The 72089-nt window shown below is 37.3% G+C and overlaps 3 protein-coding genes across 9 annotated transcripts; all 3 read left to right on the top strand.

The window, feature by feature from the left end:
• Positions 1-16507: 16507 nt before the first annotated feature.
• Positions 16508-17350, top strand: LOC145823653 (F-box protein At5g07610-like). Its single transcript, XM_082923146.1, has one exon. It carries the CDS (start codon positions 16508-16510, stop codon positions 17348-17350), a length of 843 nt encoding a protein of 280 aa, XP_082779272.1.
• A 23663-nt stretch (positions 17351-41013) lies between these two features.
• LOC114288588 (F-box protein At5g07610) lies at positions 41014-61683 on the top strand. 7 transcript variants are annotated; one of them, XR_014366258.1, is made up of 5 exons: positions 41014-41110; positions 41166-42545; positions 55989-56113; positions 60198-60343; positions 60433-61683. XR_014366258.1 is itself a non-coding variant. In XM_082924519.1 (3 exons), exon 2 carries the CDS (start codon positions 41288-41290, stop codon positions 42503-42505), a length of 1218 nt encoding a protein of 405 aa, XP_082780645.1. In that variant the 5' UTR covers positions 41016-41110; positions 41166-41287; the 3' UTR covers positions 42506-42545; positions 60198-61683. The 7 variants fall into 7 exon arrangements, 2 of the variants coding, with proteins under 2 accessions (XP_082780645.1, XP_028087906.1); XR_014366259.1 differs by lacking the exon at positions 55989-56113 and adding an exon at positions 53216-53313; XR_014366255.1 differs by having other exon boundaries at positions 60198-61683.
• On the top strand, positions 60204-63249 carry LOC114288592 (F-box protein At5g07610). Its single transcript, XM_028232111.2, has 5 exons — positions 60204-60549; positions 60640-60916; positions 61088-61165; positions 62101-62154; positions 63213-63249. Exons 1-5 carry the CDS (start codon positions 60204-60206, stop codon positions 63247-63249), a joined length of 792 nt encoding a protein of 263 aa, XP_028087912.2.
• Positions 63250-72089: the final 8840 nt, after the last annotated feature.

Raw genomic sequence — 72089 nt, 5'->3', positions numbered from 1 at the left:
GAGCTAGCTGTGAGCCTCGAATTGGAAATGAAACTGGGTATTCTACTCCTTCTTCTAGGCAAGTTTGGTCGTGTCCAAACTAACGCCTAAACTGAAATGGAAAATAGAAGACACAGTGCGTCAGGCTAATCAGCTGAACGCCAGACTGGCAAGACATGTTGTAGCTCATCTCAAGCAGATCAAACCAGGGACAACACCAAGCAATGTCAACAGTAGATCTGTTGCACATCCAGTGGCACCACCATCCCTCGTTCAGAAAATCAATTAGCCATTGGCAAAAGAAATAGCCGCGCGCTGAATATGCAGGGCAAGAATCCACTATTTTCAACCTGTCCATGAGCCATATCTGGGGAGGGATGAAAAATAAGAAAGATTAAAGAATAGAGAGGTGTACGTATAGAGAAAAAGTGAGAAAGGGTTTTGAGAGAAAAACAGAGCCTGGGTGCCGAGTGATGTGAGAAACACATAAACATTACCTGTAAGAGTAGTGGACTTCCTGCAAACTTGCTTGTCTCCCGACGGTGGAAAGCATCCAAGCCCATCAAAGTCTCGGCTAGTGTTAAGCCAATGCAGCTTTTTCCCTCTTTCAAGCTTTTGGTAACTTCGATCAAGCGAATGCTAGATCCTCCAAAGCCAGGAGCAAGAACAAAATGGGCCAACATACACAAACAGAGGGCATGCTGCCAAAAGCCTTACCAAAGACGGTCGTCGCGGTCGCCAGCATCAGAAAACTGATGAATCAAGCTGGGAATATCCAATTCCCTGTTGTGAGCCAAAGATCGAGCATCGTGTAAAGTGAGCCCACACATCTGTCCTAGCTTGGATGTGGCCAAAATGTGACTGGGACAAGATTTCCTCGTCACGTTGGGAATCCATCAAAGCTTGGAACTCTTCGATTGTGGGGCATATCTCTTGTCCCCCGAAAATGAAAACATGTGTAATCGGATTCCAACATCTAGCCACGATATGGAGGAACGGAAAACACAGTGGAGTACGACTCAGTGGGAATAGTGCATTTATCTCAAAACCTCGAAAGTTCAGCTTTTATGAGCCACCTAAAGTCACGAGCCAATTGAAGAGTTTTTCAACGAAGAATGGCTCCATTTGGGGCAAAAATAGAGCTGAATTGAAGAAACCCTAAAGCTAGAGTTTTTGTAGAAGATAAGGTGTTGAGTGGAAGACAGGTGGCAACAATCTAGAGGTTTCTTACACTAGTGGTTGACCGGCCAGTGTTGGTGGCCGACCGGCCACTTTTGTAGCCGACCGGCCAGTACTAGTAGCCGACAACCATTTTTGATGGCCGGCAGCATCAATTTATGGCCGGTGGCCTTCTATTTTGTCCTCTGGCCCTTCCATGTGTTGAAAATGCCAAGGACCTATGTTTGGTTCCATTCTTGGTGTCTTTCTTCTGTCGATTTGTTTATCGAGTTGTTGCAATTTGCTTATCGAGTTGTATTTATGTTGTTTATTAAGTTCTTGTCTTGCTTATCGAGTTGTATTTACATTTGATTAGCTTGTTAAGTTCTTGGTTTGTTTATCGAGTTGTTTTGTTCTTTCACTTGTTGGTCAGTTCACCATCTAATTAAGACAATGCAATTTGAAAGCGCAATTTTCAACAAAGATCAAATCTCATTTTCATGATGAGATGCGATGAATGCTTAGAATACAAAATGCAACACTTTTAAACAAAAAGTTGTTTCATTCCAATCATGGTTTCCTTTTTTACAAAATAGTACAAGTTTTAAAGAAAATAAAACTGCCTAAGGCTATGCAATGCACTAACTACTAGTAAAAAGAAAACTAAAGCAAAAAGCATCTACATTAGTGCCATCCATCTCAAGATCGAGAGGCTTTCTTCGTCCTCTTTCTAGGCATGGCCTCAGAGCTATCGCCATCAGCCCTGCTATCTGAATCTGAGCCGAAGCTCCCCCTCAGTATCACCACTGCCCTCAGAACCTGAGCCGATGCTGTTACCTCCACCATGAGATGACTCTGACTGCGGGCTCGCTGGCTCCTCATCCTCGTTAGTCTCGTCATCATCCGGGATAGGCTCTGGTGAACTACTGTCAGTATGAGTACGCCTAGCCTTGTCTCAGCTGTGTGCCGAAGTCCCTCGTCTCTCTTTCCCTGCTGCTGGAGGAGGCACTGAAGGCCCTATCGCAGCTTCTGCTGGGGCACCCAATGGGGCTGGCATCTGAAAAGGGACCTGAAAAGGACAATTTGTTAAATACATCAGTTGTGGTATATATTGGATGCAAAGCTGAGTGCAGTGTTCAAAGCAGTGTGTGGAAGCAATAAGCAGTGTATCAATGTAGTGTTTTAGTGCAATATATCAAACTGGTGTAATGTGGAACAGTTGAAGTGATTAATGAATGAGCAGAAAATTTGATGGCATAAAGTGTAAGCTGAGCATACTTACTGGAATCCTATAGAGGCTGAGTAGGGTCATGTACGTCTGGACCATCTCCATCAGAGAAGCCGATAGCTCGAGAGCCCGCCTGGTGTACTCCATGGACGCCTGCAAATGTGTTAAGATGATCAATGGTCTAGAAAGCATAACTGAAATGAATTGAATGAGCAAAACGTAAAGTATGGTACATACCGGGGTAGGGCCTCGAACTCCGACAAGCTCGTGACCAGCTGGCGCAGGCTCTATGGGAATCTGATAAGTCTCTCCAGAACGTCCCCAGCAGGTCATGGTAGTAGGCAGCTCTGGCCACCCTGCTCTCCTCCTCATTTGGGAGCCTCTTCTGCCATGGACCTGAGTCGCCCTGGATCCTCCTGCTCTCTCTGTTGCAGTTGCAGCTCTGTCTCTCTCACCCTCGCGAGCGCCGGTCAGAGGTGGCATGAGATATGTCCGGATGAAAACAGTGTAGTCGCCATCAAGCTTGAAGAAGTCGGCATCCCAACCTCTGGTGAAGTCGATCATCTCCTGCATCGTGTACCTCTCGGTAACCCTCACGTACGTGGGAGGCGGCATCGAAACTATCGGCTCAGGTAAGCCACGGCTCTGTCGCAGAAATTACTCTCCTAAGAACCATGCCCGACAAACTGGGCCATCGAGCAAGATCCGGAATCAGGAAGCCTCCCAAGCGCCTGCGAACTGGTCTCTGACCCCGTCAGGCATCACTGCCCACGGCTGCCAGGTGATATGCAGTTAGTGAATATACAGATTGTTAGCTGCCATTGAAGATGTAATGTGAAGTAAAGCTGAAATAACTATAAGGTTTGAAATACCTCTGCTGCGGCCGCAGTATCGAAGAATCAGTGGAAGAATGAGAATGACTCTCTGGCATCTCCCGTCGTATCTGTGTAAATATGGTACTGTGGAAGGTATCTCTACCTCTGGCTCTGGGACAAGCCTCGGGAAGCAGGTGTATATCCATAGCTGCAGAAAGTGGAAGGGTAATAGTGAGTATATCTATCGGATGTAAAGCAGTGTACAGATGAAGCAGAAATCAGATGGTATGCAGTGCAGTAGACAGTGTGTGCAGTGTACAGATAAAGTAGAAATTAGATGGTGTGCAGTGCAGTAGGCAGTGTGTGCAGTGTACAGATAACGTGAAGTAGAGAACAGATGGTGTACAGTGCATCGTGCAGTGTGTGCAATGTACAGATAATGTAAAGCAGGAATGTAAAGCAAAAGGGTAAGATGTACCTCCCAGGCTCTCCAATAGCCTCCTAGAAGATGCCCACTCCGGCGAGAAAAGGAGCTCTAGTATCCATATAGTGTGGCCAAGCCTGCGCCGCCCCAGTCTTAGAGTCGGACGTGAGACAGGTCCACTAATGCGCTCAAGAGGTAGAGTCTGACGGTGTTCGTCCGGTCGGCGAATAGAGTAATACTGAACAAGAACATGAGAAATCCCCGGGCGTAGTACTCGGTCTCCTTGCGGGTCGTCGGCGTCGTCCCCCTGAAATGGTCAGCAAACTAGGTATATCGCACCATCCCTGATCGAGAGATGGGTGGGCGAATCCCCAGCAAGTAGATTTGAGCGGCCTCCCACTCGGCCATGTTGATGTCATAAGGAATCGGATGACCCCCTACTCTTATGCTGATGAGCATGGGGAAATCAAAGGGAGTCATCGTCATCTTCCCTACTGTAGAGAAATGAAGGGAATCAGTGGCATCCCACCACCTCTCTACTAAAGCGCCTAGTAGAGGCTGGCTCGCACTGAGACGTGGAGCCCCATGCAAAATGCGCCGAAGCCGGCCTCATCAATGATGTGGCGTACTGCGTTGGGCAGCTCCATGTACCACTTCCTCGCAGAAGTGGTCCCGTATCCTTGGAAAGCATATGAATCTCCCTGTAAGCAGGATAAATAGATGCAAGGCAGTGTAAGAAATACAATGTGTGAATGTGTTCAGAGTGAGCAGAGATACAGTGCGTGAATGTGTTCAGAATGAGCAAAGATGTAGTGTGTGAATGTGTTCAGAGTGAGCAGAGATACAGCGCGTGAATGTGTTCGGAATGAGCAGATGAAATACAGTTCAAAAGTGTAGATACACAAGAAATATGATCTACATTACGGAGAATAAAGAGGAGATGTATACCTCAGAGACGCCATGGGATAGGTGTGACTCCGACTCGCGTAGCAGGAGATCCTCTGGTGCACCTAGTGCGAACCACCTGAACTGGCGAATGTTATCAGGAGGTAATACGTGTACCTCGGGATGGTACATCGCTGGGTCGAACAGTCGAATGCTCAATGGCAAAGGCTCGAACTTGGGATCTATCTCCAACCCTGGAGGAGCTCCGTCGTGTGGAATGTCGTCCGCTATCTCAAGAAAGGACGAAAGAACGACCGCAAGTGTGGAAAATGGGCGAGAATGCCAAAAGTCAACAAAAAGTCAACTCCAAGGGGTGAAAAATGAAAGAAAAGGTCAAGGCTCGGAAGAGGGCACGGAAATCAAGGGTAACTTGGGGGAAACAAACCCCAAGTGATGGAAATCAAGAAAGAGGCACCGAAGACACTTTTCAATCGGTTCAAAATGTTGAAAACTACGAGGGTTTATGAATTGGATGTTTGTAGGATGACTGAAAACACGTTTGAAGCTCAGATCAGGGAGAAAAAGTGGTCTAAAGCACAAGGGGAATGTTTTTCGGCAAAGAGGAAGTGAGAAAATAGGATTTGGAACCCTATATTTAAAGACCCATGGTAAAATGTCAAAATTGCCCCGAATTTGTCATCGATGGCCGACCGGCCATCATTGTTGGCCGACCGGCCAAATTTTTGGCCGATGACCTTATTTTGGGGCCGATGGCTTCTAGAGTGGCTGGCAGGCCTCTGGTGCTCTACTTGGGTATTGTTTTGTTGTTTTGTGCCTTGGTCCTTCAAGAAAGTGCAACGGAGGTACATTTTGAAGCTCAAATGGCCTCTGCGGAAGCTCTGGACTGTGTTTTCAGTGTGTGGTACTCAACATGTACGAGGATGTATCCTTTTAAATTGATTGAACTCCTCTGAGAGGTAAATCGGAGGTTATAACTGAATCGGTCTTGTCAAGACACGCATTTCTTCATCGAACATGTTGTTGTTATTGCATCGAATATGCATTGATTACTATGCACAGAATATGTATGCTGCGTTGTGTCACATTCTCTATGCACTCCTTATACTTACATTGTATATGCACTTCTCATATGAGCATGGTGCATGCTGTCAATCTTGTATGGAACATGCATTCCTATCCTGCTGTATCTGTTAAGTCTTTTTTTTATGCAAGCACGATATTGTATGAACGGTTCATTCAAAGCTGGTGCAACTAGATGATCTTGTATATATGGTTCATTCAGAGGAATTCCGAGTAAGATCATTACTGTCCTTTGAACCCTGTTGGTTAGAAGCATTCTGTGATACCCCTGTTCCGTAATATGTTAATTGATCCTTAATATGAGCATGATTTTGTGTGCTATTATGCGAAAATATGTGGTTTTGATTTTCTATCTGTTCACCGTAAAAATATCTGTTTGATTATCTACTTTGGAAACTTAATTGAAGGCCCTATCGGCCACTGAAACCGAAATTGATTACGCCATTGTGATTGGCATAATTTTTAGAGCCTACGGTGAGATTTAATTGAAAATTTATTTGAGTCAAATTAAATTGATTTAATTAATGGTTTAGTGTCGTGCCCAATTATTTGATATTTATATTTTTGGCTAGTGGGACTTATTTTAAATGGGCATTCTACACTCAGTTCCCTTTTTATATTCATTTGGGCTGATTTCAACTCTAAGATAAAAGAGGGAAGGGTCGGCTATAGAAGGAAAAAGGGAAGAGTTGTGCAATTTTGGTTCAAGACTTGAATCTCTTGAAGATCTAGCTCTAGATTTGGCTAGAGCTTGAGTGTTGAAGCTCTTAGGTGAGTGGATTCATATACTCTTGTTTGTAATTTGTAAGTTCAAACTTGAAAAATGTTAAAGAACATGAATTGAGTTGGTTTTGTTAAATTTGAAGTCTTAGAACACATGCATGTAGGAAATTGTTATGAATTTCCATATTTGAACACAATGTGTGTGTAGTTGCTTTGAATATTGCATGTTTGAGCTCAGATGGGTATGATCCATGTAAGTTTGTAGTTGAAGCTCATGTATAATCACCATTGGTATCTTCTAAGTTAAGAATGGGAGCTAGACATCACATGCATGTACAATCTATGAAGATAAGAGCTTTGAATGCATGAATGTGTATGTTAGAATTGAGTTTGGTGTCAATTTGAGCCATGCATGTGTTAAATCTTTGAAATTGAGCTCCATGTTGATGTGTTTTGGTGTTTATACCATGTTAGAACAAGTATGTGTGGAATTGGAGCTATAAAATGCATGAAATGTTGGTTGAGAGTCGAGTTTGAACTCAAGAGAGTGTTCTGGAAAACCCAGAATTTTTTACGTCCGCTCGAGCGGGGGAAGTGCCGCTCTAGCGAGGAATACGTGCTCCCAGTACTTTTTGCAGACTTGGTGTCCGCTCGAGCGGGATATTTCACGCTCGAGCGGGGAGCTTTTGTAGACAGGCCTTCCGTTCGAGCGCACTAATTCACGCTCGAGCATATTTTTGAGGCAACTAGTACTTTTGCAGGCCTTAGGGGTCTGCTCGAGCGGGGAAGTCCACGCTCGAGCGGGGACCCTGTGTTCTGAAATTTTGAAAATGCATTCTGTGTTTCATTTTCCGTTCTCCTTCACTTCTAAGTACTCTTAGGCATGCATTGAGCATTGTAATTAAGTTATAGAGATAAGAATAAAGCCTAAAGGGGAAAATGTGAATTTAAGAATAGATTGAATTGTTGGTGACCCTTTTGTGTTTATGGAATGTATAGGGTCAAGCTCCAAGGCAAATCCACAAACCGATCACTATAAGTAATATCTTAACAAGATATTTGAAATATACTGTTGTCCGATTGTTTACCTATGTGTAAGTTTTGTAAGTTCATTAATCTGAATGGTGGACAACGATTGATACAAATGATTGGGCCGAAGGCCGATTGATACAAATGATTGGGCCGAAGGCCAATTGATACGAATGATTGGGCCGAAGGCCGATTGACATGAATGATTGGGCCGAAGGCCAATTGTTACAAATGATTGGGCCGAAGGCCGATTGACATGAATGATTGGGCCGAAGGCTGATTGATACAAATGATTGGGCCGAAGGCTGATTGACATGAATGATTGGGCCGAAGGCCGATAGATACGAATGATTGGGCCGAAGGCCGATTGACATAAATGATTGGGCCGAAGGCCGATTGATACGAATGATTGACATAAATGATTGGGCCAAAGGCCGATAGATATAAATGATTGGGCCAAAGGCCATTTACTGTAACTGTTTCAATAATTGCTTATGTATCTTTTTATTGATATTATTCACTGGGCATTCGCTCACGCTCATTCATGTACATGTAGGTGAGCCAAGGGACATCCAAAACCAGCCCCAGTGAATTATGAGAAACAGTCAGAGGTTTGAAGAGTCAACCCAAAAGTCTCACGCATGAGACTGTCTACGCCCTTTTGTCCTCTATTTATAGTTTTGTTTTGTTGGCGAAATCATCAGACCATTGTTGTATATAAGTCTTAGGTTTGACTAACTTAAATCTGGATGATCCTGTATCTACAGTGTTTTGTATTAGTACATATTCTGATGTGAGTTATTAACATGTAAATGTTTGAAATGTTATGGTGTGCATATAAGCACAGCTCTATGGACAAAGTTTTAAATTGCTTCCGTTTGGCCCCTTTTACTCTGATGAGTTTTGACTTATTTGGTTTGAGGCCGTAGGTAATCACACGATTACTGGCTGGTTATGGCCTTAACCCATAGGGGCGGGTTCGGGTCATGACAGAGTGGTATCAGAGCACGAGTTAATAACTCACACACTTGTCCAAAAGAGCAATAAACGTCTAGAAAAGATCTAGGATGCATTCATGTGATAAGTATGAACCTGAACGCATCAAGAATACTCTTAACTGTTTAATGTGAACAACTAAGTGTTATATGTTTGTGAACTGCTTGCATTTCAAATTATCTGGTTATGTATGCTCTTTAGTATATGCATACCTGTATATCTTCTGTATAAAATATAATGCAAGTTTAATCAGATGGTGAGAACAAGAGGTGATGAGATAGAGGAGTCTTCTACTGCCCGACTGGACAAAATAGAAAGACTGATACAGGAAATGGCAGAGACTTTGAGACAACAACAGGAATGGCAACAGCAGTGGCAGTAGCCACATCCTCCACCTCCACCTCCGGCACCTCCTGTGCCAGATAATCAGAATGTTGACCGAATCATAGCCCTCACCAAAGAGTTCAAGAAAATGAAACCACCACAGTTCCATGGTGGATTAGATCCTTTGAAAGCTGAAGCTTGGGTCCTCGGCATCGAAAAACTATTTGAAGTGTTCCCGTGTACGGATACACAGAAAGTGCTTCTATCCACCTTTATGCTAGAAGACGAAGCAAGAAGATGGTGGATGTTAATGCGTGAGAGTTACAAAGATGCTGATTGGGCAAAATTTTTGGAAATTTTTGGAAATTTTCTATGACAAGTACTTCCTGCAGTGTGTCCGAGATAGGAAAGTAACAGAGTTCATGGAACTTAAGCAAGATAGTATGACTGTAGCTGAGTATGAGGCCAAATTTACTGAGTTGGCCAGGTTTGCACCACACGTGATTGATATAAATTATAAGAAGGCGAGGCACTTTGAAGGCGGGCTTCGAAGCGACATTCTAGAGAGGGTGAATGTCTTGAAGCTGGAGACCTACATCGGGGTACTAGACAGGGCCATAATATCTGAGGCTAATATAGCCAGACAAACTAAACCAACAACTGATTAGAAGGGCAGTAAAAGGCAGGGCATCTTCACAAAGAAGAAGTTTTTAAAGAAGCAAAATACGGGCTCCTCGAATACTTCTAATTCTTCCCGAGATACAACCCCGTTGTGTAATATTTGTAGTAACAGGCATTGTGGGGTTTGTTATCGTGTGTGAGGAGCTTGTTTTAATTGTGATAAACAGGGGCATATGGCCCGAGATTGCAAACAGAACAGTGGAAAATTTGCTGCTAGTTCGGCAGCATCAGTCCCAAAACCAAGAAATGTTACGAGACCTACCCCCGCCGGAGACACCGTGAAATAGGGGAGAGTTTTTGCGCTTGTTCCGGGCGATATGTGGAATGCCAATGCAGTTGTCTCAGGTACTATTTCTATATGTAATCAGGATGCCTTTGTGTTAATTGACTCTGGATCGACACACTCATTTGTCACATGTGCATTTGCATCTACACTGAGTAGACCCCTAAAATTATTGTCATATCTACTATGTGTGTCTACTCCATCTGGGGAATCTGTATTGTGTGAAACTGTCTATCGTTTTTGTGACATGCGAATTGGAAATGCCATTCTATATGTGGACTTGTTACCCTTGAACTTTAGGCACTTTGACATAATTTTGGGCATGGACTGGTTAACTAAATATTGTGCTACCATTGACTGTGTGACCAAACAAGTTGTGTTTAGACCACCAGAACAAGAGGAAATTGTGTTTGTGGGTAACGGGGTAGTGCCTCCACCTTGTTTGATATCTGCAATGAAAGCATGTAAATTGATCAGGAAAGGGTGCCAGGGTTATTTGTGCTATGTATTGTCTGAACAATCTGTAAATGCTGAATTGAATGATATCCCTATTGTTAGAGAATTTCCAGATGTGTTTCCAAATGAACTACCAGGGGAATTGGTGGACAGGGAGATAGAATTCACTATTGAAACTGTATCAGGCACCTAGCCTATTTCTAAAACTCCCTATAGAATGGCTACAGCTGAAATGAAAGAATTGAAAGAACAGTTGCAAGACTTGCTTGACAAGGGGTTTATCCGACCTAGCACTTCGCCTTGGGGTGCACCAGTTTTGTTTGTGAAAAAGAAGGATGGGACTTTACGTCTGTGCATCGATTACCGGGAATTGAACAAGGTAACGATAAAGAACAAATACCCTTTACCCCGTATTGATGATTTATTTGACCAGTTACAGGGATCACATGTGTTTTCTAAGATTGATTTGAGATCCGGGTATCATCAGCTGAAAGTTAAGGCAGAAGATGTTGAGAAAACCGCATTCAGAACGAGGTATGGACATTTTGAGTTTCTTGTTATGCCATTTGGAGTGACTAATGCTCCGGTAGCATTTATGGACCTAATGAACCGAATTTTTAAAACCTACCTTAATGAATTTGTTATGGTTTTTATTGATGACATTCTGATATACTCTAAAGATAGACTTGAACATGAACAGCATTTGAGAACTGTCCTGCAAATACTTAGGGAAAGGAAATTGTTTGCTAAACTAAAGAAATGTGAGTTTTGGTTGGATGAAGTTGTTTTCTTAGGGCATGTGATCAACAAGGAAGGGATCTCATTGGACCCACAGAAAATAGAGGCAATTGTGAGTTGGCCTACATCAACCAATGTAGCAGAAGTCCGCAGTTTTATGGGTTTAGCTGGGTACTACAGGAGGTTTGTGAAAGATTTTTCGAAATTAGCTGTGCCTCTTACCCAACTGACGCGCAAAAGGCAACCTTTTGAGTGGAACGATGAAAGAGAATCAGCCTTTCATGAATTGAAAACAAGATTGACCACTGCACCGATTTTGACACTGCCATCAGGTACAGAAAATTTTGTAATTTTCAATGATGCGTCTTATAAAGGTTTGGGTTGTGTGTTAATGCAGAACGGAAAGGTTATTGGTTATGCCTCCCGATAGTTGAGACTGCACAAGAAGAACTACCCAACACATGACTTAGAATTGGCCGCAGTTGTTTTTGCTTTGAAAATCTGGCGGCATTATTTGTACAGGGCAAAGTGTGAAGTCTACATAGATCACAAAAGTCTGAAATACTTCTTCACACAGAAGGAGTTGAATATGCGACAAAGGAGATGGCTGGAACTGATAAAGGATTATGATTTAGAGATTCAGTACCACCCCGGGAAAGCTAATACAGTTGCTGATGCCTTGAGCAGAAAATCAATGGGGAGTATGGCTTGTTTGCTTACTGGATAGAGAGAGATCCTGCAAGATTTTGAGAAGTCTGAAATTGAAGTGGTAATGTGTAAGCAGGGCAGATTGATAGCCGCTATTATAACCGAGCCGGCAATCATTGAAGAAATCAAGCAGTAACAGAAAGAGGATGCATTCCTCAAGAAAGTGATTGATGAATTTGAGTCAAGTCCGAAAGCAGAGTTCAGTATTGAAAACGAAGTGTTGAAATTCCGAAACCGAATGTGTGTCACTGATATCCCGGAGCTAAAGAAGAGGGTTTTAGATGAAGCCCACAGATCCGTATTTGCTATGCATCCGAGTAACAATAAAATGTATCGGGATTTGAAACAAACCTATTGGTGGCCTAAAATGAAGAAAGAGATTGCAGAATATGTGTCCAAGTGTCTTCAGTGTCAGCAAGTTAAGGCTGAACATCAGAAACCAGGCGGTCTACTTCAACCTCTCCCTATTCCTGAATGGAAGTGGGAACACGTGACTATGGATTTCGTTGTTGGCCTACCTCGGACTTCTCGAGGTATGGATTCTATTTGGGTTATAGTTGATAGACTGACTAAATCTGCACATTTTTTTTCCAGTTAGAACTATGTTTAACGCTTATAGTTTGGCTACTATTTATGTTGATGAGATTGTCCGTTTACACGGAGTTCCGGTATCTATTGTATCGGATAGAGATCCAAAATTTATATCTAGGTGGTGGAAGAGTTTGCAAGAAGCCATGGGGACAGAACTAAGGTTCAGTACTGCATTCCATCCACAGACAGATGGGCAATCAGAACGAACAATACAGACTCTAGAAGATATGCTTCGGATGTGTGCTTTGGATTTTCAGGGGAGTTGGGAAGATTATTTGCCACTTGCAGAATTTGCTTATAATAACAGCTTCCACTCCAGCATCGATATGGCACCATACGAGGTTTTGTATGGTAGAAGGTGTAGATCACCCATTTGTTGGACAAAAGTCGGGGATAGAGCTTTACTTGGGCCTGAAATTGTGCAAGACACTTCTGAGAAAATCAAGATCGTCCGACAAAGGCTCAAAACAGCTCAGGACCGACAAAAGAATTATGCAGATGTTCGAAGAAGACCTCTTGAATATGAGGTTGGTGACCATGTGTTCATCCGTGTATCTTCGATGAAGGGCCAAGTCAGGTTTGGGAAAAAGGGCAAGTTGTCGCCCCATTACATTGGGCCGTTTCAGATTTTGGAAAGGCTTGGTCCAGTTGCCTATAGAGTTGCTTTGCCACCGGGATTCGAGCAAATCCATAACGTGTTCCATGTGTCGATGTTGAGGGGTTACCTCCGAGACCCGTTCCATATGATTGATTATCACCAGGTAGCTATTGATGAGAATTTGGAATACGCCGAATGGCCAGAACAAATCGTTGATCGGCAAGTGAAACAATTGAGAAGCAAGTCTATCCCAATGGTGAGAGTAGAATGGAAGGAACATCATGGGACAGATGCTACATGGGAAAAAGAGGAGGAAATGTGACTACACTATCCACATCTGTTTCCCGACGAAGGTAAATTAAGTTTGAAGGACCAAACTTCCTAAATAGGGGAAGACTATGATATCCCTGTTCCGTAATATGTTAATTGGTCCTTAATATGAGCATGATTTTGTGTGTTATTATGCAAAAATACGTGGTTTTGATTTTCTATCTGTTTACCGTAGGAATATCTGTTTGATTATCTGCTTTGGAAATTTAATTGAAGGCCCTATCGGCCACCGAAACTGAAATTGATTGCGCCATTGTGATTGGCATAATTTTTAGAGCCTACGGTGAGATTTAATTGAAAATTTATTTGAGTCAGATTAAATTGATTTAATTAATGGTTTATTGTCGTGCCCAATTATTTGATATTTATATTTTTGGCTAGTGGGACTTATTTTAAATGGGCATTCTACACTCAATTCCCTTTTTATATTCATTTGGGCTGATTTCAACTCTAAGATAAGAGAGGGAAGGGTCGGCTATAAAAGGAAAAAGGGGAGAGTTGTGCAATTTTGGTTCAAAACTTGAATCTCTTGAAGATCTAGCTCTAGATTTGGCTAGAGCTTGAGTGTTGAAGCTCTTAGGTGAGTGGATTCATTGACTCTTGTTTGTAATTTGCAAGTTCAAACTTGAAAAATGTTAAAGAACATGAATTGAGTTGGTTTTGTTAAATTTGAAGTCTTAGAACACATGCATGTAGGAAATTGTTATGAATTTTCATATTTGAACACAATGTGTGTGTAATTGCTTTGAATATTGCATGTTTGAGCTCAAATGGGTATGATCCATGTTTTAGTTGCTTGAACACATGCATGTAATTGCTTTTACCATTTTTTGTTGCTTGTTTGCTAAGAGTTATGCCATCTTTTAGAGCTTTTCAAACAACCTCTTTTTGGCCTTTTATCCACTGAATTCTAGGGGGATTTCAGTGGCAAAAAGTTGGTTTTGAGGTCCAAAATAGGAGGGGGTGGCCGTCCCTCCTTGTGTCTTCTTTGCAAGTGTTGATAGCCCAACATGTGAGCATGTTTTTCTACCATCTCATAGCATGATCTCAGCATGTTTTTGTGACTTTTTTGACCTTCTTTAGCTCTGTTTTTGTCTGGTTAAGCCACTTGTTGCTTGCTTCTTACACTTGCAGTGTAATCATGCTTACTAGCTTAGCACGCCTAATGAGTTAGCCTATCATTCTAGCTTATGTTAGCTTTATTTCAACATGTTTTTGCTCATGTTTTGTCATGCTTTAGCTCTGTTTTGAGTGGTCTTGGTCTTATGAACTTAGCCTTGCATGGTTGTAGTGTAAATGCCTTCACTAACTTTGTGTTTTGAGGCCTCTAACATATCTTGCATGAGATGTTTGCATGATATAACATCATTTTACATGTGATTTCAGTGCATATATCTCTGTCACACTCTCACATATTTCACACTTTCATTGCTTTTGAGAGTTGTGCATTAAGCCTTGTTTGTGAGCCAACATGTGAGCATGTTTTTCTTGCTTTCTATGCCTTAATTTCAGCATGTTATGGCTACTATTTTGGCATGTTTAAGCTCTATCCAGAGTTGGTTTGGTCATTTAAGCTTGACATCGCATGCCTCTTGTGTAATGCTCTTCACTAGCTTTAATGCTTTTGGCTTTAAACATGTTGTGTATGTGTTGCTTGCATGGTTTAGTGTCTTTAGCATGCCATTTCAGCACTGAAATTCTGCATCCTCCCTCATTTCTTCATTTTTCCATTTGCTTTGAGGGTTGGTTAACCTTATGGTTGTGTTTAAACTTGAGATAGAGCTTGTGCTCAATGGCTTTAACTCTCTCTTTTGCGAGTTCCTCCTAGTCAAAGGCATGGTCTCTCTCATGTCTTAAATCATCATTTGGCTAACCCCTCTCTCATTAGAGGACTTTCACATTGGACTTAATCGGTTAAAGGACTAATCGGTAATATAAAATGTGTAAACAAGAATTGAGCAAAGTAAAACATGAACAAGATAAGCATTTATGTTGCATTGCATGTGTTTGGATCAGACATTAATCCAAACACAAGAAATGTGGGACGTTTCATACTCATAGTGATGAAATGTGTCACGTTTCTTGGTCGCCGACACCCTTGATCATGCATGATAGGGTGGAGGCTCTTTGAGTCTTATGTGCGCATTCATTAAGCTTGTACAAGCTTGGTTCTTTGGCCATCATGCATTGAAAATGCTTGATTAGTGGCTTGAGAGTCAAATGCCACACTCCTTTAAGCTTGAGAAATGATAAGGAGGGTGGTAGTACACACATTTCCTTGCAAATACATTGCCATGCCTCTGTTTGCTCTCTGTTGCAGCAAAAGGAGGAAGTTCAGGAGATCAGTGGCCGACCGGCCACATGTACTAGCCGACTGGCCACCAAAGCCAGCCGATCGACCACCAGTAGTGGCCGATGGCCCCCAATCATAGCCGATCAGCCATCAGTGTGGTCTTGAGATTTAACAGAGGCAATCTGGAGGCTTCATTGCTTGAATTGGAACAATTCACCAAATGTGAGTTTTAAGCCCACTTTGCGAAGTGGAAAAATCATGTTTTAAGCCCACTTGAGGGTGGCAAATCCGCATTTTAGCCCACTTGAAAGTGGTACTTTCAAACTATTTTCGAAAACAAACATGAGTTGTTTTGTTCCAATTCTTGCGATTTAGTCTATACTTGTATGTTGTGTGCATCACATAGTAATGTTAGATTAATAACCGAAATAAGAACACATGTGTTTATAAAACGAACATATCATGCTTAGTAGAGGCCGATCTTTGATCGGGCGAGCGGGGGTGCTCATTTCAGGACCTTTCCCTCTCGTACCCAAGTTCCCGAGCTGAAGCAACTTTGGTGATGACGGACACGTGGCCTTTGGCATGAGTCAGGGTTTCCTACATTTTCCAAAAATAAAATATTTAGGTGGTGACTCTGTGATCTGGCAAAGCAGTCCAGTTTGGCATTATTTGTTTTAAAATCAATTTTCCAAAATAATTTGCTGGATTGGACTCTTTGGTGTTTATTAGTCTCATATTGCACTTCATGAGATTAGATCAGAACCGTGACAGGAGTCCGAACTGTAGGACCTAATTCGCGCCTCTCCGAAAAGGGGGCACACGAAGAAAGTAAAGCACTACACATACTCTATTCTTGCAGAGTAAAAACTGAAGCATCAAAGCATACAACAAAAGAAGAAGAAGCAGAAGAAAGCTTATCATCGGCTATACTTAGTCGGAACATTCATTCGCTGCTAAATTAATTGGCTCTCTCTCATCTCCGACTCCCAATTCACCTCCAACCACGCTCGCCGAAATCACCATTCCTCCATCTCAACCTTATATTTCTACTCAAACCGTTAATCTCTCAATGAACAACTCCAGTCTGTATTAATTGCTGGACACCAAACTCTTCTTCCCATACTCTCATTTCTCGATGGTATCGTTGTATCAAGTTCTGCAACTATGATTGAACGCTCTTGCAATGGTTTAATCTTGTGCTCTAATGGTTTTAGAAAACCCCCATATATTGTTTGTAATCTCACCACAAAGAAATTCTCACTTCTTCCTGATATTGGTCCCACTTCATCTGAATCGTATCGTAAAAATGCTGCTGCTTTCTTGGCTTTTGATCTTGCGAAATCGCCTCACTATAAAGTTTTATTGTTTAGTTACAGTTATGTTAATAATGGACACTGGGTTGAAATTGAAATTTATAGTTTGCAGACTTCGTCTTGGAAACACGTTTCTGTGCCTGATCCGCGAGGTGTGCCATTATTGTTCAGCGTGTTTTGGAACGGACCAATTCATGGTATAAGCTATGGAAATGTTCATGCTCGATTTGAGCTTGAGGAAGAGAAATTGATACATACCCCAATGCCTCGAAACCCTAAAATCCTTTCTTATGATAAAATTAGGTATTTTGGAGAATGTGGTGGCGATTTGCTTCTTATTCAGACTCCTCAGCGTTGTGCTACAGGATTCAGAATCCTTCAGATGCACAGGGATTACTGCAAGTGGATTGTGAAGTACCAGGTCTATCTTAGACCCATTTTATTTGTGTTACCAAAGACAGCTCGCAAAACCATAATCACACGTTGTGAATTTAATGTGCTATGGGTCGTGAAGGGAGCAAATAAAAAAGATTTTACACTGGTGGTATCTATCCGGGGTAAAGTTATTTCTTATAATGTCAAGTCCAAGACATTGAAGGAGCTTCATGATTTATCAACAAATGATCTTGTTTATTGGGGTGCAAGTTGGTGTAATACTACTTATCAATTCATTGAAAGCCTATCACATGTTTGATCATTGTCCTACATGTTTCTACTTCTTTCTTCAGCAGATGGTATGTCCCTCAATGAACTTTTCTATATTTCTATCTATTTAAGTATTTGTTATTGTTAGTTTCTTGGTCTGTGATGCTATGCTACTATCATCTTTTGATGTTTAGATTCTGTTTTAAGCTTGCATTACAAATAGATTTGGCATTCATAAATTAAGGTTGAAATACAACTGATGTACATAGCATAGCTCCTGTAGTAATAGAGCATTACTGTGATTATCAATTTTGTTGCTTTATATGTGAGCTCTATTTTGACCACAGTAATTCATTCACTCAAGTATCATTTAGATTGTTCCGATTACCAAAGAGGGTATGCTGAACTCATTCACTTCCTGGTTTTAATCTCCTAGTTATGATGTAGTTGGGTGGAATAGTTTTACATGCTCAGGGAAGGAGTAGAATATATTGAAACAAAATGTTTTGAAAAATTGTTGGAATTTCATAATTGTCTTCAACTTAAAGAAATCAATCCGCTGTTTGCAACTGCCATTAATTATTAGTAGTTCCTTTTCATGAGTTTCTTCTTTTGTAAAATTCTTCTAGTAAGACCATGCTGCTTCATTAGTTCCTCCAGAATAAAATGAATTTCCTTAATAAAATAAGAGATTTAAGGTGCAATAATTGTGTTTAGAATTGTGTAAATAGCAATTAATTTTTTTTTAAAAAAAAAGAATATAAAAAGAGAGAGAAGAAATAGAGAAACACAAATACTATGTTGGTAAAATTTAATTTAACATTCAATTGTGATTTATAAGCCGTGCTCATTGTAGACACCCCATTTTTGACCGTCCTCAAGACTTGGATGTCATCGTTTGAACACTCGATGCTTATCCATGCTCGTGTTCATTTTGAGTTCTCCGAGGTCTCGGCCGCGTGCCTTGCCTTAAGATCTCTCAACTTGTCTGCTTTGTGCTTGGTTGTGGACCAAGCACTTGTGTTTTTGCTTCTGAGGAAAGAGAGTGGTTTGTTTGCCATTCCCTCAACCCACTGGTCAAGGCTTGAAGCCATCGACCTTGTTTTCTTGCCATCGGCCAAAAGTGTTGGCCGATCAGCACTATTTTTAGTCGACCGACCATTGTGTTGGTCGATCGGCCATTTTTGTGGCCGAACCCTATTCCTCTGCTTTATGCAGATATTTTGTGCCAGCTAGCACCCATAATTGACCCCTTCCATACACGTGTATGAAGGGATTTGCTTCTTGGTTTAGCTTGCTTTGGAAGCTTTGAAATTGGATTTCTATAAGAAGGAAGCCTCCCCTCCCTTCCCAAGGGTTCAAGAATCTGATATAGAGTTCATATATCCCTCTCTCTCTCTCTCTCTCTCTCTCTTTCTCTCTCTCTCTCTCTGTATATTTGTGTGTGTATTAGTGCTTTAAAGGGTGTTTTGTTCATATTTTTGCACTAGAGCACCTAGTAGAACACCATCCTTGGTTGCTGAGGTGCTAAGGAGTTGGTTTCAGAGTTCTTGAGTTGGTTTTGATCCAAGAAGAGTATTGGAGCTTTGTTCTTGAAGGTGTTCTTCAAGGGTGAGCAAACTTGCTTTTAATACCCCATTTTAGCTTAAGCTTTTAGACCTATTTCCATATTGTTTTAAGCTTAACTATAAACTAAAAAAAGTTCTGTTTTTACATGCTTTAAATTATTGTTTAAGGTCATTTTTCGGTTGGGGGTTGTCTACCCCCTCTTAGGCCTTGTTTGGCCTTTTTTTAAGCTACCTGTTTTGACCCTTGTTCTTGGCTTTGCATGACCTTTCTATCACTGAAATCCAGAGGATTTTCAGTGGTGGAAAGGTGGTTTTGAGGTCTTAAATAGGAGAGGGTCATCCCCTCTCCTTGTTGTCTTGAATGCTTGCATAAATGGCTTATGTTGGTGGCTTGTATGCTTAGCTTGTTTTAGCTTCATTTCAGTATATATTAGGCTTTGTTTTGCCATGATATAGTGTTGTTTTGACTTGGTTTAGACGAACCATGCATGCTTCATGTACTTGTCTTGTGATCCCATGATTTGCCTTAACATGCATTATGTTGTAACATGTCATTTTAGCATGATTTTGGCTCAACTTCATGAAGCTTCTAGCCTTGTTTTAACATGCTTGAGCTCTGTTTTTCATTGTTTTGGTCATGCTTACATTGTTTTTTATAGCTACCATGCAATCTATCTTGTTAGCTTTGGGTGTTTGAGTCACTAGCATGCTCTATTTGGATCATTTCAGTGGCTTGGCATCACTTGTAATGTTATTTCAGTCCATGTTTCATGCTCAAACACTTGCACTTATTACTCCTTTAATGTCTTAAACGGTTTGTGTTTTATGCCTTATGAATGTGCCATTGTGTATGCCACCATGCTTAGGCATTTGGGATGCCATCTAAGTGGGATTTTGGGCTTACCTTGACATGCCAAAACTCTGATTTTGGTTGCTTAAGTCATGCCATGTTTGGTTGTGTTAGGTGTAGTGTAACACCTCTTTTGTGGCCTTGCATGCCTCATGTTTTGGCATTGTGTTCTAGCTTGTGTTGGCTAGTTTTAAGCTCACTTTTGGTCTTGTTTAAACCTGCCTTGGGACTGTTTTAAGTCCCCTTGGCCCTTTGGGGCTTGCTTCATGTAGCCTTGGTTTGTGTCCCTTGGCTAGTTTCAAGTTTTGAGCTTTATTGCATACCTTACTTGCATTATTTGGGTGATTTGGCATCATCCCTAACATGATTTCAGAGCTTACCATGTTTATCATATGTCCATATTTATTCCCTTTTAAGTGTGCTTAAAAGTCGCCCTTTTATGCCTAAGTGTTAGGTTAATTAGCATGCATGTTTGTATGTGTATTTCATGCCTTTGTCGCATCATTTTGGCCACTGATTTTGGCCCATTTGAGAGTTGCCCATTTTGGTTTAAGACCATCTCCGCATGTTGTTGCATGCTTGCCTTGCATGTTGTTGCATACTTGGCCCCTTGTATGTTGTTGCACGCTTGAGTTATATCGCATTTGGCATGCCCCTTTTGCTAAGTTGCTTTGCATGCTTGCATGTATTGTCCCTTGCATGTAGTTGCATGCTTGCCCCACATGTTGTTACATGCTTACCTATCCTTGAATATTGTCACATGCCTTGCATGTTCGCATGCGTGTCTAGGTTGCATTGCATTTGGTATGCTTATTACCATTAGCCTTGTAGGGCATTGTCATTAACATGCTCATGTTGCATTAGTTTTGATTGCATATTTGCACCCCTTGCCTCTGGATCAACCATGATAGAGTTTGGGGCCCCTTGTTTGTTTTGTGTGCATTTCATTTGATATCAAATGCATACTTGGCTCCTTTGGCCATCATGCATTGAAATGCGTGATTAATGGTCCGAGGGTCGAGAACCATACTCCCTTGAGTTCATAACATGATAGGGAGGGTGGTCGTGCAAACATTGTCTTGTAAATGCATTGCCATGCTCTGTTTGTTCTCTGCTGAAGCAAAACAGCATTCTACAGGAATAGACAGCCGGTCGGCCATCTAAAGTGCCGGTTGGCTACAAATTGTTGGCCGAGAGCCTCACATGTGGTCGATGAACAGTTATCCTTGGCCGATGGTCTTGTCACTTGGTCGATGGACTCTCAGCATGTCCCCAAGGTGGTTTAGAAGTATCCTTGAGACTTGTGCAGTTTTCAGAGGTGCAGAGTAGTGCAAATAGAGGCAACATGACATGGCGATGGATTTCCGAGCGAAGCCGACCGAGCATGCATGCATCCCTCTTCCTGAGGCTATTTTACTGCTTTAGTAGCTTAATTGATCAGCTTAATTAGTTAAGCGTTGTGTAATAATTAATTAGCTTGTTAGTTAGTTAATTAGATAATTTGTATTATTCTTTCGGACCCTCCATCGAGAGGGCTAATTGTGTAATAAGTGTGCGTGTGTGTGATGCATGTCTTCCAACCCCCATTTATTTCTCCCTTTTATTTAACCGCTTATGATGGTTAGTTTTAGGGCACGTTTGATTTAGCATCCTTATGCTATGCATGTTTGCATCATTCATTTGTATTGCATGCACCGGGTTCGACGCATCATGCTAACTGCATTGTATTTCAATTCCAAGTTGAATACATGTATCAAAGCTGCATCTCATATGCCATTCTTAGAATAGCCGAACCTATTCTAGTTGCATTTTGTATGTATTGCACTAGCCATTGCTAACATGAACTAGGATCATGCATTGATTACTAACTAGTTTCTTGTTTTGGCTCGAAGTACACTGTGAGTGTTTATACTTTAGCATCTTGCATGTGTGTGAGCGTGAACATGACAGCATGCTTTCCATGAGGCTAATTGCTTATGTGATATAACTGTCTGAATGCTTGTGGGTAAAGGTTGGATTACTTGAATTGGAACGATTCATTGAAATCCATGTTTTAGCCTACTTGCGAGTAGCAAACTTCAAACCATTTCCAAACAAACGGATATGCGATGCTTTGTTCCAAATTAGGTGATCTAGTCTATACTTGTTTTTCCATGCACATCACATAGTAATTCTAGCTAATTAATCGGAATAAGAACGCATGTGTTTTCAAAAATAAGATATCATGCTTAGTAGTGGCCGATCTTTGATCGGGCTAGTGGGGGTGCACATTGCATGACCTTCCCCAATCGTACCCAAGTTCCCGAGCAGAGGCAACTTTGGTGATGACGGACACGTGGCCTTAGGCACGAGTCAGGGTTTTCTAAATTCCCCCAAAATAAATATTTAGGTGGCGACTCTATATCTGGCAAAGCAGTCCATGTTTAGCACTTCTTTACAAAAATCAGCTTTCCAAAACGATTTGCCAGATTTGGACTCTTTGGTGATTTATCAATCTTACATTGCACATTGTGAGATCAGATTAAGAACCGTGACATTTGAGTCCGAACTATAGTAGCAAGGCCCAAGGGCGCGTCTACACTCATGTTTGGAAGGCTCAACTTGGTCTCTTCACTCAGTGAGGATTGAATTGAGTCTATTAATTTGGTCTACATTTGTGGTGTTTAAGTTTTCAGAAAGTTCCAGAAAAGTAGGTTGTAGTCATTGAAATAGCATCTTACACTAGGAGCTGAGTTCGATTGCCAACTTCTGCTAGCTGTAGGTCATAGAACGTTTAGGGTCATAATTTTATCAAAATCTCATTTTAATCTCTTAACATTCAATTATGACAGTCAGCATCTTACATTTTCACATTTGATCAGTCCTATTATTGTAGCCTTTTCATTTAATAGCTTTTGCTTCAACAAAAAGAAAAAGAAAAAAAGGATGATTAATTTTAAAAAACACATTTTTTGCACACTTTTGTTCAGACAAACATGATAAAATGAAAATATTACAATTATCAGATCTACTTAATTTTTTGATAAATGATATAAACAGAAGACCTTACAAAATGAATAGGTTAAATTATCAAAATAAAAAAGATGATGAGCCCCCTCAGACAACACCTGTCAATCCAGGTATGAATTGTACAGAAGCTCAATTCTTTTTTTTTCTTTTCTTTTTTTATTTATTTGCATTTTGGTCAGTCTTATCATCAATACACACCCTTCAAAAAAAGATGTACCATATGCAAGTTTTATAGCCAAATCACTTTTTAACATTAACTTTATAAATTATAATTAAATATTTTTCATATATATCTAAAATCCTTTTCAATTATAATTAAAATGGTAAATTATAATTTAACCCCTTGTGGTTTGCCTAAAAAACACAGAGCTCCCTATAATTTCATTTGTAACATTTAAACCCCTATACTTCACACCAAAGTGCAATTTTCGATGGAACTGTTTGTTTAAACAGAATGTGTGTTGCACGACCATAAATGGTGAGTGGAGCAATTTTTTCCGCCCAAAAACATATAACAAATGACCAAAACACCCTTATTGGCTTATATATACACAGAATGGTGTAGTGCAACAAAGCATGGGTAACACTCTTGGACCATTACACAGGTTCTCTCTCCTTCATTATATAAATATGCAACACCATCACCTTTTATTTCTCCTCTCATCTCACTACCATCACCTTCCATGCAAAATCACAACCAACCAACATCACCACCGTTATATTCCACGCAAAACCACAACCAACTTCTTATCCCATGCAAAACCACCACTCAAAATCACCACCACAACTTCTCTCTCTAAAAATTAACTTTTCTTTTTATAATTCAAATTAGTAACAAACCCAACCCATGAAATCAAACAATTAATATGTGTAAACATTTAGATTTTTGAAATAGCATTGATGGGATTCATACCAACCAAATCCACTTTTTCTTCCCGTTTCGAACATTTCTTCGGCCCATTTTTTGGACTCCCTAATTTTCTCATTTCTTAACGATTTTGTCCCGTTCTTTCACCAATCTCCTCACCTTGCTTTATACTTCATCATACGTTACCTCGTTTTCTCACTTCTTCCTGAAATGGGTGGTTTCGACATATCGAAAGTTGTCCGAAAACTAACTTCACACATTTCAAAGAAACATCTCCAAATCCATTTCTTTCTTTTTCATCATCCACCCTCTTCTGTTGCTTCATTTATAGCACTTTGTAAAGGGTGGTTCTTGGTTTTGACAGAGCTGGGCAATGGTGGTGATGATGGTGGTCACGGTAAGAGAGAAGATATATATGTATATATAGAGAGAGAGAGAGAGAAAGAAAGAGAGAGATATACGAAGTAATACAAGATCACTTTTCCTTATACAAGATAACTGTTGAAATATGTATCATATATCAGTTAATATGTATGTATATATATCATATATGTATAATTGAAACTACCCATCAATTCTTCCATATGTATCATTTATGTATTATATATATCATATATGTATATCAAATATGTATCGTATATGTATTATATATATCAGTTAATATGTATATCATATATGTATAATTTAAATTCTAGAGAGGGGGAGATGAGTATTTGTTTGGGTCTAAATTCTAGAGAGAGATATATGTATTTGATGATGGTATTAGAGGTGTGTGGTTTGCCATGGAATGAGAAAGAAGAAAAAGAAGAAGAGGAATACAAAAAATTTAAAGAAAATTTAAAGAATATTCTGGTTTGTAATGGCATTAAGAAGAAAATTAGGGAAATAAATAAGGGTAATTTAGACTTGTTACAATTTCTGTTATGTCCGTCCAAAATTGCACTTTGGTATGAAGTATAGGGGGTTTAAGTGTTACAAATGAAACTAAAGAGGGGTCCGTATTTTTTGGATAAACCACAGAGGATTTTATAATTTACCCTAATTAAAATTACAACCACAAGAGGGGAAGCAAAATTGTTAAATGTCTATTGATCTGAATTTCAGACTACATATTTTAGATGCAAACGGGAAGCAAAATGTTAAATATGATGAAATGTCGCAATTGCAGATACTATAGAAAGGTAAAGGCTGCTTATAAATAATTGATCACCTGAGTCAATTCTTAAAAAAACAAAAAAAATCATTGATTACCTTAACTAAATAAGTTACGTAATACTGTTATAAAAATTATATTTATGTATTATATTTTATTTATTATTTCTTGGAAATAATTTAAATGGGCCTTATCACTCATGTCTACCATCAATGCAGTATTATTCCAAATAATAATACTATGGAAATTATATTTAGGAAAAGACATCTCTCTAGTTAGAAAAAACCAATTAGAGGATGTTGTTGAGTCTCAGCAGGTTTATTACGGAGCCTACGTCAATGATTCGAATCATTAAATATGGAAGGCTCGTCAAGTACTTTATTTATGCAAAAATATATTGATCGGATATCAATACTCACTTAATCAGATCACATTTATGTCAATAATTTAATTTTAAAATTATACTTACCGTCAATACAAATGTGAAAACATAACATAATTAAGAGGTTAAAGTGGAATTTTTTTTTTCTTCTAATGATCAAATTGAAAAGTAATCCATACTTTGAAGGGGAAAAATTGTAAACTATCCTATTTATTAACGTGGCCAATTCCTTAAGATAGATGATGTGATATAATTTTAAAGGTTTTGGGTATTTGTAATTCGGTGGTGTTGCATGTACCAATTAGTGTACCAACTAGTGTACCAACACTAGTTATGACATTATTATTGATCTCACTCATTAATCACATTATAAATACCAAAAACTTCTTAAATTATGCCACATCATCAATTGGTACACTAGTTAGTATACTAATTGGTGCATATAATATTATTCTTTGTAATTTATATAATGAGTGGGATCAGTAATAATGTCATAACACTAGTTAATGCACTAATTGGTATATGTAACACCACCAATTCCTTAATAATTGTGCTTTGGGCGGCGGGTTCATTTGTAAGAGGCAAACACACTGCCATTTTGAATGGCAGTAGGAGCATCCCCCTTCCCGCAAAAGAGATATACATTAGTAACACTATTGTCGTTGATTTAAAAAAAAAAATTAAATCAATTGATAAGGGATTTTTATTGATAAATCTCATTTAAGAGTGTTCTAACCCAAGAAGTCTATGAAGGAAATTTATAACCCACTTAATCCTATGTATTTATATTTTTATTCCATAAGGTTCTCTTTCTTGATTTACACTAATTTCTTAAACTCTTATACCCTTATATTTAATGTTGATATATATTACACACAAAAAAATAAACATGGATATTGATTTTCATTATGTTTTGGTAGTTCCTATGCATCAGGATGTTGAATGTCATTATATTCACATTAATTTGAAATGAAAATTTGTCATTGTGTTGTTAGTTAGTATTCATATCATTCACACACCCATATAATATTGAATGGTGAATATGTTTTTGTCACGATCCCATTCTGCCCCTAGTAGAATGGTGCCATGATGGCCAGTAATCTGAGACTATCAAAGGCCAACTTACAAGGTTTCACACAATCAGAGTATACATATATGGCTTACATGTGCGGAAGCAATAAATTTAAATCTAAGTTATCCATAAGAGTTGTGCATAAATCAAATGAAATGACATGCATCTTAACATGGTTTTTACAACTTGAATACAAAATAAAATACATCTTACATCTTGATCAAAAGGCTTCTCAAGCCAAAATATACAAAAGACATGAATTAAAAACTAAGAAGCATAATCTTCAAGATGCTAGCAAAACATGAATCCGAAAACAACTTGTAAATAACATCTAGGCGTCACCGCCTTCTTACTCGTCACTTACATATATATAAAGGGGGGGTGAGCTTGGATACTCAGTGAATGATATAAGTAATAAAGGTTTCAATGAATGATATCCGAGATCTTTATCAAAACAGTACATATCATAGCTTGTACAAAATCAAGGGATGAACCAAGTTCATCTATCAAAGTCTTTCAAAGCTTCAAGGGATGCTTGCTAGCATCAACATAATACAAGGGATGACATTCCTGACAAAACAAGGGAATAATCGACCCGGAATCAATTAGACAAACCCACCCGTACAAGACAGTCGGTGGCAAGGGAGATATCTCAAACAAGGGTACTAGTTGCATTATAGTCCCCTAGCACTAAGGACTTTCCAAGAATGTCATCAAAACAAAGGTAATACTTGATACAAAAGCTAATGGATAATCATTCATCCTTGATCAAATATTTTTCCAAAACAAAACAAAGCAAAGCTTTTATCAAAACATTATAACATAGTTTTATTAGAAATACCAATCACAATAGCTCTTCGGATGTAGGGCTTAAGGCAAGAATCCAAGACCTACAATCATATAGCAAAGTCCACTGAATGCATTTCAAGAACACAAAAAGGAATGCTTAAACATGGTTGTGCAATGCACTCTCAAAACAAGCTTTACATGAATGAAAATGATCCTGACATTTCTTTCCAAAACCAAGTGAGACAAAGCAAAACATGTGCTGGAAGTCAAGACACTGTTTTTCTTCTTGGAAAAGCATGCTGGGTACCAACCAAGTCTCGGAATGGATGCCCAGAGGTGATCCAGGCTAAAATGGCCTAACTGGGTGAACTCAGGAAGTCTTGGCCAAGGTCCCACACCTCTTGGCCGAGGTGTGGTCTCCTAGGCCTAGGTGCGCGGCTGCTTGCCGAGATGTAACAAGGTGTCGGCAAGGATGTGCCATGGTCGGGCTAGGTGTGTGGTGGTCGGCCTAGGTGTGCATACAAGATAGGCTAAGGTGCAAGTGATCATGCAAAGTAGGCTAAGGTGAGATACGATGCTTGGCCTAGGTGTGAGGTCAAGGCAAGAGTGGGTCTCAGTGACCACACTTAGGCAAATGAAGTCTGGAAATCTGGGTTTCCTCTTGAAGAACATGAAGAACATGAATGCTAAAATCATAACTTCTTATTCAAAATTTGAGATTTCATGATATGAGTTCAAAAACATGGACCTGGGTACCCATAGTTGAAGATTTCATGAAAACAAACACAAAAACATAGGACTTGGTATAAACTTTCGGATCAAAACATGATTTTCTTTTAAAAACACAAGAACATCACTTTCTCTCTCTAAAACAAACTTTAAATCAATGCATGGCTCATGAATCATGCTAGATCATGCAATGTGATCATATCAACGTAAAGAACAACAAGAGTAGATCGAGAATCTAACTTGAAAACATGAATCAAACAGTTCAAACTCTAAGGATCAAGCTTGGAAATCTAGTTCTCTCTCAAGAACTCCTTTTTCTCCTTCCTAGAGCTTCTCTCTCTACAAGGCAAAGATATGGAAAAATGATATAGATTCCCTCACTGCTAGCTGGCTTAAACCACTCCTAGGACACGTGGCATCATCTGATCAGATCTCCTAAAAAAGGTGCCAGAGTGAAAAGACAAGGATATGACAAAGTGTGTACAACAAGTAAGATGACATGGGTACTCTGACAAGGCAATGATCCCGGATCAAGACATAGGCTTCGGACAAGAAGGTTTTAACGATCTCGGCTAGGAAGGATAACACTTGACCTAGGTGTGCCACATCTTGGCCTAGATGTGCCACACCTCGGCCTAGGTCATACCAGTCCCGGAATAAAAGGTTTCTAGGTTCAAGGATCAAGGATCTAGGATGCCTAGATGATAACATCTCGGCCTAGATGATACACATCTCGGCCTAGATGATGACATCTCGGCCAATATGCCAAGGTGAAGGTGGAGGTCAACCAAAGTGGTTCCAAGATGGTCTTAGGTGTTGGCGCTCAACGGCCTAGGTGTGAGAGGTTCAAAGGTGTTACCAAGGCTTGAGACAGCAAGGATAAATGGCCTAGACTTAACACACCAAGCAAGGAACAAAGCATGCATATAACACTTAGGCAAAACATGATAGCATCAAAACAAAACAAGAACCTTTACATAGGCAAAACGAATCAAAGTCTAAAGAGGCAAGCTTATCAAGGCAAAATCATGTAAACGCTCATGAATATGACTAAGATAAGATGAGGGTTGTTATAGTTTTCACTATGTTCATTACTATAATGCGAATATTCACACTCTTGTTAGAAAACAACCATGCTCCAAAAAATGAATAAAAGCTCAATGTGAATGTTCATACAGTTCAAATCCCAAAATATCAACACCAAATAGACCTCAAAACGTATATATATATATATATATATATATATATGTATGTGTGTGTGTGAGGGGGGGTGAATCAAAGTTAGCAATAAAAGAATTTATATAGTGTTGATTTACAAGCAAGCTAATTTGTTCCAACATGTCAAAATTATTTGTACTAAACTGTCTTAAATGTGAGTGCATCCAACAATTGCCAAAATGTGGTTTGTCTCAGGCAGCCAAGCTACAGTTCTGTAAACTTTGTGCTTTTCATTAATTTCACCAAGCCTATCATGTTGGATCTAGATTAACACGCTGCATGTCAACATTTATGCGGTTAGCTGCAGGTGGGCTTTCATCTTTGACATGATATTCGTCCCTTTTTTGCTTGTGTGCAACGTCTGTTACATGAGGCATTCACATTAACACAATATTTATGCAATACAAAAAATCAACCGAGTCTTCTATTTCTTACAGTGAAAACACTGATGCGAACATTTGAAATACTAATGTGAACATTCACATATCTGAGCACAAGTGTGAAAATTCACATCTTTCGGCACTGATGTGAATGTTCACATCTATGGACAATGATGTAAACATTCACATCTAACAAAGAATTGAATGGAATGGGAATGGATTATGCATTTATGTTGACATTAGCACAAATTTGTTTGGCATGTATGTTCACATTCAGACCACAAGAGCGGAGAATTGCATTTTTTTTGTGTGTGACAACAACAGTGTTGAGAACATCCACACCATTGATGTGAACATTCACAGAGTTGTTAACATCAAACATTGAAATACAACTTACAATATTAATGTTAACATCAATAGTAAAGATGTGAATATTTACGTGAATGTGGATTTGAAAACAAAACTAATAGTGGAATTAATCAAAGTGTGCACCAACATATGTTGATTTCTTATATTGTCAAGAACAAAATTTCACAACATAAAGGAAACATTTGCGTATTATCTCAGCATCAATATTTACATAACCACATTAACCAAACCCAGGTGACCATTCTTTTAGCAATAAGTATAATGTGAATGTTCACACTAATATTTACATGAGTCATATTGTGAATAATGTCATAACTTCAAAAAGGGTAAATTACACTTTTCACCCCGACACTTTACACAAAATCTCACTTTAGTCTCTATACATCAAATTGAGACACTTAACCCCCTACACTTTTGGTCAAGTGTCAGATTGGCCCTTCTGTTAATAGTGAGGCTAATAGAAGTTATCCTTTAGGGAGGTAAGTGTCACAATTTTGATGTGTAAGGACTAAAGTGGGATTTTGTGTAAAATGCAGGGGTGCAAAGTGTAATTTATCCTCACATGTTTTTCATGCGACTGACCTCTGTTGACAATGAGGCTAACAAAAGGGCCAAAGTGACACTTGACCAAAAGTGTAAGGGGTTAAGTGTCACAATTTGATGTGTAGGGGCCAAAATGGGATTTGATGTAAAGTGCAGGGGTGCAAAGTGTAATTTACCCCTTTTGAAAATTCTAATTGAGCCACAATTATATCAAGACAAGACCATTATATTAAAATCAAGTTGGCTTGCATAGTGTCAACATGCATAGAAACACATTGAGCAATGTGAATATTCACACAAACATTTGAGACTACAAAACTGAGAATAAAGCCGATAATCAACATACAACACAACAAACACTATAATGTAAATTTTTAAAATGGCTAGCCTTAGAATGTGAATGTTCACATTGGTTGTTACTCAATAATAAGGGAAACAATAAGATATTATTATTTACAACATGCCTACAAGAATTCACATTGAACTAAAACAGGGTTGGCAACCATCCAAAATTGGGGCTGTAAATATTTGATCACCATGAATAACCAACAATACCAACAAGTCCGACATTGACATAAGGGGGGAGATAGGGAGTGTATTACAAAACAATAACACTTGACAAGATAAAACCAACAACAGTAACAAAGGGTGGAAACGTTTACATTGGTTCTTAACCATGGTCAATATGGACATATGTTTTCACTCAATAACATTAGTTGCCAAAATGATGTAAATATTTACATCGTCTTAAATCATCCTGTAGAGACAATTTACGTTTAATAGTCAGAAGATAGTGGAAAATTTGGGGTTCTATTCTAATTATTAAATGACTATCAACCAATGATGGATCTACGGGTCGGAGGGGAGGGAGGGGGGCCGCACCCCCAAAAATTTGAAAAATGTCATATATTATATTAAAAATTTTAAAATAACTTAAAATTATAGGAGTTCGCACCCCCAAATTTTTTGTAGACAATTTCAAAATTATAAAGAGTAGCCCCCCAATTTTTTAAACTATTGAGTAGCGCCCCCCCCCCCAAAAAAAAAAGACATAATCTTGGATCTGTCCCTGCCATCAACAACACCTACATTGAGGGGGAAAATAGGGAGTTCATTACCAAATCCCAACCACAAACATTAATAACAAGTTAATGTAAATGTATACATTGGTTTATTTGATTCCTATTCAACAAAAAATCAACAACACCAACATTGACAAATAGTGAAAATAGAGAGTTCATTACAAAATCAAATCCAAAAACAACAATAATAAGTCAATGTAGATGTATACATCAGTGATTATATTAATGAAAAACAGACGGTGGAAGGATGATGCTTAAGTTTGCTCCTTATTGTTGGGGGGGGTCTGGAAATACCTAGAACTGAGGAAAAATAGTCGGACGGCGGCAACCGCAAAAGAACCAACCACCCTTCTTTCGATGTAAAGCTTCGTAGTGGTAAGACGAAGCAGAATAGCAATGGCTGGCAACAGTTGGCGGCGGAGGATGCTAGTAGGATGGTGGTGAAGCGATGTGAAACCTAGGATTACGATTTGGGAGTTTTGGGGGGGCAACGATGACAATTTTGGGAAATGAATGATTTGTGGAGTGAAATCTGGGAAGATATGGAATAGGAACAGTTTTGTTTTGGGAATGGAATAGGCGCGTTTGAAAGAGATGGTATTTTGGTCTTACTACAATGAATGGGACCTAATGGGATAATCAAAAATGGTTTGGGTTTTATGGTATAAAAGTCTTAGAAAAGGGATTTATCAAAAAAAGCTCTCATTTGATAATTGTATTTTATTTAATTTATTAGGTTAATTATTAAAAAAATAGTGATAATTGTATTTTTAAAAATAAATTATTTTCTTTTTATGAAAAACATGATAAATTAAATTTGCTACAATTATCAAATTGATCAATTTTTTTTTTTTTTTTTTTTTTTATGAATGAAACATATAAAATATCTGACAAAATGAACAACTTTAATCACTTAAACGAAACTCATGATAAATTCTATGGGCTCAAACAACACCTTCTAATCCAGATTATAAGCAAAGGGAATCTGGCGTCCTACAACTTATTATACCAATGTATGCTTATTTTGGTTTTGTTTGGGAAGTGGGTTGACTTTTTGATTATTTTAGTTTGGGCTAAAAATGTTGGGTATACCTCCTTATTGAAGTGTGGGGCCCAATTGATTTATTAAAAGAGTTTTAATTTGGTTTGGTTTAGGTATAATATATTTTTATATATTATATCTAATTTTGTGGAGACCCAATTCAATTTGGAAACAACTAAGGTTTGATAATAAATCCTAGATTCACAATATTTTAGGGTTTTTTTTGGCTCATCCCTAGGTGAAGAGAACGGCTGCTACATACTCCACTTTGGTGAAATCAATTATTTGGGTGTGTGAACAGTGGAATTAATTTGGGTGGTTCTTTGCTTCGTTTTCGGTGTTGATTTGGTTCGTTATTTTGGATCTTCTACAACTCTGATTCTGAAGATTTTTGTTCATCTATTTGGTGAGGTCTTTCCTCTTGTTTATTTGTGATTATTTGGAATTCACCTAATGGTGGTTTTGTGACACTATTAGTGTCTCGTTTGTAATCGTTTGGAACTTATTTGGTTGATAGTGGAATCGGATTTTGATCCCGTGGACGTACCTCACATTGAGGGAACCACGTAAAAATTCTTGTGTTGCCTTTGATTTAATTTTTCCTTATTAGTTTTTATTCCCATTGATTGATTTACTTGTGGGGAATTACATATTTTCCCTAACAACTGGTATCATAGCTTACGGTTTATTTGGGTTTATTTATTTGTGTAAATCAATGGAGGGGAATGTGGGTCGTATGTCTAGCTTCAATGGAAGCAATTGGGTAACTTGAAAAACTAAAATGGAGGACCTATTAGTTTGTAAAGATTTGTATGGACCCATTGAGGGTGATAGTGGTAAACCCGAAGGTATGAAAGATAATGAATGGAATAGGCTTAATCGAAAAGCCGTTGGAGTTATCTGCCAATGGATTGATGACAGTGTATTTCATCATGTTGCTACTGAAACTTCGGCACATGATTTATGGAAAAAATTAAAGGGCCTTTATGATAGGAAATTAGCCACAAATAAAGCCTTTCTGTTTCGTAAGTTGGTTAATTTAAAATATAAAGAGGGCAGCCCTATTCCGGAACATCTAAATGAAATAAAGAGTATTGTTAACCAATTTGCTTCTATGAAAATTGTTTTTGATGATGAGTTGCAGGCTTTGATGCTACTTAGTTCTTTGCCCGAAAGTTGGGAGACTTTGGTTGTGACTGTTAGTAATTCGGCGCCCAATAGAGTTGTCACAATGGGCCAAGTCACTAGTAGCCTGTTGAATGAAGAAACTAGAAGAAAATCAGCGGGTTCCTCTCATTCGGAAGCATTCGTTGTGAGAGGCCGAAGCATAACAAGGGGGAGGAGTAAGACTCCTCATGGTCATGATCAAAGCCGTGACAAATCAAAAGATGGTTCTTTTTCAAATAAAGACATTGAGTGCCATTATTGCCATGAGAAATGGCACATGAAGCGGGAATGCCGAAAGCTCAAGAATAAGGAGAAAAGGTGTAACAAAAGTGTGGACAAGAAGCAAGAAGACACAACAGCAGTTACTACTGATGATCTCATGGTCATTTGTGAAAATGATTGTATTAATTTTGTGGGCCCAGAGAACAATTGAGTGATTGATTCCGGTGCTTCTTTTCATGTGACTTCTCGAGTTGATTTCTTCACTACCTATACCGAAGGAGATTGTGGTTTTTTTCGAATGGGTAATGAAGGTTTGTCCAAGATTATTGGTATGGGTGATGTTTGCTTGGAAACAAATTTGGGCTGCAAGTTGTTGCTTAAAGATGTGAGGCATGTTCCCGACATTCGCCTCAATTTGATCTCTACTGGGAAGCTAGATAATGAAGGCTTCAACAACAAATTTGGTGATAGAATGTGGAAGCTCACAAAGGGTTCTTTGGTGGTGGCTAAGTGCAAGAAGACTTATACACTTTATTCGATGCAAGGGAAAATTTGTAAAGGTGTTGTCAATGCACTTGAAGATGATACTTCTACCGAATTGTGGCACAAGCGGCTTGGCCATATGAGTAAAAGGGGCTACAAGTTTTGTTCAAGAAAGAGGTTCTACCCGGTTTGAAAGGTACACATCTTAAAACTTGTGTTCATTGTTTGGCGGGTAAACAACATAGAGTTTCTTTTCAGAAAAATGTTGCTTCTAAAAAAGAAAATGTTTTGGAGTTGATTCATTCGGATGTTTGTGGTCCTTTAAAAGTTAGAACACATAGTGGTGCACTTTATTTTGTTACTTTCATTGATGATTATCCAAGGAAAGTTTGGGCTTTTCTACTAAAAACTAAAGATCAAGTTCTAGAAGTATTTCAACATTTTCTGGCCATGGTTGAAAGAGAAACAGGGCAGAAATTGAAGTGCATCCAATTAGACAATGGCGGTGAATACATTGGGCCATTTGATGAGTATTGTCGCAGCCAAAGTATTCGGCATCAAAAGACAGTTAAGAAGACTCCTCAACAAAATGGAGTTGCTGAGAGGATGAACTGCACCATTGTGGAAAGAACAAGATGTTTGCTTTCACAAGCTAAATTGCCAAGATCCTTTTGGGGTGAGGCATTGAAGACAGCGGTTGACGTGATCAATTTGTCTCATTCCTATCCTTTGAATGGTGATGTTCTATAAAGAGTTTGGACCAGCAAAGATGTGACTTATGAGCACTTGAGAGTGTTTAGTTGCCGAGCTTTTGTTCATATTCCAAAGGATGAGAGGTCCAAGCTTGATAGTAAGTCAAGACAATGTATTTTTCTTGGCTATGGGTGTGATGAATTTGGGTATAGATTATGGGATCCGGTCGACAAGAAAGTCATTCGAAGCCGTGATGTTGTGTTTCTTGAAGACCAAACAATTGAAGACTTTGGCAAAAGTGATCAACCGGAGCCAAAAACTAGTGATCTCATTGACATGGATCCATCTCCTTCATCTTCGGTGGATGATGAAAATGGGGGAGATGTGCAGCCACCTATTGAAGATGTGGAGGATGATACTAATCCTAATGAGGTTGAGCTAGAAATTGAGGAAGAGAATCCAACTCAAGAACCGCTACCACAACTTGAGTTGAGGAAATCTACAAGGAACCGACAACCTTCAAGAAAGTATCCTCCCAATGAATTTGTGTTGATTTCCGATCAAGGGAAGCCTGAGAGCTACCAAGAAGCAATTGAGCATGCAAAGAAAGGTGATTGGAAAAAGGCCATGGACGAGGAGATGAATTCCTTGCTTGAAAACCAGACTTATGATTTAGTGAAGTTGCCTAAAGGGAGGAAAATTCTGAAAAATAAATGGGTTTTCAAATTGAAGAATGATGGCAAGAATCTGAGGTACAAAGCACGTCTTATTGTGAAAGGCTTTGTACAAAAAAAAGGTATTGATTTTGATGAGATTTTCTCGTCGGTCGTTAAGATGTCTTCTATTCGGGTTGTACTTGTCATGGCTGTAAGTATGAACCTTGAAGTTGAACAACTTGATGTGAAGACCGCATTTCTTCACGGTGATCTTGAAGAAGAAATTTACATGGAGCAACCAGAAGGTTTTGTGGAGAAAGGGAAAGAGAAATTTGTTTGCAAATTGAAGAAAAGTTTGTATGGCCTCAAGCAAGCCCCGCGACAATGGTATAAAAAATTTGACTCTTTCATGATGAATAATGGTTTTTCTAAAACCACTTCGGACCATTGTGTGTTTGTGAAAAATTTCCCGGATGGCAAATTTATTATTCTTTTGCTTTATGTTGATGACATGTTAATTGTGGGTCAAGATTCTACCATGATAAACAGGTTGAAATTGGAGTTGAGCAAGTCTTTTGCTATGAAAGATTTGGGATCGGCAAAGCAAATACTTGGTATGAAAATTGTTCGTGATCGCAAAGAGGGATTGATTTGGTTGTCTCAAGAAAGCTACATTGAGAAAGTTCTTGAGAGGTTCAACATGAATAAAGCAAAGCCGGTTGGTTGTCCACTTGCGGGTCACTTCAAACTTAGTTCGAATCAATGTCCTACAAGTGAGAAAGACAAAAAAGAGATGTTGAAAGTTCCTTATGCTTCAGCAGTTGGTTCTTTGATGTACGCCATGGTTTGTACAAGGCCGGATATTGCTCATGCAGTTGGTGTGGTGAGTCGTTTTCTCTCTAATCCTGGTAAAGAACATTAGGCAGCGGTAAAATGGATTCTAAGGTATCTTCGAGGGACTTCGAAGGTGTGTTTGTGTTTTGGGGATGGTAAACCGATGCTTGATGTGTTTCACAGATTCTGACATGGCTGGTGATATTGATTCTAGAAAATCTACTTCGGGGTATTTGATGACTTTTGCAGGGGGAGCTGTGGCATGGCAATCTAAATTACAAAAATGTGTTGCTCTCTCAACTACCGAAGCTGAATTTATTGCCACTACAGAAGCTTGCAAAGAAGAGTTATGGTTGAAAAATTTTTTGCAAGAGTTGGGTTTAAAGCAAGAAAAGTATGTGCTTTATTGTGATAGTCAAAGTGCTATTCACTTGAGTAAACATTCTACTTTTCATTCGAGATCGAAACACATTGATGTGAGATACCATTGGATTCCTGAGGTGTTAGATTCAAAATTGTTGCAACTCGAAAAGGTTTACACGGATGATAATATTTCAGATATGTTGACTAAGACTTTGTCGAGAGACAAACATTTAAAGTGTCGAACTTTGGCGGGGATGGTTGATTTCTCCACCTAAGTCGGTAGGGGGAGAATTGTTGGGTATACCTCCTTATTGGAGTGTGGGACCCAATTGATTTATTAAAAGAGTTTTAATTTGGTTTGGTTTAAGTATAATATATTTTTATATATTATATCTAATTTTGTGGAGACCCAATTCAATTTGGAAACACCTAAGGTTTGATAATAAATCCTAGATTCACAATATTTTAGGGTTTTCTTTTGCTCATCCCTAGGTGAAGAGAACGGCTGCTACATACTCCACTTTGGTGAAATCAATTATTTGGGTGTGTGAACAGTGGAATTAATTTGGGTGGTTCTTTGCTTCGTTTTCGGTGTTGATTTGGTTCGTTATTTTGGATCTTCTACAACTCTGATTCTGAAAATTTTTGTTCATCTATTTGGTGAGGTCTTTCCTCTTGTTTATTTGTAATTATTTGGAATTCACCTAAGGGTGGTTTTGTGAGACCATTAGTGTCTTATTTGTAATCGTTTGGAACTTATTTGGTTGATAGTGAAATCGAATTTCGATCCCGTGGACGTACCTCACATTGAGGGAACCACGTAAAAATTCTTGTGTTGCCTTTGATTTAATTTTTCCGCGTTAGTTTTTATTCCCATTGATTGATTTACTTGTGGGGAATTACATATTTTCCCTACCAAAAAAGTTTCGTTTGAATTAGATTTTTTGACTTTTTTTTTTAATTTTTATAAGAAAAAAGTGAAATGATTATGATTTAGATATGACATTTTATCTTATTAATTTTTTAACTTATTTTATATTTTTACGACTATTTTAATCTTTTAACCTCCCAACCCAACCGAACCTACCAAAGGAATTTTCATGAATAATTTATATTTGGGCAAATTATACTAGCAGTCCCTATAGTTTTCGGGCTCATGTCATTTTAGTCATTGACTTTTCAATTGTGACACATTTGACTCTAAATTTTGAATCTTGTTTCAAATAAGGACAATTGAGGATACCATTACTTAATTTTAAGGGCAAAAATATCAATTTGATAAAATATAAACTAATTTGACAAAAATAAAAAATAAAAAAATATTTTTAAATTTTTAAAAATTATTCAATGTGTTTGGTTTGAATTTTCTAGATTAAGTTTTTTGAAAACTGAGTTTTTTGGTTTTCGTGTTTTTTTTTGTTTTTAATGAATATTTTTTAAATTTAAACATTTTTTTTTAATTTGTTTAGATGCACCTCACTTAGATGTATCTAAAAAGTAAAAAATTTGTGAAAAAATATTTTAAAAAATTAATAAATACCTAAAAATACCAAAAAATATACTGAATTCTTGTATCTTTTTTTTATTTTTGGTATTTAGTAAATTTTTAAAAGATTTTTTTACAATTTTTTTAATTTTTATGTGTATTTATGTTAGGTGTGTCTAAAAAGTAAAAAAATTGCTTGAAATATTAAAAAAAATTAGTAAAAATAAAAAAAATACGAAAAATAAGAAAGTAGAAGTTTTTGAAAAGTGTTTTTGGAAAAATAGAACCAAGCAAGCTGAATCATATAAAATTGATAAATCTTTTAGACATTTATTTATTTATTTATTTTACCACACTAATTTGTATTATATGTTTGGATGATGATCATGTAATGGATAGTTGTTAAGTTTTTAATATGTCATTGATATATTTAATATATGAAATGTTTTCAGTTTTTGATTTAATGGATTGATTTAATAATGATATCAAAGTTGTTGCCATATTTGACTTTTGGAAAAAAAATAGAAACTAATTTAATGAAAAGAAAAACAACCACCCATTACATAATTATCATCCAAACGCATAATAAAAATTAATTTCGAAAAAAAATAAATGCCTAAAAGATTAATCAATTTTACATAATTTTATCTTTAGTGTGCAGAAATAATTTTTAAAAATTTAAAAATATTTTTTTGACATTTATTTGTCGAATTAATTTATATTTTATCAAATTGACGATTTTGTCATTGAAAAATCCAATGTTATCTTCAATTGTCCTTATTTGAAACAAGATTAAAAATTTAAGGTCAAATATATCACAATTGAAAAGTTAGAGATCAAAATAATACAAATATCAAACTATAAAGTCCGTTAGTATAATTCACTGTATATATTTGTGAGTGATGATTTCCGACCACACAACCAAACAGAGAACTAAACTGGAGAGCACGCGACAGAATAGATTAAGCCAACCACTTGTCAACAAGAAGATGAGAATATCGCGGTGGTTCGTCCACTTGTGGACACTCAAACGATCAAGTCAGTCAACTTATCTCTCAGAGATATCAAACAAGTACTCAATACATAAGTCAAAACATACCTTAGACCCACAGGATGCCTCACTTTTGTAATGATCAGTGTTGAATTTCCCTTAGAAGTCTTATTTCATGAGACTCTATCTTTTATGAAGATAACATCTATTGCAACTCACACTATTAAGATTAAGATAAACTTCTTCAAGAATCACATCTCTATCAAAATAGATAGCTTGATACCATCTACGACTCTTGTCCTTTATTCACATTTCTACATTACTGCATCATATCTTGACAATAACACATAGGGATGACAATTTCAACCCGGCCCGACGGGGACCCGATCCCCCGACCCCGATTATAACGGTTTTTCCCCGAAAATTATCCCCATAGGGCCGGGGATGGTATTAAAAATAAAATCCCCGACTGTTTTCGGGCCGGGGACGGGGATAGGTATCCCAACCCCGGCCCGGCCCGGCCCCGTCCCCGAAATATCCCCGCTTAACTCCCCGGATATTCTCCGAATATTCCTCATAGATATATGCAATGTTTGACTCTGCCTCACTCTGAGTCACTCACATGCATTTCAAAAGATGCATTTCGTTTCTCTCATGAGTCATGGTCTCAGCCTCTGTCTCTCCCCCCTCTCTCTCTCTCTACGCAGCTGCTCTCACGGCGTCACCATCGTCCCTCCATCACCGATCTCCCTCCTCCCATCACCGCCGATCGTCGGCCTCTTCCCCATCGCTGCTGTCCGTTGGCTCTCCTCCACACAGCTGCTGTCCTCCTCCCCCGCTCCCCATCGCCGATCTCCCTCCTCCCATCACCGCCAATCGTCGGCCTCTTCCCCATCGCTGCTGTCCGTTGGCTCTCCTCCACACAACTGCTGTCCTCCTCCCCCCTCCCCATCGCCGATCTCCCTCCTCCCATCACCGCCGATCGTCGGCCTCTTCCCCATCGTTGCTGTCCGTTGGCTCTCCTCTACACAGCTGCTGTCCTCCTTCCCCCCTCCCCATCGCCGTCGTCCCTCCCCCCATCGCCGCTGTCCTCCTCCCCCCTCCCCATCGCCGTCCGTCACAGTCACCCATCTTCCTCAGATCTAGTTCAAAACCCCCAGATCTGGTACAATCTAGCACAAAAATGGACATCTGTTTGATTTTTTTTTTTAATTATTTTTTGTTGGTGATAATGATGATGTTGATGATGATGAAGTCACTGATGTTGCTGGACAACCCCAATTTGAGCTGGGATTGTCTAATTTTTAAAATATTTGAGCTTGAATTCAACTGGAAAACCCCAATTTCTGAAATAGGTTTTTGAATTGATCTTTTGTTTATTTATTTATTTGTTTTGACGAAAAGGAGCTTCAGAATTACTGTTGTTTTGTGTGGCTGAACATTTTTTTTTTTTTTAAGGTCGGGGAATGTTCGGGGTCGGGGAAACCCGATCCCCGTTAGGGGGCGGGGGTGGGGACGGTGAGAGGTTCCCCGTTGGGGATCGGGGCCGGGGAGATTTCTACCATCGGGGATCGGGGACGGGGAGTGCGATCCTCGGCCCCGCCCCGCCCCGTTGCCATTCCTAATAACACAATAATCTCGACATCATAGCTCACCCACGTGATACCTCAACCACGTGATATGACTATAAAAATATGTCCCCACAATATTTATATGATTCCAATAATGAACTTCCTCAAAAAAAAAAAAAAAAAAAAAAAAAGAAAAAAAAAAAAAGGGTGAACCTAAGCAGTGGTGGCTAGAAACAAGCAAGTAGTAGCCTTCAAACTAACGCCAGCCAAAAAATTAAAGCCAGCCAAGGTGTAAATTAGTAGCCTTCAAACTAACGCCAGCCAAAAAATTAAAGCCAGCCAAGGTGTAAATTGGTAGTCCCAACCCAAAGAGGTCCTTTAAATTAACGCCATCCCCAACAAAGATTGTTTATAAAAGTCGTTCCTTATAGGGCATTCTCTATTCTTGCAGAGTCAAAATTGAACCATGAAGGTATACAGCGAAACAAGAAGAAGCAGAAGAAAGCTTATCATCGGCTGTACTTCCTCGGAACATTCATTCGCTGCTGAATTAATTGCCAACAATTCAGATCTCCTAACACAGATCCTAATCCGAGTCCCAGCAAAATCCCTAATCAGATTCAAGTCGGTGTCAAAGCAATGGCTCTCTCTCATCTCCCACTCCCAATTCGCCTCCGACCACGCTCGCCGAAATCACCACTCCTCCGTCTCAGCCTTATATTTCTACTCAAACCGTTGGTCTCCCGATGAACAACTACAGTCTGTATCAATTGCTGGATACCAAGCTCTTCTTCCCACACTCTCCTTTCTCGATGGTGTCGTTGTATCAAGTTCTGCAACTACGATTGAACGCTCTTGCAATGGTTTAATCTTGTGCTCTAATGGTTTCAGAAAACATCCATATATTGTTTGTAATCTCACCACAAAGAAATTCTCACTTCTTCCTGCTATTGGTCCCACTTCATCTGAATCGTATCGTAAAAATGCTGCTGCTTTCTTGGCTTTTGATCCTGCGAAATCGCCTCACTATAAAGTTTTATTGTTTAGTTACAGTTATGTTAATAATGAACACTGGGTTGAAATTGAAATTTACAGTTCGCAGACTTCGTCTTGGAAACACGTTTCTGTGCCTGAACCGCGAGCTGTGCCATTCATGTTCAGCGTGTTTTGGAACGGAGCAATTCATGGTATAAGCTATGCGAATGTTCATGCTCGATTTGAGGTTGAGGAAGAGAAGTTTATACAAACCCCAATGCCTCGAAACCCTAAAATCCTTTCTCCTGATAAGATTAGGTATTTTGGAGAATGTGGTGGCGATTTGCTTCTTATTCAGTCTCCTCAGCCTTGTGCTATGGGATTAAGCATCCTTCGGATGCACAGGGATTACTGCGAGTGGATTGTGAAGTACCGGGTTAATCTTAGACCCATTTTATCTGTATTTCCTAAGACAGAACGCAAAACCATAGTCACATGCTCTGAATTTAATGTGCTCTGTGCCGTGAAGGGAGTGAATGAAAAAGATTTTACACTGGTGTTAGCTATCCGGGGCAAAGTTATTTCTTATAATGTCAAGTCCAAGACATTGAAGGAGCTTCGTGATTTATCAACAGAAGATACTGTTTATTGGGGAGCAAGTTGGTGTAATACTACTTATCAATTCATTGAAAGCCTATCACCTGTTTGATCATTGTCCTACATGTTTCTACTTCTTTCTTCAGCAGATGGTACGTCCATCAATAAACTTTTCTATATTTATATAAGTATTTGTTATTGTTAGTTTCTTGGTCTGTGATGCTATGCTACTATCATCTTTTGATATTTAGATTCTTCATTCATCAATTAAGGCTGAATTATCAATTTTGTTGCTTTATATGTGAGCCCTGTTTTGACCACGGTAATTCATTCACTCAAGTATCATTTAGATTGTTCTGATTACCAAAGAGGGTATGTTAAACTCATTCACTTCCTGGTTTTAATCTCCTAGTTATGATGTAGTTGGGTGGAATGGTTTTAAATGCTCTAGGAAGGAGTAGAATATATTGAAACAATCCGTTGTTTGCAACTGTCATTAATTGTTAGTAGTGCCTTCTTGTGAGGACAGGAGAGAGACTAGGTTTCTTTTTTTGTAAAATGTTTCTAGCAAATAAGTAAAAAATTATGAAAAAGATCTTGTACATCCATGCTGCCTCACTAGTTCTTCCAGAATAAAATGAATTTCCTTAACAAATCAAGAGATGTAAGGTGTTTGTTTACATAGGAGCCAATAATTGTGTTCAGAACTTGTAAATAACAATTATTAAAAAAAAAAGAAAAGATTATGCTGGAAATTTGTGTTAATAATATGATAGTGGTGTTGGTGATAGATAGTGGCATGTATAGAATATGTGATAGTGGTGTTGGTGGTAGATAGTGGCATGTATAGAATATGTGATAGTGGTGTTGGTGGTAGATAGTGGCATGTATATAATATGTTAGTGGTAGATAGTGGTAATATATAATATGTAAGTGGCATATAATGGGTTATAATGATGTTTGTAATATCTCCTATATAAGAAGTGTCATTTGGTCTTGTAAAATAAGAAGTTTTGAATATAAGTGAAATATATTCCTTCTTCCTCATATTTTTCGGAGTTCTTCTTCCTCATATTATCTAAGTTGGTATCAGAGCAACAAAAAACACAGCAGCCCTAAAACCGTCATAGCCATGTCGGAAGTCACGTCCAAAACCACTTCAACCCCTGCCGCTGCCATTCCGGTGAAAACGTCCAACTCTCACTCTGTCCAAATCACCACCATCCGCCTAAATGGTGATAATTTTCTCTGCTGGTCACAATCTGTCCGGATGTATATCCGTGGGCAAGGAAAGATCGGTTACATCACTGGTGACAAGAAGGCTCCTGCTGTTAATGATCCGCTATTCGACAGTTGGGACGCTGAAAACTCCATGGTTATGACATGGTTGGTCAATTCCATGGAGGAGGATATAAGCTCTAATTACATGTGCTATAGTACTGCACAAGAGTTGTGGGATAATGTTAGTCAAATGTATTCTGACCTAGGAAATCAATCTCAAGTTTTCGAATTAACTTTGAAGTTGGGAGAGATTCGTCAAGGAGATGATTCCGTCACCAAATATTTCAATTCGTTGAAAAGGTTGTGGCAGGATCTTGACATCTTCAACACATACGAATGGAAATCGGTTGACGACTGCAACCACCACAAGAAAACTGTGGAAGACAGCCGTATTTACAAGTTTCTTGCCGGCCTCAACATTGAGTTCGATGAAGTGCGAGGAAGAATTATTGGCAGACCTCCTCTCCCATCCATTGGCGAAGTATTTGCCGAAGTCAGAAGGGAAGAAAGCCGAAGGAGCGTCATGCTTAAGAAAAAAGGTACTGGTGAATCAATTGAAATTTCTGCTTTAATTAGCGATGCTGCGGCCAACAAGGCTGCAAATTACCAGCGCAGGTTTGATGATAAGCCACGAGTCTGGTGTGATTTTTGCAACAAGCCTCGCCATACACGCGAAACGTGTTCGAAGATCCATGGCAAACCTGTCAACTGGAAAAGCAGCAAACAAGGAGAGAAGAATCGTGGCTTTCCTACCGCTAATGAAGCCGATTCAGGTCCCTTCAACAAAGAGCAGATTGATCAACTCTTAAAGCTGATAAAATCCAACTCCTCATCCGGTACTCCTAGTGTTTTGTTGGCACAAACAGGTAGAAATCCTAAAGCCTTCTCTTGCCTAAACTTCTCTCCGTGGATCATAGATTCCGGTGCCTCCGATCACATGACTAGTTTTTCTCATTTATTTAGTACTTATTTCCCTTGTTCTGGTCATGACAAAATCAGAATAGCCGATGGTAGTTTTTCACCTATTGCAGGAAAAGGATTTATTAAACTAACTGAGAAAATTAATCTCAATGCTGTTCTTCACGTCCCCAACTTAGCCTGTAACCTTTTGTCTGTTAGTAAACTATCTAAGGATTCTAATTGTCGTGTTATATTTTTTGAATCCCATTGTGAATTTCAGGACCAGAACTCGGGGATGATGATTGGGCGTGCTAGGATGCTTGAAGGTCTTTACTACTTTGATAAAGTACCTGTTAGTAATAAAAAAGCTCAGAGCTTTAATAGTACTAGTTCAATCTCTGTTCGAGAAAAAATAATGCTATGGCACTATAGGCTAGGACATCCTAGTTTTCTTTATCTGAAACATTTATTTCCAGAATTATTTAAAGGGATTGATTGCTCTTATTTTCATTGTGAAAGTTGCATTTTTGCAAAATTTCATCGCTCTACTTATTTGCCAAAACCTTACCAGGCTTCCAAACCTTTTTATTTGATTCATAGTGATGTTTGGGGCCCTTCTAAAATCACTACTCTTTCTGGTAAAAGATGGTTTGTTACATTTATTGATGACCATACCCGCTTATGTTGGATTTATTTGATGAATAAAAAATCTGACGTGAAAAATTTATTCACAAATTTTTACAATATGATTGAAAACCAATTTCAAACCAAAATTGGTATTTTACATTCTGATAATGGAACAGAATATTTCAATGAGCAGTTGGGTGAGTTTTTGGAAAAAAAGGGGATTTTTCATCAATCTACATGTCGGGATACCCCTCAACAAAATGGCATTGCAGAACGAAAAAATAAACATCTACTTGAAGTAGCACGTGCTATAATGTTTTACATGCATGTTCCTAAATATTTATGGGGTGAAGCAATTTTAACAGCCTCTTATTTGATAAACAGGATGCCTACAAAGGTGTTAACATACAAAACACCTTTTGATTGTCTCAAAACTTTTTTTCCTGACACGAGGTTGTTTTCTGATTTACCCGCCAAAGTTTTTGGATGTACTGCCTATGTTCATGTTCCCAGTCAATTTCGTTCAAAACTTGACCCCCGTGCTATAAAATGTGTTTTTTTGGGTTATTCCTCAAACAAAAAGGGGTATAAGTGTTTCGATCCTCAAACCAAGAAATTTCATGTGAGTATGGATGTGTCATTTGTGGAAACAAAATCCTATTTCCCCAACACTTCTCTTCAGGGGGAGACAAGTGGAGTAGAAGACCGTTTTTGGGATATTTCTATCCCGCTCCCCAATGTCATTTATCCTACACAAAAACCACATCTGTCTGATAATGATCACTTAGGAGAACCAAGTTCTATAGTGCCTAGTCAAGAAGATTCTTGTTTAGGGGGAGAAGTACTACAAAATGATCTAAATCCTGAGCTTCAGGTTTATACTAGGAAGCGATTTCATCTGAGGAATAATGACCCGAATGTCCATCCTAATGACCCGAATGTCCACCCGAGTTCTGGCATCGAAATTTTAGGTAATCCTATTCCTTCTATTTCCGACCTTGATGTTCCTATAGCAATTAGGAAAGGTGTCCGAAATTGCATTAAACATCCTATTGCAAATTACCTCTCCTATCAAAGACTGTCTAAAAACCATAGAGCTTTCACATCTAGGATTTCACACTTGTTTGTTCCAAGGAATATACAGGAAGCATTGGATGATCCGAATTGGAAATTAGCAGTCATGGAGGAGATGAATGCTTTAAGGAGAAGTGGTACTTGGGAGATAGTTGATCTACCCAAAGACAAGAAAACAGTTGGGTGTAAATGGGTGTTTACGATAAAATGTAACGCAGATGGAAGCGTTGAGAGATACAAGGCGAGACTGGTGGCTAAAGGCTTCACTCAAACTTATTGGATCGACTATCAGGAGACGTTTGCTCCTGTTGCTAAAATAAATTCCATCAGAGTACTGTTATCTCTTGCAGTAAATTCAGATTGGCCTCTACATCAACTTGACATTAAAAATGCATTTCTCAATGGTGATCTTGAAGAGGAGGTGTTCATGAGCCTACCGCCGGGATTTGAGCAGAGACTTGGAAGCGACAGAGTATGCAGATTGAACAAGTCATTATACGGACTCAAACAATCACCAAGAGCGTGGTTTGAACGCTTTGGGAAGGCAGTTATCAGTTGTGGCTTCTCGCAGAGTCAAGCAGATCACACAATATTTTATAAACATTCAAAAGACAATAAAATTGCAATTTTGATTGTTTATGTTGATGACATCATTTTAACTGGTAATGATGAAGCAGAGTTAGCAGCCCTCAAAGAGAAACTCGCAAAAGAATTTCACATTAAGGATCTGGGAGCCCTCAAGTATTTCCTCGGAATGGAATTTGCAAGATCCAAGGAAGGTATATTCGTTAATCAGAGAAAATATGTTCTTGATCTCCTTGGAGAAACAGGTATGCTTGGTTGTAAGATGGTGGAGACTCCGATCGAGCCTAACTTGAAGTTACAAGCTGCTAAGGCTGAAGAAGTCAAAGAGAGGGAACAATATCAGCGACTTGTAGGGAAATTGATTTATTTGTCTCATACGTGGCCTGATATTGCCTTTGTAGTCAGCATGGTAAGTCAGTTCATGCACTCACCAGGGGCAGAGCACTTTGAGGCCGTTTATAAGATCTTAAGATATTTGAAAGGAACTCCAGGGAGAGGCTTACTGTTCAAGAAACATGGACATCTTCAAGTTGAAGTATACACAGATGCAGACTGGGCAGGAAGTGTTACAGACAGGAGATCAACATCCGGATACTGCTCCTTTGTAGGTGGGAACCTAGTTACATGGCGGAGTAAAAAACAGAATGTGGTAGCTAGAAGTAGTGCAGAAGCAGAGTTCAGAGCTGTTGCCCATGGAATCTGTGAAGTAATGTGGATTAAAAGAATTCTTGAAGAATTAAAGCTTTCTCACCCGACACCTATGAAGGTCTATTGTGACAACAAAGCAGCTATATCTATAGCTCATAATCCAGTTCTACATGATCGCACAAAACATATAGAAGTGGATAAACATTTCATCAAGGAGAAAATCAATGCTGGCATAATCTGTATGACCTACCTTTCAACAGGTGAACAATTAGCTGATGTGCTAACGAAGGGACTACACAAGAAGCAATTTGATAAGCTGACTAGCAAGCTGGCTATGGAAGATATCTTCAAACCAGCTTGAGGGGGAGTGCTGGAAATTTGTGTTAATAATATGATAGTGGTGTTGGTGATAGATAGTGGCATGTATAGAATATGTGATAGTGGTGTTGGTGGTAGATAGTGGCATGTATAGAATATGTGATAGTGGTGTTGGTGGTAGATAGTGGCATGTATATAATATGTTAGTGGTAGATAGTGGTAATATATAATATGTAAGTGGCATATAATGGGTTATAATGATGTTTGTAATATCTCCTATATAAGGAGTGTCATTTGGTCTTGTAAAATAAGAAGTTTTGAATATAAGTGAAATATATTCCTTCTTCCTCATATTTTTCGGAGTTCTTCTTCCTCATATTATCTAAGTGATTAAAAGAATATAAAAAGAGGGAAGCACAAAAACTACGTTGGTATAATTTGATTTAACATGCAATTGTGATTTAAAAACCATGTTCAAGTTTGGAAGGCTCAACTTGGTCTCTTTGCTTAGTGAGGTTTGGAATCTGGTAAACCTGATGCATTCACATGGGGTTTGGAATCTGGTAAACCTGATGCATTCACATGGGGACGTATATGATTGAGTCTATTAATTTGGTCTATGTTTGTGTTGTTTGAGTTTTCAGTTTGTTTTTTATTGGAAAATTTCAAAGATCAATTGGATGATATTTAGCTCCAGAAATTGAATATGGTCGATCCAGTTTGAGAAACCTGAATATTGGATCTTAATTTTTAGTGCTGCAAATTGATTATAAAAAAAATAGAAATAAAAAAAAAGGTCCAGAAAAGTAGGTTGTAGTCCTTGAAATAGCATCTTCCAGTAGGAGCTAAAGTTCAATTGCCAACTTTTGCTAGCGGTAAGTTTTGGTGTGTTTAGGGTCGTACTTTGATCGAAATCTCATTTTAGTCTCTTAACTTTCAATTATGATAGTCAGCATCTTACATTTTCACATTTTAGTTCATCCATTGTTTATTTCGACGGCCTGCAGTACTATTGCATCCCTGTGAGCCTTAGGAGTCCTATTTTGGCCATTGTAATATGTTAACTCAATTATCATCCTTTGATCTGATCACCGAAGAGGTCTTGATTTACTCGTTTCACTTCACGGTTTTGACGTTGGCCTCAGGAAACATCATAATTCATTATGTTTTGATTGGTCGATTAAGGCTGACATACAATTGATGTGCATAAATCCATCCGCGGTTTACTTCCCATATAGGAGAGATTTCTTTCTTATTTATCCAAAACAATAGATTTTGTAAGATGGTGTTGCTGTTTCTATAGTTCTCTTGAAATAAAATGAATCTCCTCAACAACTCTCAACAGAGAAGTATGGTTTCAGGTAACCTAGCAACCAACAATTTTGTTTAAGGCTGTTTAAATAACAATAATAAGAACAAATGATGATCGGAGATAAATTGAAACCAAGTGTTTTCTACTTTTTCACTTCCCAAAATGCGCTCAGTCACAGTGTTGCTGCACTGTACAACTGCAACCAAGAGTTACAGCGTTTGGTAGGTAAGGAATGGCCTTCTTCTGCCACCAAGGGTTGAGGGGGTTTTCTAACGTTATTGAATATTTACTTGTTACATTGCAACTCAATTCAAAAAGTTGCACCCAAGGTTATTAAAATCGGTATCCTACATTGGATCATTGGAGGAGTTTACTTGATCGGATCATAGAATCAAATCGAAGATCATAAGATCTTGCTGAAATTGACAAATTACGTAATAATTTAATTTAAATAAATATTTCTTAAAAAATATACACAAATAAGCCTAAATTATACTAAAACTAATAGAACTCCATGTAAAATGTAAATATAATATTATATGATGGAAAACTAGATATTAAAAGTTTTGCATTTCATCAAAAAAGGTGAAAAAGAAGAATTTTATAATAGAACACTTTACAATTTACAATAATGCATAAAAAGTGAAAGAAAAATATTTAACTTTAACCCCAAGAGGTTGGCCTAGTGGTAAGTCCTTGGGTCTTGGGAGTGTGCTCCTTCTAAGGTTTAAGGATCGAAACCTCTTAGATGCTAACAATTCCTTGGAGCCATCGGATTGGGAGAAAACTCTTGAATTAATGGTGGTGCACTTGCGGGAAGCTCCTTATCGAGGGCCTTTACATCCTTGGAGATTAGTCGGACTTTTAATCTAGACACTCCGGTGCCAATCAAAATATATATATATATATATATATATTTAGCAAAATTGGATATGAAATTAGATTGAGAACTCAAAAGAACGGCTTGGTCAAATGATAAAGTTTGTCCTTAACCTTGTGGAGCGGGTTTGAGTCACAAAAACAGTAGTTTCGAAAACTGGGTTAAAGTTGCGTACATCTTGCCCTCCTCAAACTATGCTAAGGCTAAGTTTGTTTTTCTTGCTAGTTAGTTTTCTTTTGTTTTCCTAGTTTGTTTCTCTTAATCCATTTGATTCAATATTACTTTTTTCTTTATTCAGTTGGACTATATAAATTGGTATTTAGACAACAAATATAAAATTTACAATAAAATAGGCCAAAAATACAAAATGAGACTTACAAATTGGATCGGATAGGATCAGATTCGGATCGGGATTTCACGATCCTATAAGATCCAATTACCAGGTTTGTAAAATCCTACCTGTAAGGGATTTTTTACAAGATTTGAATCCTATAAAAATGATATTCAGCTTTTAAGACTTTCATGTTCCTTATTAAATCCACAACTTTTCTTGTAAGGTCATTATATTTTTATCCTGCAAATCTTTGAAAAGCTTTTTTCTTTTAATAAACTTTAATGTATTACCTTGTCAATTTTTGATTTGATTTTATTTTTTTTGATGTCCTTTTTCTGCTAATTTTTGTTTGGTTTCTAAGATAATTAATGAAACTAGAAAGACTTAAAGGTGCAAGATTTTTCCTCTTTCTTTTTGTTTTTGTTTTTAAATTTGAATTATTTTATAAAAAAATTGTCAAGTAGTTTTATGCGCCACTTTTTCACTAGTTTCTTTATCTATGATCCTACACATATATGTTAATACATATCATTTAATAAACGCTTTAATGGCCGTGTATATATTTTCACATTAAACACACTTTAATGTTCATATTTATATTTTCACATTAGACACTCCCACTCTCGCACCATCTCAAATAATTAGCTACTTATCGACCCAGTAGGCCCGTAGAGAGTAGTGCTGGACTCTCTCTATATTTCCCTATGCCCATTCCAATGACTTTTTGGCAGTCTTGTGAAGAGGTGTGTGACGTTCTCACTCTAGAGATTCTTGCAACCTTCAACAACTTTTTGACGCTTTTTCAATAAGCTCCAATTACATTTCTATCGTGTAGATCTAGGTTTTTTATGCATACACAGAAGAGTTTAAGAGCTTCTCTCTAATTTTGACGTAGAGAGTGCTTTCTCCCTCTATCGTTAATAGAGTTTTGGTTATCAGCACCCACAATAGTACTCATTACTATTGTGGGTGTTCTTGAGCTTTGGTTACCCTTGGTTATTGGCGATTGAGACGGCAACGGTGGAGTTTGATCAACAGCAACCACGACGACAATGGGTTTGATTTTAAGTTTGATAAAAATCTTATTTCTTCACACTACATTTGTAAAAAGATTGGAAGTTTTCAAAGTCGTTGCTTTTTTAATTATTTTCTTTGGCGGCTTTTTGTAGTTCGAGTAGGTTCTTTATTTGGGTTTGTGGCCTTTGTGGTATTTTTCTTTTTCATTATCTTGTAAGTTGCTTGGTTTTTATATAAACTGCATTTCTTCATCCTCAAAAACTAATTATCTAGAATGTTCTCATTAAACTATTTGCCAATTAATAGTATTGTCCATTATTTTTTGGTAATTAATTTCATTATTACACTCATCCAATTTTTATGGCAAGTAATCAACCACATATTAAGTAATTTAACTATGACATTTGTGATATCAACACTATAAATTATCATAACTTACATATAATATACATTAAAAAAAAAAAAGTGTATATTGTAAAAAGATCCCTTTTCAAAATGTATATTTGTGTTGACATAAGAATGTGTTTAGCTTTTAAGACTTTCATGTTCTTGATTAAATCCACAACAGTTCTTGTAAGGTCATTATATTTTTATTTTGCAAATATTTGAAAAGCTTTTTTCCTTTAACAAACTTCAATATGTTACCATGTCAAATTTTTTTTAAATTTTTTTTTTCGATGTTTTTTGGCTAATTTTTGTTTAGTTTTTGAGACAATTGATGAGACTAGAAAGACTTGAAGGTGTAAGATTTTTCTTTCATTTTTTTATTAACTTTGAATTGTTTTATAAAAGAAATTGTCAAGTAGCCTTCACTAGTTTATTTATATATGATCCCACACATATATGTTAATATATATTATTTAATACGCACTTTAGTTGGTGTGTATATTTTCACATTACACACACTTGAATGGTCGTATATATGTATTTTTACATTTGATACTCTCACTTTCGCTTCTCTCAACTAATTAGTTACTTATCTCGTGGACGGGTGCGCGACTTTCTATCTCAAGAGATTCCCAATACCCCCTCCAATGACTTTCTGACAATCCCGTGAAGAGGGCTGTGGGACTTTCTCTCTCTAGAGACTCCCAATGCTCATTCAATGACTTTTTGACGCGTTTTCGATACACTCCAAATACACTTCTATCGTGTAGCAGATCTGGGTGTTTGTGCATACGGAGAAGAGTTTGAAAGCTTCTCTGTAATTCTGACACAGCGAGTGCTTTCTTCTTTCATGGTTCTTAAATTTTGGGATTATCAGCACCCATAATGGTTTACCCATTACTGTTGTGTGTGTTCATGAGCTTTGGCTATCCATGGTTACTAGCTTTATTTTTTTGGGCATTTTTTCTAGTTTGTATAGGTTTCTTTATTTGGGCTTATGGGATTTGCTCTATTTTTCTTTATTTTTTAAGTTTATTGGTTTTTATCTAAAAAAAATTTAAATTGCAAATCGACCCATTTAACCCAATAAAAATAAATATATATGCTTTGCTTATATTTTTATTATTTTTCTAGTTAATTTTATAATTAAATAATTTAAAATTAATATTAATATTTTATAAATAAGCGACTCATGCAGGTATAAGCTAAAGTTTATCATCCTAAATCCAACTTAAAAATTAAATGAAGTTAAAATTGTAATTTGATCCGATCTTATAGAGTAGACTTCTTTTTTTTTTTTCTTTTTCAAATCTTACAAATATTGATCTTAATTCGGCCGGTGATGGGCCCATGAGCACCCCTATCCCCAACATTTAAAGCAAATGACACAACAAAAGAATCTCTGGAAGTTTCATTTTTCTTCGACCAAGTGGTGAAAACTGCCCTCAATTTTCTTCAGAGAAGGAAATTGCCACTGTAAGAATCTGTATCAAATTCGGTGGAGACACTGGTTAGCGAAGCTGGAATCAACCTTAGAAACCCTTTCTCTTCAATTTGGTATGTTCTATTTTAATTTTTGATATTTGATAAAATTTTGTGATCATTCTGCTTATTTTATCCTATTTGAAATTAGGAAGTAAAAGTGATAGATTTTTAACTATTTGCGTGGTGTTTGTTGAATTGCCCAAATGAATATGCCTCTTAATGGATAGATTAACTAGAAAAATAAACTATGACTAAATTGGAGTTTGGCAACATTGAAAAAAGCAGCTTATTTATCAACCAGTGCAAAAAGCAAAAGGCCAAGACTTGTGGGTCTTTTTCCAGTTTGGGAAGATGACAACTAAAAAAAATGTGAATTTACCGAAATACTCTCATTTATTTCCATTGTTTAGGGCAGACCTCTTCCCCTTCACACCTCTTCACTTATGCCTCTCTTGAAGTGTTTGGGTAAATTGTGGTCTGCCGTCAACAGAAAACAAACAACGCCGATCTGCGTCGGCTATTGTTGTCACCGACCTTCGTTGCCCATTTGTGTCGGCTATCTTCCTCACCAGTCATTGTCGGCTGTCTTCCCACTGCGGTTAGCCTTTTCCCTTCCACTCTATAGATGAATAAATGGATGCTGGTAGGCTGCCATGTTTCGTAGATGTTCAACAGACCTGCCCCAAATAATAGTGGGTTTTGTTTGAATACAGTATTAATTAGTTTTTTAAGATATGTTCGCATCAACTCTGTGATACGTGAATTTTAGGGTCAGATCTTTTGGGTTAAAAGAAACCAAGACAGTGTGGGTGATCTTTTTCTTTTTGTACATGTTCACTCATCATCTCATGTACATTAGAGAAGTTCATTTTCTGCAATCCTGATTTCATCACTTCTGGATTAGAGAAGTTCCATCGAGATATCTTGTATTGATGGTATTTTTGGGCATTTTTCTTTGGTTGTGATAAGGATAATGGTTTTGCAAATTTCTGAGTTGAGTTTAAAAAGGGTGTATCTTACCAACTTACGATCAGTTCATTGGATACTTTACCAAATTTAACATTTGTGAAGCCACTTTGATTTTTTTGGAAATACCATACCAAATTAACATTTCCCTACTAATTTTGGTGAAGTCAATCTTTGGTTGTTCTAATTTTTTGGGAGATCTTTACCAAATGATCTTACCACAACCATTGCCAAGAAAAAAAGAAAAGGTACACTTTACAGCATTTGCCAGCAGGGGTGGAACTAGGAATTTTTTTTGGGAGAGGCCAATGTATATGCATATTGTGAGAATATATTGTATATATATAGATTGTGTATATATGGCATGAGTGTGTAAATAAGAATTCATTTGTATTTCCTTTTTCAATCATAGTTTGTATTTCCTTTTTCAGTCATAGACTTAGGGCTATATAAACTGATGAACTCTTTGTAAATTGAAACAATCGAATATACAGAAAAGCTTTCAGGAATCTTACATGGTATCAGAGCTATCACCGAACCCTAGAAGTTGCTAGTCTCTTTGCATCGTAGGTTGTGGTCTTCTCCCTTGATCGCAATTGACTGCTTGTTTGGTTCTTCTCTTCGGAGGTCACTCGCTTTCTCTTTCTTAATCGATTGGTCCGTCTAGGTTGATTTGTTCATCAGTTGTCTGGGTTCAACTCGCAACTCCTCTTAGCCTTAACGAGTCACGAAACCCTTTCAAATCATCTGGGTTCTCTCTGGTTCAGCTAGTCGACCACACATCGTGGGTCATTTGGGCTGTTTGATCGACAGTCCTCTGTTTCTGGTTTGATACATCATCACGGATTTCCCCCTTGGTTCGTCTGCTGCTCGCTCTCTCTCTCTCTCTCTCTCTGTGTCGAAGTGAAGCCCTCTGTTTCTTTGTTGGTATTGACGAAGTTCCCTCTCTCTTCGTCTTTGGTCTCGTCTCTGTTCTCTGATAAGAAAGCTCCCTTTCTTTGTATTGGTTCTCTGACCTTAGTCCACTAGGTTTTGTTCTTATTGCACTTTGACCACATCAGTATCAGTACCAGTGTGTATCATATTGGGGTGATTTGGATCTGGTTGTTTGGGATTATTATATGTTTTGACTCATCAGTTGTTGGTTTATTATACTCAAATCCTTCACCTTTCTATTTATTACGATGTTTTTGGCTTTTGATGAGTGTGCCTTCTGCCATCAAAGGGGTCATTGGAAGTATCATTGTCCTAAGAAGGGATGTTTGTCTGCCTTGTCTTCTTAGCAGTTTCCGATCCAGTTCTGCGCCCCTTCTCTGAATATTTTTTAGCCTCTCGCCGGTTCTACTGCATCTGTTCCGGTTCTTAATCCTAACTTGGCTTCCTTGAGTGCTCAGATTAATCAACTTCAGCATATCCTGTCTACCTCCCAGCCATCCCCGTCTACGTCCATTGTTTCCTCTTTTCATTCATGTTTGCTTGGGTCTTCGTCAAGTATTTCTTCATCTGTCTGGATTTTTGACTCTATTGCCTCTCATCATATGACTCCCCATCTTCCCTTACTTCAAAATTGTACTCATCCCTTTCCTATTACTATCAATGCTGCTAATAGGTCTGGTATATCTGTTATATCTGTTGGGTCTGTCCTACCATCTGTTATGTCTGCTGTCTCTATTCCATCTATCTTTTATATTCGTCAGTTATCTATCAGTTTATTATTTATCAGTCAGCTTGATGCCTCTGGTTTTGATGTTATCTTTTCTTCTTCTATTTGTTCTGTGCAGGATTGGATGTCTAAGCAGCAGATTGGGACCGACTGTAGAGTTGGAGAGCTTTACGTAGTGGAGACGTCTATGTGGTGGAGAGCTTGGCCTATAGCAACCTCTCAAACTGCCTTTTCCTCTTTACAGTTAGATTCTCTGTCTAGTCCTTTTTACTTGTGGCATTTTAGATTAGGGCATTTGTCTGCTGATCGCTTATGGTCTTTAGTTCAATCGGGTATATTGGATAAAGTTTCTCTTAGTGAACTTACTGAATGTCGGGGGTGTAAACTTGCCAAAATGACAACCTTACCTTTTCACAAAAGTACTCATATATCTAATATACGATTTTCTTTAGTTCATACTGATGTTTGAGGCCCTTCTCTTGTTCTCACCAAAGGGGGTTCTGCCTACTATATGTCTTTTGTTGATGACTGCACCCGTTACACTTGGGTTTATCTTATGACTCATAAGTCTGACTTCTACCAGATATACTGTACCTTCCAGTCTATGGTCACTACACAGTTTTGGTCTATTATTAAATTGTTGCGGTTTGACTTGGGCGAGGAATATTTTAAAACTGAATTCTGTGAATACTTGGCCAACTGATACACCTGCCCAAAATGGTCGAGCTGAGCGTAAACACCATCATCTTCTTGAGATAGCTAGTTCTCTCCTTCTCTTTGCCTCCGTTTCGGCTCCGTTTTGGGGTGAGGTAGTTCTTACTGCTGCTTTTCTTCTCAACTATATGCCTACCCTCCTTTTTGGTTGGTCTCCTTATGAGGCTCTGTTTTCCCAACTTCCGAATTACTCCCTCTTTCGTGTGTTTGGATCTGCTTGTTTTGTCCTTTTATCCCTTAAAGATAGGACCAAACGTAGTGTCCGATTTGTTCTCTGTGTCTTTTTGGTTATAGTCTCACTCAGAAAGGATATCACTGTTATGACCCTGTCTCTCGTCGCCTTTATGTCTCCCGCCATGTTGCCTTTCTCGAACGTCTACCTTACTTTTAGCTTCCTTCTCTCACCGCCCCTATTTCCAAAGAAGATTTGGTTCATATTGATCCATTTCCTTTTGAGGTCTTGTCTGATAAGTACATCTCCACTGTTCCTTCCGAGCTTGTTCCATCATTGTCTCCTACTTCACCTTTGGTTGCTTCTCCTCCTTCGGCTTCTCCTCATTTGTTGTTAGTTTATTCTCATCTCAAGGCTCCTCCTCCACTAGTTGTCTCTATCCCTACTGCTGATCCTCCTGCTTCTGACGACTCTGATCTTGCTGCATACCGATATCCTACTCGTGAGCGTCGTCCTTCAAATAGGTTGGGTTGGTCTAATATATGTTTTTCTGTTTCTTATTGTACTTTTTTTGTCTGTTATTCATTCTTTTTCAAAACCTTAGTCTTACACGGAGGCCTGTCAGGATCCTAATTGGGTTCAAGCTATGGAAGATGAGTTGTTTGCCTTGCAGAAGACTAACATTTGGGAGTTGGTTCCTTTGCCTGCTGGCAAGAATCTGGTTGGTTGCAATTGAGTCTATAAATTCAAGATTCATTCCGATGGTTCTCTCGAGCGATACGAAGCTTGCTTGGTTGCCAAGGATTTCTCGCAAGAGTATGGTATTGATTATGAGGAGACATTTGCCCCTATTGTCAAGATGACTACTGTCCGTACCTTGATTTCTGTTGCTGCTATTCGACATTGGCCTTTCTATCAAATGGACATTAATAATGCTTTTCTTAACGGTCATCTCACTAAGGAGGTCTACATGCGTCCTCCCTGTGGCCTTCTCCACTCCTCTAGGCAGGTTTGTCATCTTCGGTGTGCTCTATATGATTTGAAGCAATCTCCTCGTGCTTAGTATGATTGCTTTTAGACTGTTGTTACCGATATTAGGTTTCATACTTCTGCTTCCGACTCTGTTTTGTTTCTGAGACATACCTCGGCTTGTTTTGTTGCTCTCTTACTCTGTGGATGATATGATCATCACTAGCTTTGACTCTTCTGCTATCTCTGAGGTCAAGCAACATCTCTTCCACACCTTCGAAATGAAGGATCTGGTCCCTTGCGGTATTTTCTTGGTATTGAGGTTGCCTCTTCTCCAAAGGCCTACTTTCTGTCTCAGGCCAAGTATGCTAATGAGATTATTCACCGTGCCAGTCTTATCGATACTAAGGTTTTTGATACACCTATTGAGCTTAATGTGAAGCTCAACTGTACTGATGGTGTCCCTTTGGATGATCCCACTTTCTATTGCGAGTTTGTGGGTTGTTTAGTTTATTTGACTGTCATTTGTCCTGATCTTGCTTATGCTGTTCATGTGGTTAGTCAGTTCGTTTCTGCTCCTCGCTCTACCATTGGGTTACTTTGGTTGGCATTCTTCGCTATTTCCGGGGTACTATCTTTCAGGGCCTACTGTTGTCCTCTATTTCTTCCTCTTTAGACTTGGTGGCCTTTGCTGACTCTGATTGGGCTAGTGATGTTAATGATCGTAAGTCCACCTCTAGTTTCTATATGTTTTTTGGCAATTCTTGGATCCCTTGGAAAAGCAAGAAACAAACTGTTGTTGTTCGCTCTACTATCGAAGCTGAGTATCGTGCTATGGCTCATGCTACTGCCGAACTTGTTTGACTTCGTTGTCTTCTCTCTGATTTGGGTGTATCTCAGTCTTCTCCGACCTCTCTCTATTGTGACAACTGCAGTGCTATTCAGATTGCCCACAATATTGTCTTCCATGAACAGATGAAACACATTGAGATTGATTGTCATTTTGTTTTGTCCAACAACATTTGCAGTCTGGCTCTCTCTCGCTTCTTTTTGTCTCCTCGGCTTTGCAACTTGCGGACTTCTTCACCAAGACTCATACTACCGCTTAGTTTCAGTTTCTTTTTAGCAAACTCTCAGTGTTTTCTGCTAAAACTCAGAAAACACTTCGAGTTTGAGTGAAGTTGTGAGAATATATTATATATATATATAGATTGTGTATATATGGCATGAGTGTGTAAATAGGAATTCGTTTTTATTTCATATTTCAGTCATAGTTTGTATTTCCTTTTTCAGTCATAGATTTAGGGCTATATAAACTAATGAACTCTTTGTAAATTGAAACAATCGAATATGCAGAAAAGCTTTCAGGAATCTTAAACATATAACATACATAATTAGTTTGATTGATTACTAATTTATCATAATTTCTTGTATAAGCATTGCAACAGAAGTATTTTACAAGAAAACTAATAAATATCACAAATAATTTTTTTCAAGTTTTAAAAGTTTTGAACTATTGATTAGATCTCACTTTACAATGAGTTCATTCTTTTATTTATTTATTTTTTTAATCAAATTTGGGTAAAAAATTAGCTTTAAGCTTGATTTGATATGGGATGCTCATGCTCCAATGGCTTTTCATCAAATTTAACTGCAAGCTTGATTTGGTGAAATTTTTTTAATGCTCCAATCCTCACTTTAAAAATTCGTCAAATCCTTTTTACGAATTGGGTTTGGCTTCTCAAGTTCAAATCTCGGCTTGAGAGAACTAGAGAGGAGAACTTGAGTGGCTCGTGGGGTCCGCTCAAGTTTTGTTTCGATGATCCAAACTGTTCATGTAGGGGCCTTTGTGTATATCATCCATGAAAAAAATTATCACAGTTGAATAATGGCAACATTTTCATTTCATCATGTCTGTTTCCAAAAATGAACAATGAGTATGTTTTGAAAATAGACCATATTTTTTTGCGATAAACATGGTAAATACAGATATTACGATTATTGGACTGAGCTACTTTTTTTCATAGATGATTACAAAAGATCTTATGAAATGAATGGTTTGGATCATCGAAACAGGATATGTGGTGTGTCTCATGAGCCCTCAAGTGAGGCTTTACTCTTAAAAATTCCATGCTTATCCCCAAAAGTTTGTTTCATCAAATCTAGTGAAAAACTTATTTTGCCTTGATTTGAAGAAAATTTTGATTTGATACAAATTTGATGAAATGATTGGAGTCATTTTCTTGAAATTCAAATTTGACACAAGATTTTGTGAAGGATGGGAGAATGCTGTAATGAATTATACTAGTAACTAGATCACATCATAGTTATAAGGAAAATGCTTGACAAAAAGGAATTCTAGTAGTGGGATTAGTTAAAATAGAAAAAGTAGTTTTTTAACTAAAATTTGGCTGACGTTTAAAAGTTTGATGGTGATGCGTATTCTCTGTTCTTGTTCTGGGTTGTGCACAGGGAAAAATGACGAACAACAAAAGAAAGCTAATTATTGGCTACAATTCATCGGAACATACACCAGCTGCAGAATTAATTGGCAGCAATGCAGATATCCTAACAGAGATCCTTACCTGTGTGCCGGCAAAGTTCCTCATCAGATTCAAGTGCGTGTCTAAGGATTGGCTCTCTTTAATCTCCGATTCACAATTTTCTTGCAACCACTCTCACCGAGATCCCAATGCCTTGTTCTCAGGACTATTCATCAACCCTTGTACATCAGACAATGCACAAGTCAAGTCTGTCTCACTTAACGGCCACCACCGAAGTCTTCCGACTGTGTCATTCCTAAATGGTGTTGGAGATGGGTCTGGTACATAGAGGATTGAAGACTCTTGCAAAGGCTTACTGTTGAATGGCACATGTTTCATTGTTTGTAACCTGACCACCCAGAAATACACAGTACTTCCCTATCCCTATCATGGTGGCACTACATCATCTTCTGTACAATTTCATCTCAAGTTTGGTGTTTTCTGGAGTTCATCTGGATCATTGGGTAATATGTTTGGTGGTTATTTAGTTTTTGATCCTTCAAAATCACCTAACTACAAAGTTTTATTGATAAGTTACATTAGGAATAGTGATGGATGCTTTTACTTAATTGACATATACTCTTTGGAGAGTGCCTCTTGGACCTACATGTGTGCCACTGCCCCACCAGGTTACTCTTTCACAAAAAGGTATTTTGGAATGGGGCAATTCATTGGATGAGTTACGATAACATTTACATTCGATTGGATGTTGATGCTCAGAAGCTAATAGGAACTCCAATGCCTTCATACCCTAAAATTCTTTCCGAAGAGAAGATTTGGTATTTTGGAGAATGCTGTGGCCATTTACTTCTTGTTCAGCTTTGTCAGTGCTGTGCTTTGGGATTCAAAATTCTTGAGATGGAGAGGGACTGCTGTCATTGGATGTAGAAGTACCAGGTGAGTCTTGGACCTATAATATCTCTTTTTCCCGAGATAGATGAGAGACGCAGACTCATGCTTGAAACGCCCAGCTTCGGTAAAATTTCTGTACTATGTGCTGTGAAGGGAGCAAATGAAAAAGATTTTACGTTGGTGTTATCTATTCCTGGCAAAATTGTTTCCTATAATCTGAAGTGCAAGACAGGTGAAGGTGCTTTGTGATTACCAAACTAGCTTTTATGAATGTCCTGGTTACAAGGATGCTTCTTGTTCATCATATGCTTTTAAGTATGTTTATGAATTCCATGAAAGCCTGGCCACTGTTTGAGCTTGTTCTACATGTTGGAGCAGATGTGCCTTTTGTAACCTTCTTATTGTTCTAAAGCTTTTGTTTAGTACTGTTTTTTTTTTTTTTTTAAGAATTCTGTAATGTCTAAGCTATGTTTTTCATGTACTTCTACCTTTTGAAAGTAAGGCATGCCCTCTCATTTGGGGATTTATGGTGTCAAATAATTATATTTGTTTTTGGTTTTTCAGATTGTTCTTTTTATGAAAATTTCTATGACCATTTGAAAGATAAGGTAGTTGTGGGAATTGACAACAAACCGTATCAAAGAGTTTTGAGTCAATAAAATATTCCATAATGAAGAAATAGGGGAAGAACAATCTGAAACTCCTACAATTCACCTCCTAATATGCACACATGTCATAATGTTCACATGCTTATTGGTTTATATGATAAGCAGATTGTTCCATCTATTGCTGTATTTAGTGCTTTTTTGGTTGCTAAATGCTAGTAAGGTGCAGAGCCTTCTCTGAATTTTCTTTCCTTCCCCCTTCATCTTTGTAGACCAATGAATGACAAAGTCGAAGAATAATCAAAAAGCTATCTTTCTGTTTTTATATTGTTCTCTCATTTTTTTCTCATTCTATATCTGTAAATCTTGATCCAGTTGGTCTGAATCCCTTCAAGTCTTGCAACAGGGTAAAGCTTTCTCTCGCTCAAGGTTATAGATTTTGATGTGTCAAAAAAGTGACATTGTCTTCATTCCCTTAAGGAGATTTCGGATGCAACGGTGATATTAGATGACATTGTCACGTAATGCCATGGATCAATGAAAGATTTAAATGAGGTTGGATGAGGACCACTTGGTTGATTAATACTGAGCATAAAAATCGAAAAACCGTAGACCAGTCTAGTCCAGGTCAAATTGCACGGTTTGGTATAGTTTTCTCAATGTCCGGTTCGGTTGTAGTTTTTGGTTTCGTATAGTTTTCTCAATGTCCAGTTCGGTTGTATTTTTTGAAATAGGCAAACCGTGGTTTTATAGTTATGAATCTAATTGGAACCGAAACTAACTGTTTAGATTATATATAATTTGTTAGTAATAGTAAATACTAAAATATTTTATTAATATCAAATATTATAACTCTCTACTATTATTAGTATATTTTTGTATAGCGATCGAACTAGCTTTAAACAATCATGTAAACAATTTGTGAAAAATATTTTGTGATCGTATTGTAAATAAATGATAATCTTTTTAAAATTCGTAATTCTAAACCAAATCGAACTGTGGTTTACAAGATTTTCATGGATTGGTTTAGTTCTAAATTTGATAGAATGGATTGATCTTGGTTTACCTCTAAACCAAACCAACCCGAACTATGCTCAACCTTGGTCGACCACTCCCGTCCTTCTCAATTGGTCAGTCCCATTAATTGATTACACCAAGTAAGATATCGGCCCCGTTTAGTTGAGCTGTGGGAAAGTGATTATAACTTATAGCCTAACAGCTTATAGTTTATAATTGTGAACATAAATTGATTTTGGACTTATAAATTAAGCTTCTCCTCCCTCACTTAAAGAATAAGTTGATTTTTGACTTATAAGAAGCTATAAGCTGTATTGTTAAGCTGAACCAAACACATCAAAATAGCTTAAATTAAGCTAAAAGCTGAAATAAGGCCTACCAAATAGGGCCGTCACCTTGAGCTCAATATTGATTTCATTATCATAATTTACAATTTTATATCTTAGTTTGATTGTTTTATGAATTTGTAGGAATGTATGTGAAAGGGATTCGGAAAATACTAAGTAGAGTTTGGTAGAGTTTTAGAATTATGATTTAAGAATAGAGTTGTATTTTGAGTTTGTGAGTTTTGAAATTATAATTTGAGTGTGAAAAATTTGTTTGGTTATGAGTTTTAAAAAGATTTTTGAATTAAGTTTGAAATGAATAATATGACATATGATATTTGATTTAAAAAAAAAAAAACGAACGTGGTTCTGGTCAATCAGCTGGACGTCCGGGGGGATGACCGGGTACACGTATTTTAAAAAGTAGGTATGGAATCAATTTTTGAAAGTGCTAACTTAAACACTACACTCAAACCAAGGGGTGAAATCAAATTTTCAAAGTCCTACCAAACACAACCCTAATGTTTGTACACACTACAAAAGGTTGAACAAAGAATGTATTCAAAATTTTGCACACTTCTCATGAGGAGTATATATGATACACCAAGTTATCAAGACAATATATTCAACACCCATTCATAGTTACCAGTTCTCTCAAGCAATAAATATGTGAAAACTACTGAGTGCTCGTTTGGCTAACAATTTGTGACTAAAAAGGTACAAAAAAACAAAATAAGCTATATAAGCCAATAAGACAAAATACCACTTTTTCTCTCACAAAAGTCTAAAAAGTCTTAAAACAAAAACCAAACGAGGCTAAAAAAGCCAGGTTAAAAAAGTCATAGGCTAAAAAAGTTGGCTATATTAGCCAATGCCAAACAACTCCTGATAAAGTCATTTCAGTGTATGTGACATTGACAATTTCAAAAAGAGGAAGACGATATATGTTTGTCTTTTATGTGCAATCCACAATCAATACACTTGGAAACGAACGAAATAAATCCAAACTAACAGAATGTGCTCAAAACAAATCTATCACAGTCATAATGTCCTCTTTACATCGATGACGTTCAATTTAATTATACTTCTCTAATTCAGCCAAGAGTTGTTGCATCTATGATATTCCAATTTTCTCTACAACCTTGCTCCGTTGACGCACAATGTAATGGTTTTCAGTGCATTAAGGGCATCCCTCTATTTCAATATAATTAAAATCTCTTTTGATATGACCATACTCTTTGACATATCCATTAACAATAATTTCTTATCATTTGGCAATGTACATGCACCTGAAAGTCCCTCAAGAGGCTTTGTAGCTAGATGGTTATGCAATCCGTACACTACATGCAGTGACCATTCATCCTTTGTGGTGAACGTGTATGTCCTCAAATCAAAAGGACATTTGCACTTATTCATACTAGTTATGCTCAACATAGTTCTTGAATCATCTTTCAACTTCTTTCTTGTTCTATATTGGCCACTCCTCTCACAAACAAGATAAATCCTTGGTCTTTTACGACCTCTACCATAGTACAGTGTCTTTATAATAACGACAAAACATTCCTCTTTCTAACATCACGTGGTAATTGAGCACTTAATCTTTTATTTTTTATTTTTTTTTAGGATCAGTAAAGTAAAAATTTCTTCCTTAGAGCTTAGTCCCAAATAGGTCATGGGTTCAATTCCCCTTAGGGGGGTTGAATTAAGGGAGTGCAATCACTTTGGTACTTTGACAAGGGTGTGGAGATTTTCTCCCATAGGTGCTAATCTAACAACTAATAACTAGCATTTGTCGATAAAAAAAAAAAGTAAAAGTTTCATTACAAATATAAAATTAAAGGTATAAGGAAAATAGACGCAATGAGAGAGATTCAGAGAGTACTACTACTTGCATCCTTATGACCAAACCCTCGGCCTTACAAATTAAGGGGAAAAAAAAAAAAAAAAGGGAAGGTTAAATAGATCTTAACTAAATTCAAAATACATTGAGCCCCAAACAATCTGCCCACCGCAAGTCAAAGCTGACACCCCAGCCAACAGCAATTTATCTTTGTTATTGAAAACCTATAGATTAAATGAAATGAATATTATGAAAAATATATATCATAAATACATGAACTGTAAGGTGCTTCATTTAGTTAACATGTTTAATTGTAAATTGACTAGTGTAATCAAGTACATTAGTATAATAAGAGTGAACCTCACTTCCTTGAGTTGAGGCATAGCACTACAATAAGACTCAAACAATAGAAAACCTGACTTTTAAAAACATATGGGTTGGGAAATTCTTAATCGAAATTATAGGAAGAGTTCAAACTACAGTACCAAACCAGTGTGCTCTATTCGGAACCTAGTTTTAGCTGGGAATTTTTTTTTTTTTTTTTTTGAAACTTCTTTGCCACCAAAAAAAAAAAAAAAAAGTTTGCAACTTGATTTCTGAAAAAAATAAATATGTTCAGAAGTTTAATGTTGAATATTACTAACTTTTTTGATACTACAACATCGAATAATACCTCAGCTTTCAACCCTAGCCTATCCAATGGTGCTAAAAAAAAATCATATTCATACTCACCTTTTCATGGATATCTTTGTCATAAAAGATGATATTCTTAAAATCGGAGCTTTCATCATGCAAATATTTCATAATAACTAAATAAGGATGTGGGATTTGAATGAGGAGGTTTGATAATAGATTCGGAAAGATGAGGACCTTTGAAAAGTGACAGTGTAAACTAAAGTAATAAGCATTGGAAAACATGAGAATCTTTGGATGGTGACAATGGAGTGAGTGAAAAAAATTACTTTTGAAGGTGAGAGTGGAAGGTCACAATCACTGGCGGAGCCACATAGGGATTAGGGGGGTCATGCGCCTCTCTGTATTTTTCATTTTTTTTTAACATATGTATATAAATAAAGTTTTAAACAAAAATAATATTTAGAATAAAATATTAAGGGAATTTTTAAATTTATGAAAACAATAGTGATTGTTTTATTAAAAATGAAGTGACTACAACAAATTATATTTTTATGTATAAAAATTTTGTGAAAAAATCTCAATATAATTAATCTCAATATAAAGGTAATATCCATCATTATTGATATGCAAATATAATTAATCTCACTATATATATGTAAAAATTACTAGAGTATTAGTTATATTTGTATGTGGAGTTCACCCTTCTTATGTTGCTTTACTATTAGTTGGTGATACACTAGTTATATGCAATACTTTCTTTTCGATTTTACTTGAAGTTAATTGTAAAATTTTATGTGAAATAGTTTTGTAACAATTTATTTAATTTTTAATATTAATTAAAAAATTATTATTATCTTCTTATTGTTGGTTATGGAAATAAAAATAAATAAAGCTGTAATTAATAAGTATCCCTCATGATTTAATTTCCTGACTCCGCCACTGATCACAATAGAATAAGTGTTTTGTGTTCTTAGAATGAATCACTCAAAGTTTGACAGTTTTGAAAAATAGTTTGTATTTATTGAATTTTTTATAGATTTTTTGACAAATATTTTACTTTTAAATACATTTGGATAGATGCATCCAAAAAAAATAAAAACTTGACTAAAATCTATATAATAAAGCAGGACGGTTTTTAAATCATCAACATACTATTGTCCTACTAAGACATTTGGATGGTTTAGATCTATTCAAATTATAAAACAATGGCTGAGATATATTTTTCAAAATATGTCCTACATATACATGTTTTACTTTCCGGCTTCTCTCTCTTACTTTTTCATTTTTCTCACCCATCATTCCATGATCCCATGATCCCTCCCTCTTTTCTTTTTATTTTTTTTCTCCCATTTTTATTTTTCTCTCTATTTGTTTATTTATTTTTTATTTTCTCTTATTTGTTCACTTATTTTTATCTATACCGTACCTTGTATCTTCAGGTACGGGCATACACTAGTATATATATATATATATATATATATATAAGGTCACTAAAGACAACAAAATACGAAGAAAAAAAATTCAAAAATTTATGGATCGAGAAAATATGAATCTCAAGTGGAGTGTATGCACTAAATTCTATATTAGTAGTTTTATTTAACGTTAAAATTATAATAAAAATATTTTTCATTATATGTGTGTACAGAATGAAAATGATGTGTGAAAATATAAGCTCCCCGTGAACTTGCCATTAGGTATTTGTAAAATGCTGCTCAATCTGCTAAAAATTCCCAATTCATATTTATCCGCCTCCTAACCGCAAGTTGGTTTGATCTGGGATTTGAAATTTATAATCCACATTCGAAATTACCCCACCTTGTCATAGTTAATACATATATATTCCTTTTGTCCCAAAATATTAGTCTCTTTTGGGGAATTCAACTTTTTGGGTAATACAATTATTATTACACTTCAAAAATATTAACTTCCAAAACTACCCTTTGGTATTACAATTATTACATTTCAAAAATATTAATGCTAATGGATTTAAAAGAAGTGCAACATAGGAAATTCATGTTTTTTTAGTCCTTGATTTTGAAAATGGACTAATATTTTGGGACAATGAAAAATAGAATAAATGACTAATATTTTGGGATATTTTGGAACGGATGGAGTATTTTTTTTTACTTCCAATGAAATATCAATGTGAAATTCGGTGCAAATTAGTACTATATATAAAATATTATACAAATTAGTGTTATATATAGTTTAAATACTTGATAATTGTCCAAGGTCATTCTCCAATCAATTAATAGTTGAAACTGCCCAAACCACGATTTGGTTACAGATAACAAATTTGTCAATTCATGTTTAGTTTTAATTTTATTCTCGCACCACACCATGCACACCCCTTCTCACCATGACTAGGGGTGCTTGAGGATTGAATTGGGTTGGGTGGACTCTTACCCATCATTTGTCCGAACTTTGGCAAATTGAAAAAATTCAATCTGTATCCATCTGTTTAGTTAACGGATGTAGATTAAGTGAGCCGAGTGAGTTGATGGGTGGATAGCAATTAGTTTGGCAATTTGGAATTTATTGTTTTTGGCATTTTTTTGAATTATTTATCAATAATTCGTTATTATTTTTGGATTCAATAATGTTTGATTCTTCAGTCTTTATAATGAAATTAAGGGTAAATTAAAGATACACCCTTTGAGGTTTGCTTAAAATACGAATTGCTCCTTGTGGTTTGAAAAATTACAAATATCTCATTGTCAAAATTTTTTATTTAACAGAATTAATTGAAAAAGTGAAATTTCTAACTATTCACCTGTACAATAATAAAATTATCTAAATTATTAATTGAAATAAAATTTTAACATTATTAAAAATTGTTAATTAACTTGATAATTTATTAATAAAAGGACTTATTTATTATGAAATTAGAAACCTTAGGAGACATAATGTAATTTCTAGAATCACAGGAGATAATTTGTAATTTAAGTAAACCTTAGGGGGTGTGTTTGTAATTTACCCAAAAAATAAAGTTCCAACTTTATATTTTATAAATAACTAATATAATTACTAATTAAAAGGCCATTATTTTTAAAGCACAAAGTATAAAAGATAAAAGAGCATCTCCAATGATTAGCTAGGTGATCGGTCATTTTTTAATCAAAAATAAAGAACTAAACAAAATACTAATTTAGTAGAACAGTGAATTGTCCAAATATCGTACCATAATCACTCTAGGCTTGTATCAATTTGATTGGCAATTTCTAATTCAATTTAAAGAAGAGATGTAACGCCCCAACCCTTCACACGTCATCGATATTGTCCACTTTGGGCCACGCCCGCACGGATTTGTTCTTCCTAGTGGTTCACCCATCCCAGAACTACTCCAGCCTAAGCACGCTTAACTGGGGAGTTCTTATAGGGATTTTATAGCGATTCCGATTTTGACCTGTCATTTGTTGCATTCTGGACTCTGGTCGTATAGTTCTGAATAGTGGTTCATATCTTGTTTCTCTTGTCTCTCCTTTTTTTGGTTATCGGGTTGTGGTTGTGCGTTTGGAACAGGTTGGTTACGTGTTTTTCCAAGCTTGTGATGTCCAGATTTTGGCTCTTGCGCTCGAGCGGGCATTCTTGCGCTCGAACGGACAACACAAATTTTGTTCCCCCGCTCGAGCGACCATTTTTGCGCTTGAGCGGAATTTGTTCACTCTCAGCATTTTTTTGTAGACCTGCAAATACTGGGAGAATGCATTCGACACTCGAGAGGAGTTTCCTACGCTCGAGCAGGTGGACACTCGAGCGTCCAGTTTCACGCTCGAGCGGGGTCCTTCATCTACAAAACTTCTGGAAGCGTGTATTCCATGCTCGAGCGGACCTTTGTGTCTCATGCTCAAGTGTCATTTTTCACGCTCGAGCGGACTGCGTGTATAACAATCCGTGAAAATGATGTTTTTGTTCACTTTTTCATTCCACTCTCTCTCTAAAACCCTCCAAAACCCTAGATCTTCACTCTTTCTCTCTAAAATACTATCTCTCTCTACATTTTCCCCCTAGATCCGTTGATCTCTTCACCTTAGTGCCTTTGAGAAAAACGTAGAGCATCTCTAGATCTTCATTTTGATCCAAACAAAGTGGGATTTGAGCATACTTGGAGTTGCACCTTTGCTTTGCTTGGTCTTCTAACTTGAGGTAGAGATCTCTCTACACTTTCATATGACCTTTAGCTTAGTTATTTGTCATTTGTAAAGCAATGGTGTGATTTGGGGATGTTTTAAGCAAGCCTAGGGTTTGGGTGAAATGTAAAAGAAGGGTTTTTGGTGGAAATGAAATAAATGAACATGGGGTTTGAAAGTGAAGTCTTGTTGTGTCAAAATGGATGATTTTGGTACTTGGGTTAATATTTTGAAAGGGGGGGGGGGTTTTCCCTAAAATGACTATCATATCTATTTTGTATAAATAGTTGAAATTGGTGTTGTAAACGTGAAATTGAGCGACTGTTGGAATGGATGGTGGAATTGAATATGTAATGCCTCACCTTTGGAAGTTTTGAATAAACTATCTGATTTGAGATTGTATACCTATTTAGATATAACTGTATTGGGCTATCGGTGGAGGATAGCTATTATTGTTGTAGAAATTGTATGACGATTATGTGAATTAAAACTAATCCATGGTTGGTTATCATTGAATATAAGCATATTTAAATACATTATATATGTATGATTGTTTGGGAGGAGAAAGGTGATGTACTCCATGTTTGATTATGTGTTTAAATACATTGCATATGTATGATTATTTGGTAGTGGAAGGGGGATGTGCTCCATTGTTTGGGAGGAGAAAGGGGATGAACTCTATTATAATTAAGTTGGCCAGAGCATTTTGGGTGAAAGTCCCGAAACTTATACATGGGTGCTGAATCCCGCGAACGAAATATCTGTAAAATGACAGTTTGAAGTGTTTATATATGATTTGTATGATTGGAAAACCATCGAGTTCTAGTCTCAATTTGGTTGCGGAAAAATATTGAAATTGACTCATGAATTGAGATAAATAAATGAATTGGAAATAAATGGGAGGAAATCGAACTATGAATTTGAGATCTGATGACTTATGAGTATATATAAATGGTGGATGTTTTTATCACAGACATTCTATACGCATGTTGTACTTATATCTTTGTTAAATTTCATATACTGTGTTAGATGGTTCCTACTGGGTTGTGGCTCACCCTATTTGGGAATAACAATTTCAGGTGTTAGTGACATGCCTCCGCCAAGGCAATAGCATTGGAGGAATCTTTTGGAAGCTAGAGCTTCTTGTTTGTTTTATTTTTGTATAGCCTAGGGTTAAATTTATATGGGCTAGTCTCTTTTGTTGTGACCAAGCCAAGACTTGGAAAGGTGTAAGCCCGAAGGGCATTTATTTATGTTAAACTCTTTTGTATTATTAATTTCATGTAATGAAAAGACTATTTACTCTGATTTATGCAATTATTAATATATATTTTGGGTTGTATTTGTTGTATTTGTGTTAAACTTTTTTGTATTATTAATTTCTTCTTACTCTGATTTATGCAATTGTCCATACTGAACTACGATTGCGGTACAACTCATCTCTCATAAGTATGACTTGTCTCATGGTTTATATATACAAGAAAGTGAAATAGTTGTATGATCATGCATTCTCAATCACAGAAATCAAATACATAAATCGAATGAAAAGATTGTTTGAATAAAAGATCTGAAATCGAACATACAACAATTATCTGATTCTAAAGAAAAACTAGAATTAAAATACAAATTTACATGATACTTGATTAGAGTTTCCTCTCAATCCTAAGAAGAAAGTTTAGCCACTCATGGATGTGACACCTGAGTTTTCTTTTTTACATTTAAAATTGCAATAAATAGAACTCAATAAATAAATAAATAAATAAATAAATAAATCAATAAATAATAATAATAATAAATAAATGCATAGGAAATTGGGAATTTATCGATTAAATTGTTAAGGAAATAAATTGTGAGACACCACACGTTAAATATTTAAGTAAGTGGTAAGTGATGTTTTATAATTGAGTGGTGAGATTTTTAGACGTGAAACTAATGTATAATCATAAGTAATTTTAGGACTCATAAAAGGAATCATAACCTTTAGAATTGAATTTTGAATCAAAAAAAAAAAAAAAAAAAGCATACTGATTTGTCACCATCCTAATGCATAGGATGGTGACTAAGTGCCTTGGCCACGTAACAAGGCATACAGGATGCCACCTGTTGCACAAGTGGCCAAACCAAAACCTACCCACCTGGTATAAGCCATGCAACATGGCTATAAATAGAATATGTGTTAGCATCCAAGCAAGGAAAACACACTGCTAGAGTAAAGAGCATTTGAGCAAGAAAAGGGGAGCGAGCTCACAATAATTTAAGAGTAATTTTAAGGTAAGTTATATTATATCTTGAGTTATTATAACATGTTTTCTATATGTCTTGAGTTACCATAATATATTTTACGAATGTTTTAGGTTACCACAATTTATACTATATAATTTATGTTTTATGGTTATATTAATATTTCAATTACGT

Source organism: Camellia sinensis, chromosome 4, assembly GCF_055761805.1.
Source record: "Camellia sinensis isolate YWXY chromosome 4, ASM5576180v1, whole genome shotgun sequence".
Lineage (NCBI taxonomy): Eukaryota > Viridiplantae > Streptophyta > Magnoliopsida > Ericales > Theaceae > Camellia > Camellia sinensis.
Note: the sequence above shows the minus strand (reverse complement) of the source record. Positions and strands in the feature narration are given on the sequence as shown.

What these genes read in the sequence shown, in the direction of transcription:
- LOC145823653 (XM_082923146.1), top strand. Translation starts at nt 16,508, where the DNA reads ATGATTGAACGCTCTTGCAATGGTTTAATCTTGTGCTCTAATGGTTTT.
- LOC114288588 (XM_082924519.1), top strand. Translation starts at nt 41,288, where the DNA reads ATGAAGGTATACAGCGAAACAAGAAGAAGCAGAAGAAAGCTTATCATC.
- LOC114288592 (XM_028232111.2), top strand. Translation starts at nt 60,204, where the DNA reads ATGACGAACAACAAAAGAAAGCTAATTATTGGCTACAATTCATCGGAA. An exon ending in TGGTGTTGGAGATGGGTCTG is followed by an intron (nt 60,550 to 60,639) that starts GTACATAGAGGA and finishes AGAAATACACAG; the next exon opens with TACTTCCCTATCCCTATCAT. An exon ending in ATTGGATGTAGAAGTACCAG is followed by an intron (nt 61,166 to 62,100) that starts GTGAGTCTTGGA and finishes ATCTTGATCCAG; the next exon opens with TTGGTCTGAATCCCTTCAAG.